This window comes from Sciurus vulgaris, assembly GCF_902686455.1.
Source record: "Sciurus vulgaris genome assembly, chromosome: 6".
Classification (NCBI taxonomy): domain Eukaryota; kingdom Metazoa; phylum Chordata; class Mammalia; order Rodentia; family Sciuridae; genus Sciurus; species Sciurus vulgaris.
The window spans coordinates 96,307,123-96,379,211 of NC_136466.1; the positions used below are offsets into that span (position 1 = coordinate 96,307,123).

General features: G+C 35.7%; 1 pseudogene across 1 annotated transcript; it reads right to left on the reverse strand.

The window, feature by feature from the left end:
* Positions 1 to 43,083: 43,083 nt before the first annotated feature.
* On the reverse strand, positions 43,084 to 52,700 carry LOC306663453 (pyruvate kinase PKM-like; annotated as a pseudogene). Its single transcript has 2 exons — positions 52,600 to 52,700; positions 43,084 to 44,694 (listed from the first exon to the last, which is right to left on the reverse strand). The product of its transcript is annotated as a pyruvate kinase PKM-like (transcript).
* Positions 52,701 to 72,089: the final 19,389 nt, after the last annotated feature.

Here is a 72,089-nt window from a genome sequence, read left to right on the forward strand (position 1 = left end):
ATTTTTTCCCATAATTTGAAACTTGAAAAGGAATGTAGATCCAAGAGATAACACTAACTTAAAATTTAAGCTACTCACTCAACAAGACCTATACGCTTTGACTTTGTGTACACGATTCCTTAGTTGGACTGAATATACTTTTTAAAAAAGATGTCACATAACAGTATCTTTTGATATCTTTTGTGATATCAAAATTTACTTTTCCTAATTTTTTTGGTGTGTAAAATGTATATGTTATCTAAAGAATAATTTAGTAGGAAAACCTGAAGAAACAGATAAACTTGTGCATGCAATATTCATAAAGAGTTTTAATGTGAGCTTCAGAATGAAGCTGTACTTTTTTGTAGCACTTTAAATAGTACTAAGAATAATTTTAATAGTTTGTCAAATAGTAAGAATTCTTAGCTAAATATAAAAAATATTTGCCTATACTGCCTAGTTTGGTATACAAAATATTTAGTTGTACATCCAGAGTTTTGTCAACTTAAGTTGGTAATTGTGATTTGCTATTAGTTATTATTGACTAAAATTCAGTTGCACATATTATTGAAATGCTTAACAAAAGTGAGATGATTCCATAAACATGGTATGTTACAGAAAGATAGCATTGATACGGTCAGTTTTACTCAGATACCAAACATCTTTCCAAAATGTCTTTCTAGTGGACAGATATCTTGTTAGGTATTCAGAGATCTAAGTAGGACAATTAGAATGAAATGTTAAATATAGATTCATACTTGATTTATATTTATTTAAAATAAAAAATATATAAACAACAAGAAAGCATGAGGAGGACAAGGGGATTCTATTTAATTCCCTGGACCCCCAGGAGCAGAATGTGTGTGACTGTATTCAGTTATGGATTAACTGCGTTACCTGTAGTTGTAGTGATTTTTTTTTCTTGTTGTTGGAAGTTGTTCATGTAACATGATGCTTTATATTGTATTTCAAGTGTAAAAGAAGACAAACTAACCATTAAGAATGTATCCTCTTTCAAATTTGGAGAGATCCAAAATAGAATACACCTGCAGGGGAATGTAACTAATCCATTAAGCAGTCACCTGCCAATATTTGAATTTTGAGATGATGATATTAAATGTCTGGTTAATTTAACTATGCTTAGAATGCCAAGTTTTGAAATTCTATCAAAATAATATTAAAATAAATATTAAATAAACTAGCATCAGAGACACATTGCAACTTAAATGAAAAACAGCACATGAATCTATGTAGCCTGTTTATATCACCCCAGAGATTTAGATAAAGAAAAACAAACATAACCTTTTCAGCTGTTTCTCATAAGGGAAAAATAAATGAAACATTTGATTATAATTGTTCTAATGAGCTGTAATTCAAAATGAAGTTGTAATGGTTTGGGAAAAAAAATTCTGTTAATGAGCTTTTATTTCTATCAAAACTTACAAGATATAAAATTCTCCAAGGATAAAGTTTAGTGGCAAAGCAGTGTTTACCTTCTGAAAATTAAAATCCCTAATATTTATCTGCTTTATTTTCAACAAACATACTTATTAATTTTTGGTATTACCAGAGAAAAAAGATGTGATAAAAGAAAAACAAAATATTCAACAGACAGAACATGTTATGTTATTGATTTTCATATCGAATTTTGGCTGCAAAGTAAACTTCTTTGCCTCATTTATTGGGAGTCTTAGACATTTTTGTAATTTATATCACATTTTGTACCTTAGGTACCAACAGAGTAGTCAGAAAAATTGTTCCCTGAAATGGTAAAACCACAATATGCATTTAAATAGGACACTGTGAACTGATACTAGTTTTGGATATTAACTATTATTTTCTCACAAATGCTTGTTTTCTCAATAAATGCTCTGTTGAAAGGAAAGCTAACTTATGTGGTAAGTAGATATCTATCATTGATTGCCTTGGCTTATAGGCAAAGCAATGTAGGAATTCACATTCAATCTAATAAATTACAAAAGATTAAATCTAGTCAATTTAATTTGTCTGCAAATGAGAATTTTGAAAGAAAAAATTGAGAAGGGTTAATTAGAGGAATTCTATTTAGATGACATACCAGGGCTCTCTGGGAAGTTTGGAAAGGACTGCCACTGAGGGCTATATTATTATTTTTGTTGAACCAGTGGCTGAACCAGTGAGCCACAACCGCAGCCCTTTCCATTTTTCATTTTGAGGCAGGGTCTCAGGGCCTGGCTAAGTTGCTGAGGCTGGCTTTGAACTTGAGATCCTTCTGCCTCAGCCACCTGAGCTGCTGGGATTATAAGCATGTGCCACCATGCTCATTTTCTTTTCTTTCCCTCCCCTCCCCTCCGCTCCTCTCTCCTCCCCTCCCCTCCCCTCCCCTCCCCTCCCCTCCCCTCCCCTCCCCTCCCCTCCCCTCCCCTCTCCTCTCCTCTCCTCTCCTCTCCTCTCCTCTCCTCTCCTCTCCTCTCCTCTCCTCTCCTCTCCTCTCCTCTCCTCTCCTCTCCTCTCCTCTCCTCTCCTCTCCTTTCTTTTTCTGATACTGAGGATTTAATCTAGGGGTGCTTTACTGCTGAGCCATATTCCAGGACTTTTTAATTTTTTTATCGTGACAGGTTCTCACGAAGTTGCTAGGGGTCTTGCTGAGTTGCTGAGGCTAGGCTCAAACTTGTGATCCTCCTGTCTCAGCCTCCAAAGTTGCTGGCAGAGCGTTATTGATTTTTTTAAGGTGACTAATGGTGCAACTTTAAATTAAGTTCGTTTTCACCAGTGGAGAAAATGGCTTTGAATTTTGAACTTCTACATAGTTGATTCAATTTAACCTCTAAGTTTAAGATGTCTAAAGACAGTATCTATTTACTATAAGATACACACACACACACACACACACACACACACACATACACACTCAATCATTTTTAAAATCTAGCTCTATCGTATGAAATATAATGGAGAGACTGAAAGAATAAAAAGAAGACAATGTCCCAAAACTCTCCTTAATCTCTCTCTTTTCCCTTTCCTATTCCAGTTTCATAGATTTAGGAATAACCATTTAATAAAAAGTGTTTAGATAGTGAGTTTACTTAAAAACTATATATTGACAAGAAACTGGCAAATATAAAAGGGCACTTGATTTGTTAATTCTTCTAGGTATATGTGTGATGATTCACACACTGCAAAAATTAGAAAATTGATCTATTTTTCAAGTTCAGATAAAGAAAAATGCTAGTGATAACAATTATATACTCTGTTCTGAGCACTGCATATATATTATTTAATTTTATTCTTACAAGAATAATACAAAGTAGGTACTGTTTTTATTCTCATGTTATATTTGAAGACACAGTGGCATTGAAGAGTGAAGTGGCATGCCTCATGTCAACAGTAAATGTCTAATTGGAATATCCTAATACAGGGAAAGATTAATTTGGGATGGATAAAATAGAATTAATTTTATAATTATTTATTGAGGTGAGAGTGAGTTAACAAAATGATGTTCTAGTACATGCTGCTTAACCATTTACTATATATATGAATTTGTAGATATCATATAATATGTATTATAGTTTTTACCTTTACAAAATAAAAATTTATTTAGCAAATATTTATTGAGTCATTACTATTATCTGTCAGCAACTGTTCTTAGCACTGGGAATATGTTAGCTAATAAAATAATTTTCTGTCCTAACTGAATTTATATTCTAATATTACCATATTATACGTATCATATGGTAACTTGTATTTTGGATTAATTTATAGATATAAACTAAAACTTTTTTATGATTTAATGTTGAAAACATAAAAATATACCACAATCTCACTATTCATAAATACTGAGTCATTTTTAAATTTTCTCTCACAAGGGATGTCTCTGTGAAGATATCCTTGTATATGCATGTGTAAGAATATCTGTTTGGTGTACATACTTATGTATTAGGACAAACTAGTTTTTCTGGCATATAAAACAACCTCCAAATCTCAATGGTTAACACAAAAGAAGTTTGTCTTTTGCTCACTTTACTCTGTTAACAGACATATGGCTCACCAGGGACCCCGTCCTCTATATGTTTGGTTCAACATCCCAAGGCTGCTTTGGTTTTATGGTTCCTTCACTTTTAGTATATGCTTCCAGAATGATCTCAGCAAGGTAAGAAGGAGTTTGAGGGTTTATACTGGCAATTATATATCCAGAGACATGTGAGAGCTACCATGCAACTCTAAACTATTGTACTGAACTAGCTAGCTCCACCCAAGGACATGTCGGAGGTGGTGTCTGGGGAGTATAATCCTTGATAGGAAAGAGTAGTTTATTTTCTCAGTCCAGCTGTAGAATTTCCCTACCACGGGGTAAACACATTCTACATTTACAAATTATTGGCAAATCCCTCCTGGAGTGATAGTTTCAAGTTTATATTGCCATTATATGAATAAGAGAAAGCTGTTAAGAAACTCACTAGAGCTTACCATTGCCAGACTTTTTATGTACAACCTGGTATGTGTAAGATGGTATCTTAAGATTTTAATTTGTACTTCCCTGGTTACTGGTGGAGTTGAGTATTTACTTAAGGTTTCTGAAGTAGAAAATTCATCTACTGAGTTTGCCTTTAGGGAGGGAAGGAGTAAAATGGAAATGGAGGGAGATATAAGAACTTTATTTATATTGCTTTATTTCTTAAAATATCATTTGAAAAATCATAGAAAAATGTGGGCACTCATATTCAAGAAAAAGTAGCTATTTTTCATTCACTTATGTTAACACAAATTTAAACTTTGAATTGATTTTAGTTTCATTGTTTCTTGCCTCTATGAATGGTGTTGTGTTTTACCATCACCCTGGTGATGTGGCACACCCATGTGTCCCCGAGAAGAACCCTTGAGACTTGGTACCTCTGTCTGGCTTCAGTTTAACTAAGCTCTTGAGAACTGGTCATCAGGAGAAAGAACATACTTGCTTTAATCTGAGTGAAAGCAAAATTGTTCTGGAAAGGTCATAGATGTAGATTCTATGAAAAAGAGTTTAGTGGATCTTTTTGAAATCACAGATAGAGAAGGAGCATTTATCCAGAAAACAGATCACTGTACTTACTATCTGAAAAATATTAAAAGGACTTAAAATTTGGAAAGTTTCTTATTTTTTAATGTTCTTTTGATTTACATGCGTGTTTTTAGAAGGAATATGTAACTGCTTCAATTCAATTACAGATTAATTTAGCTAAATGGGCTGCTTCCCAGGTAGATGCATTTGTTAGTCTTAATATCTTTGTAATTGAGCTGAAAACTGAAGTGTATCTGCTTCTTTTTTTTCCCTAGAGGATTTTTGTTTTACTAACAATTTTTTTTTCCTGTGACATGGACAGGCTAGTTCATTTAGATAGTGTTCTTATTTTTCAGTAAGCACTATGTCCTCTGACTTCTGATTTGAAAGATCTGCTTTTGTTTTCCTCTGACGCTTCATTTCTAGGGTTTCAGCATGGGATGTCCATAGCTGAGCTGAAGAATAGATTTGGCCTCATGTATCAGAATTTTGAATAAACCATGGAATTGTGGAATTAAATTCTTCCTTCTATTCTTTCTTGTCTGTGAACATTCCCAGAGTTTAATTCTTGGCCATTTCTTTCCTTTCTCTTTGCTTTTCCTGGATCAACTATGACTCATGGTTTTGACTTTCACTTCCATGCCGATGGGCCTCCTCTTTGTGAAACTTCTATTTATACTTTGGTTAGGTTCCAAAAGGTTGGTTTAAGTCTGTTTGCAAAGTGACACTTAAAATGAATAACCGCTAAGGACCTCTGATGGTACCAGGCAAACTTGATTGCTTTCTTCTTTGGCTCAGAGCTTTGTTTGAATCATAAGGGAAACATTTCTTTCATTTACCCCAGCTTTAGAGTTCTATATCTCAACTTCTTTTGGGACTTACTCCCTTGATGGACTATCTCCTCAAACTAAACATACTAAAATGTGAGATCATTTTCTTTCTAAATAAGCTGTGGCTTTTTCCTGTTTTTAAAAAAAAATGATACCATGGAAGTCAGTTGAACTTAGAGTCTCCAAAATGTCTACACTTTTCCCATTATTTTCATATCATACACTCATTTTAATCAAATCCTGCTGATCCTTCCTTTAAACTTTCTCTTGGATCTGTATATTCCTTGCCATCATCACTATAAATAGTTTCAAAACAAATCCTCGCCTGCTTTGAGCACTGTAACAGAGTGATCCTTTATTTCAGCCTTCCATGGCTGCTGTCTTCAACTACATTCTGCCTCTCTATTCATCTTCCTATGGGATTAGTTCAACATGTTAGATTTTGCCTCAAAAATCTATATTATTATTATTATTATTAACCTGTAATTATTACAGAAAAAACTTAGATTCTGAAATGGCATCTGATTGCTACAGTTACATGGTTTTATATAAGCAGCTAATATTTGTTTTCTAACTTTCTGAAGGGAATCCTGAATTCCACCAAATTAGGACATTGACTCCACATGCTACCTATACATTCCCTACTCCAAGTGTCTACTCATTCTGCTCCTGACTTTGTTTGTTTGTTTTTTTTTTGTTTTGTTTTGTTTTTTGTGGTGCTGGGGATTTGACCCCAGGGCCTTGTGCTTATAAGGCAAGCACTCTACCAACTGAGCTATATCCCCAGCCCTCTGCTGCTGACTTTGAATTGTTCCCTCCTCTTTCCTCATACGACTCTTATCAATATTACAAAATCTAAGTAATCCTGTCTCTTGGAACTTTTCCTCAACATTTTCACTTTTTAATGAACCCTCATTTTAAAATCTTTTCAGTATAAATGTAATATAAACTTAAAAATTTTTGAGAGTCCAGAGAAGCTACAAAATACTGGAAGAAAAAAAAAAAAAAAAAAAAAAAAGCATGCCAGAAAGTTATATAACGCTATCTGGTTTACTTTGACTTTCATTCTCATTTAATGATTTCATCTTTATCTTCAGTTTCTTATCACCCAGTTTCATTTTCATACCTTCAACTGCAGACAGAAATGTTCCACCTCTATGGCCATATCAAATAACTCATTTTGGCATATTTTCATCCAGGGATTTTTTTAAAAAATACATTTTTATGTGTTAAATGTTTTAAAGTCATAATTTCAAATTGAAGCAAAACTTTTAGTAGTTGTATATTTTCTAACAAATTTCCCTCACCAGTCAATATAATTATATATCTTTAATTTTAAATATTTGTTATTTCTTACCATACATGATACTGAAGAGAGCATTTTTGATATGTGTCTAATTTCGGATTATTTTTTGTTAATCCTACAAATGAAATTGTTAGGTTAAAAATGTGAAACATTTTGTTAAAAAATTAATATTGCCAAGTTTCTTTCATGGGAGGTCTTATGAATTTATAATCTCCAATGAAGAGCCTATTAAAGTTCTTGTCATTATTATAACTTAAAGAGTCTTTTTAGTTCTCATGAGATTTTTAAATGGTTACAAGTGATAAAACTTTTGAAAAGTTATTTAATCTCTCAAATCCTCAGATTCCTCGCTACACTGAAATAATCATGGTACTTACCTCAAAGGTTTGTTATAAGGATTTAATGTTCATAAAATGTCAACACACTGTTCAACACAAAATATATTAGTCAACAAATAGAAGTCATTAGGATTATATTTACTGATATGTTATACAAATTTTGTATTATTTTACTTTAGACTTCATATATTTGCTAACAAAAAGAGTTTCCAAGTGGTTTCTTTAAATTAATGCTAAGAACTTTCACATTAAAGACATATTAAAGCAATTTTAATTATAAATGCCCAGTGTAATAAGACAGAGACCCCATTAAATCAAGACAGGTGTCATAGCTATCGCTACACCACTGGCCATTCACGTATTTTTTTCTCTTTTAAGCCTCCAAACTACTGTCAGTCAGTTCTTCACTGCTCCTCTTTAAAGAGTTCCATGTGGAAAAATGCACCAAGCCATAAGAAATTTTCACGAAGCTATAGTGGGAGATGATAGGGAAGTCTATTAAAGAAGCGTAAAGTACATATAATTTTAGATAACTTTTAAGGAAAAATAATAACAACTATGAATTAGCAGTTCCTAGTTTCCTTACCAGACTCTTGCAAGGGGATCCTTCATGGTAAATCAACCCCAGCCTCTTGGCATACCCACCACTCTGCAGAGTACCTTTCACACAGTAGTGCTCCATACACGTTGCGTAGCTTGAACAGAAGTTACAGAATTATCACAGAGATTTCGATATTAGATGAAAGTATTAGGCACAGTTCATAGTAGCAATGTAGAAATATAAATCCGTTGGCATGTTAAATATCAAGGACAACTCACCTTTGATTTTTCTTCAGACATCCTTTATAGCCCTTGATGTAGAGACTACAAAGAGAATATCCCTGGCTCTAACAAAACTTCCTTCATTCCTGCTAGCCTCAAGACTTGGGATATTCACTTACTCAGTTCTCTTTTTGTGTTCTTATTCTATAAATTATTCTAGTGGAAATGGAGAAGTTGACTGCCACTTTTGTTGCTAGAATTAAAACTGATCACATGCTTAAATCATAACTACCAGTATTTTAATGGTTAAAGAAATGAGACTTTGTTCTCTTTGATAAGGGCTTACTTTTCAAACTCTTTCACCAGTTTGGAAAAACTAAAGATTAAGAATCCATGAGATCATTACCTGTCAGTTTAAGCTTGGTCACACATACAAAATTGTTCCTGTGTATTATGAAATCTAGAGAGGTGAAGTACTATCAAAAGTTTTGATCGCCAAAGAACGACAGCTAGCATTCAAGATGCATAGTACTTTCTGATACATGTTCAAATGACTGGGAAAATTAAACATTTAAAATTAAGGAGGGTCTAGATCAAGAAGCTACTGTTTTTTCACTGTAAAAGATTCATACTTTGGAAACAGATATTAGTAAAGTTCACTGTTACAGTCACTGTAGATTTAATGAATGCCCTTTCTTAAAGTCCATTCTTATCCATTTCTTAGGAGAAAGAACTCTGAATAAATGTATGTATCTGCATCTTTCATGGTGTCTATGCCTATTTTTCTCCAAGCCACCTTGCTGAGGACTATTTAAGAACCTGGCTTCTTACTTCCAGTAAAGAACAAAATGTTCCCAGCGCGATAGTTCTACTTAGGAATGGATAGATTCTCACATACTTAAGTTCTGAAAGGTACATGAGGTGGCCTGCTTTGAACGACAGGTTGCCATGGCTACATTCTTCTGTGGTTCAGATGGGGATAGGGGCCAATTATCAAGTTTTGTTTGGTTGATTTTAAGTAGTTTGTTACCTGGATACTCAGCAAATAAGAAAACTGGGGGAAAAGACTTGTTTTCTTCTTCCCTAGAAAAGAAACAGTCATTGTGGAGAAAAACAAAATAGAAAAACACCCCTTAAATTCCAAACGACATAGGAAATTATTGAGTTTAGATAAGGAGTTTCTCAACTGCTGACTTAATTTAGAGACTAGCACAAGGCTTGAGAACTAAGATAGCGTTAATGCTACAAATTGGATTTTTTGTTAACTCTGTTGATCCTGTAGTAACTGCTTTAAATAATTCTTTCCCTTTCCAAATTTGTCTGGTGCTTTTCAAATGCATACGTGTGTGTGTTTTAATAGTTATTCCTTTTGTCAGTTTTGCTCGACCTTCCCCCTCCCTCCTGTGATGGAGGCGGGATTGTTAATTAATGATATTCCAGAGGCAATTTCTGGAGTGACTATTGGAAAACCCTTCTTAATTAACAAAATGATAAATTCCCTACTGCAGCAGTGCAGCAGTGAAGTTCATCTGTGTCATTCAAAATCCATGATCTTAAAACATTCTCCAACATTTTTGTGAGGATGTCGGCACTTAAAGTTTGGATCTTTTATCAAAGATTCCACAGCAAGCTGGAGAAGGAGAAATGAAGAGTAAAGAGGGGAAGGAAGAACTGGACAAAATTAAAATGCTCTTCTGTCATTGTAATAGTTCACATGGGCACTGACAGGAGAGCATTTTAATTTTGTCAAGTGTGTCTGCTACTCATTTATTCCATCTCCTGCTTGTTATCGAAGCTTCAGATTAAATGTAAAGATATGAATGTATTGCCATAAGAAATTTATAAGTGGATATTTAAAGAGCAAAGATTTGAATGACACAAATGAACCTCGGTGTAGCAGTAAAGTGGATAGGATTTGCAGAAAGATGCCACGGAAGTCAGAAATGACTGCTGGAATCGCCTTAATTAAAAAAAAAAAAAGAAAAAAAAAAAAAAAAAACGCTTGGGTTTCATGAGCCACCACAGAAGGTATCTAATATGAAATTAGGCTTGCTTTACATTATTTATGCCACTTTAAAATAATGTAATAAAAGCTTTAGAAAATCTGATTAAACCATATTATTCAAATGAAAGGCAAATACTTAAGCACTGGAAGCTAAGCTGCTAAATTTGGGGACAGGAGGTAATATTCTGAAGTTAAGCAGAGTATTATAAAAAATGTATGATTTTCTTTATAAAATATAGTTCATTTTCTAAAAATCAAATTTTTTAAGTGACTAGTAATCCCAATGTAATAAACTGGAGAGAACACTCTATAAGAATGCTTTATTTTTCTCCACACAGGAGGATCAGTGTTTGTTTAGATGCCACAGGAAATCCACATAACTGGAGACACTCCTGTGGGGTCTGCATAACATAAGTACTTATAATTAGAATGAAAGTGATGCAGGAGGTACCTGCTCCTGCCACATGCTGTGTGCTGAGGACCCAGAGTGCAGACTGAGAAGAAGCAGTGGGAGTTAAAATGAGGACACACGATAAATTATTTGACAGGATCCTGAACAGACCTGACTTTTGTAATGACACTCAAACAGTAGATAACCCTGAAGGCAATCTGGGAAAGAAGAATAAGGTGGTCATACCAGCAGATATAAGAGGAGATGAGCAAGCTTTTCTGAAATGTCTGAACACTTTTGAAAAGCATGTCCTGCGACTGTGACCACCTTTTCTTTTTTCTTCTCATGCCTGCTGCCTTGCGGCTAATATAAGAATTCACTTTTGCTTATCTGCTTTAACACTGAAGAACCCCAGTGAGGATATAGTTATAAAGATTGTAAGGAAGAGGCAAAGAAAAACTCATACAAAAATAGCAATGGAAGTTTCAGAATAATAGCATGAGAAGCACCTTGTTTAGTTGGTTTTCTGATTTTATCCAAATAAATATTCATTTCAAAATAGTTATATCTGCTTTAATCTTTAATGGAGATGGAGGAAATTAAAAAGTTCCTCATTGAATCTGAGACCCAGTGTTTTGTTGTCAGCTATGTAAACTTAGGAGTGGTTCAGTGTGACACTTGAAAACTACCTGTAGGGCTAATACCAATTATGCTGTTGGGGGACCCATTCAGGAAGATGGGGTAAAAAGGGAACACAGGGCACTTTACTAAATTACAACATCAAAGATCTTTCCCAGTAAGTAGTTTGTATGTTAATTCTTAAACTATCCCTTATTGGTTATATAACAACTCAATCAAAGTGGGAAAACACATTTTAAAGGATATCTCAGTTCTTAAGTAAATGACATATGAGATTGGATTTCCAAATCATGGGTGTGTGAGAGGCTCACAGTTTATTAACTACACCCCAAGTGAGCAGTCTCTACATCTATAATTTGGTCTTTCTCTTGACCTCTCACATCAATGAGAAGTGCAGAAGAAGGGGTAGGAGGATGAAAACTTTACATTTAGTGGTCTCCTATCCTCTTTATTTTTAAAACAATCTCTTTTGAAAAAAAGTTAGTCCTTTGATTTCCCCTTCTATCTCAGATAGCATCTGGATGGATTGGTGGCAATGAAGACAGTATGATCTATCACATCTGGCCTCCATGGTCCTCATGAAAGAAACCCCTGTTGATGCCCATTGTCCTGGCTATTGCTTGCAAGTGCAATAAAACTCACTAAAATCTCTCTTCCTAGACCCCAGGTTTCTGCTGTTTCACTGATGTCCTTAGTACCTCCAGAATCTCTTGCTGAGGCATGCAGAAACTTCTCAGCCACAGGTAAGCAGGTAACTAAGAGCATTGATTCAGGCCCTTGTAGCTGGACATCTCCCTATAACAATGCTCCTTTTCTTCCATCCCTCTCCTCTCTTTCGGTGGGGTAATTCCTAGATAGTTACTCAGATTTTGGAGGACAACAGCCCTATTATGCTACCAAATTTCCTCAGAGATATTTAGAATGTGTTTTTTGGGCCCAACATTTGGCCCTTGTGGGCTCCACCCCTGACTCTCATCTTGCTTCTTTTTCCAGTAGGGCCACAAGGAGAGGCCTTTTAACTTCCTATGTGGAAAGAACTTACCCTAGACCCATATGCCCTTTTGGTGTCAAAACATCCTTTCTATTTTTTAATTAATTGTTTTTTTTTGGGTGCATTATAATTATACATACTAGTGGGATTAATTGAGACATATTTGTACATGCACATAACATATTTTGGTTAATTCCCATTTCTTCTAATTCAAATTTAACCTCCAAATCCTTGCAACTCCATCAAGTCCCATTGAACTCATCCCTCACTACCTCTCTGACTTATCTTCTCTTAATTTTCCTCCTTGCCTTTTTGCTTCAAATTCATGCATTTCCTCGCTGTTCCTTGAAAAGGCCAAGAAAAGTTCAACTTTAGGAGTTTTTGCTTATTTTTCTCTGTCTGGAATTCATATATATTGGGAGTCAACATTGCTTGCTCCCCCATTTTTATTAGATCTCTGTTCAAGTAGCATCTTTTTGAGGGCCACTTTCCTGTCTGCCTTATTAAAATTGGCCATCTCTCTGTTTCCTCAATCCTCATTATTTTTTTATAGTATTACCCACCTGAATATTATGTACTTATATACATATTTTAATAAAAATATATACAAGTATACATGTATGGTGTAACCTCTATAAGAGGAGATTTTTGTTTCATTGAATACTATATAGTATTAGAATACTATGCAGCACATACTAAGGAACACACAAAAATTTCACGTTAAGCATATGTGTATTTGTTGGTTGGATAGATCAATAATGTATGATATGCAGGAAGATAAAATGGCATGCTAAAAGGAAACATGCATAAGAAAGGGAAATATTTCCAATAATAGAAATGGAATTTTCCGTACTTCCTATGCTAAACAGTTTTAGTTTTCTATGCTATGTTAAAATTCTGGAATTTTTTAAAAAATGTTTTTTTAATTGTAGATGGAAATGATATCTTTATTTTATTTATTTATTTTTATGTGGCACTGAGGATTGAACCCAGTGCTTCACACATGCTAGGCAGGCACTCTACCACTGAGCTACAACCCCAGCCGGCATTCTAAAATTTTTTTCAAAAGATATATCTTAAAATTATTTACAAGTTTAGTTAATGTACTAATACCAGAAGACTCTATTGTGTGTATAAATATAACTCCTAGTTCATTCTTTTTTTTCTTTTCAATAAGTTATTTGAGAAAGTAAGTTCTTAAATAAAATGTAGATGAAAATATTAAGCCCATGTCAAAATACTTTATATTCTAAATAGTAGTTCAATTCAATTTACCCTAATTAGTAAATGACAGTTATAGCTTAGGCAATGTCTTAGTTGGCAATATAAGATGACTGTCATATATACTATGAAGCATGATTTATAAAAATAGTTGTTTGAGTTTATTGTCTTATATTTTATAAGATCCTTTTGTATATATATCTTCCTGATTCTCATAGCTATTTCATGTTACCCCATTTTCCCCCAGATATTTTAGAGATTTAGAGACTTGTCCAAATACTTGCAGCTAGTAAATAATGAAAGCAGAGTATAAATTTAGTTTTTTATGTCAAAAGTAGGATAGATTTTTTTCTTCTTCTTGTGACTTGTATTTTTAGGTAAGTCTGTTACTTAAAATATGATTTTATACACATTACCTAACACAACACTAAAAACATCCCGGTGGGCACATTTTGCAGACAAAGAAAGTAAGCTTTATAGAAAAAACATTCACACTGAGTTAGCCAATGTTATGAAACTAACTCCTTTGTGGTGGAATCAGTTCCTAGATTCATGATTTGGTACTCAAAAATTACTTTTTTCATTGTCCATTTACCAAAGAGAAATGTTACCAAAAAATTAAACACAAGATTAAATTATGGAATGAAACATTTAATTTTAGAATAAAAATTGAGAAATTTACTTGATTAAAAGCCCCAAATAGTTAATTGAAGAGTAGATATATACCTACAGTCATTAAACCTTAAAGTGTACTTTTATACCCTTTAGGCTATCATTTATCTATTTACTATTATTTACTTAAGATCTAAGGCAGTTAATAAAGTTACACACAATTAAACAAAATTGCAAAATTTAACAGTGGGCATGAAGGAGGAAAAGTAAACAAAAGTGGGAACATAAAGCTAAACTATAAATTATCTTGGAAAAGAGCAAGAGGTAGTTCTGCCTGCACTGAGTGAGCCATGCTACATTCTAACTCTGAAGTGTTGTAGGGGTGTTCCCTGCAGTCCAAGTGGCGGGAGAGGCTGAGGCAGAAGGATAGCAAATTCAAGGCCATCCCCATAAATAAATAAAAAGGGTTAGCAAAATGTAGCTCAGGAGTAAAGAGCCCCTATATTCAATCCCTCCCAAGACACACACACACACACACACACACACACACACACACACACACACACACACACAGACACACACAAGAGAAAAAGAAAAAGAAAATTTCTTCTGAAGATCTTCATAGAATGGTACTGTGAATGTTCATAATTTTGTCCATTTTTTTTTGGGTAATTGCTACTCTTTTATTATTGCATTTTATTTATTCTGGATACTTTCACCTTTCAAAAGTTTTTTTTCCCAAGGATAAGATTAAAGGAGCATGCTTTTCAGCTATGTTTATGGAACATGTTGTAATATCCCAGTTTTAAACTTTAATATAATCAATTTCATTTACCTCCTTTGTGTTTGTAGGACACAGTATTTACTAAGGCCATGTAATGGCCTCCAAAATTTTCTCCTGAAAGTTTTAGTTTTATATTTTATAGAACATATTTTATTCTTATTTGGAATTGATTTTACGGGCTGTGAAGTAAATCGATTTTATTACTATTATTTTTATTATTATTATTATTTTTCTCTATGGACAGCAAAGCGACCCAGCACTTTTGTTAAATAATCTGTTCTTTTCTCAAAAAGTGAAAATGCTTATTTATATGGGAGTTGCCATTTAATGTGCAGGGACATTTCTGTGTTCTCAGTTATGTGCCATTGTCCAGTGTATGCCTTTCCTGACTCTCCTTACTTTCTTTTATCTTCAAAATTGTCATTAATAGTCTTGGCTCTTTACTCTTACATACACATTTTAGAACCTGATTTCTTTGAGTTTCATGAATAGTCTTGTCTAGTTTTGAAATCACACTAGCTTCGTGAGATGAGTTAGGTTGCTTTCCCTCTTTTCAAGCCTCTTGAACAGATTTTATAAGATAGGGATTATCTGTTTATTGAAGGGTTTGTAAAATCGTTTCTAAAATTGTCTCAGTTTATATCATTTCTGTAGGAACTGATTTTGGATTAATTATTTACAAAATATTCATAATCCTTTAATTTCCTACCCAACTATAGTAAATTTTGATAATATATATATTCCTAGAAAACTATTTTTTTGGAAATTTGAAAATATTACCATATGTTTGTTTATAGTATTTTGATTTTAAAAATTTATACTATTTCAGTGCTTCTCTTTTTAAACATGTAATGCTTTTGCTTTATTCTATCTTATGTTCAGTCTTCTAAGAATTTTTAAGTTTTCTAATGTATGAACTTTTGTTGATGATTTCTATAATTATTTTGTCTTTCATTTACTTTTATTATCTTAATTATTTCTTGCCTGCTTCTTTCTCTAATTATTCTCTGTACTTTTGCTAGCTTTCTGAGTTCTGTGCTTAATTGCTTTGAAATATTCCTATTTTTTAATAAATCTATTTCACATTATAAGCTTAACTGTTGATTTTGTATTAGATTCATTCCACAAGTTTTTAAATGCAATTCTTTCATTGCTATTCAATTCTAAATGTTTTATAATTTTATATTTACTCCTTATCCAATGTTATTTAATTATTCTTTATTTTAGGAATAGAGATTTATTCTTTGCCTTATGAACTATTTAGAAGTTCATAAGACATTAATGAAAAGTTGCATTCTCAGTTTCCAAACATACACATTACAATATTTTTACTATTCTTTTCTTATTTAGCGGTGGTGAGAGAACATGGTCTGTGTGCTGGTGATTTTTTAAATGTTTGTTAAGATTTCTTTATTCCTAAAACTAATACAATGTATGCTGAAGTTTCTATCAGTACTTAAATATGACATATGTTTTATATCTTAGAGGCTGTATTATTCTAATATATCTAATAAATAGTCATCTAAACATGTTGTTCAGGCTTTATATATCCATTTTACATTTTTGTCTGTCAGTTTCTAAAAGAAATGCTAAAATATCCCATTTTGATTGAGGTTTTGGTGAGTATTTTTATAGTAATTCTATAAGGTTTTTTAGGTATGCATAAGTTCAATTATAATATACTTTGATGTGCTGTTTTAATATTATATAGGTTCTCTCCTTTTATCTGTTGATACTATTTGTCCTTAATTTTAATTTTTTTGGTATTGATTTTGCTACACCAGCCAGCTTTGTTTTGTTTACTATCTACTATGAATTGGTTAACTGTATATTTACTCTCTGAGAAACTGGTACATTTTCACATTAACAGAGCTACTGACTAGGGTTCTAATGCAAACTGAGAGTGCCGCTTCATACCACTTCATTGCCAATTGCATGATCCATATACCTCTTCCTGATGTCATGACCCTACTCAGGATGTGAACTGTGGATTATCTTATTTATAGTCACCTTCTGTGTTTGAATTTGTTCCTAGGTTGGTCCTGATTCCTCTTTTTCTCACTGTGAAGGTTGTTGGGTTGCCTGTAGTTGAATCAGTTGAAGTTGACCCAAAACTGTTAAACACCCTGTACCAGATCCCATTTTCTCTTGCTTGGAAAGGTTCCCCCTCTTATGGTTTAGATGTGGTGTCCCCCAAAAGATCATGTGTAAGACAATGCAAGAAGGTTTGGAGGAGAAATGATTGGGTTATAACCTCATCCTAATCAGTGAATTAATTCCTGCTGGGATTAACTGAATGGTAACTGGAGGCAGGTGGGGTAAGGCTGGAGGAAGTGGTTAATTGGGGGCGGGGCTATGGGGTATATATTTGTATCTGGTGAGTGCAGTCTTTCTCTGCTGTCTGATCATCATGTATGCAGCTTTCCTTTGCCACACTCTTCTGCCATGATGTCCTGCCTCACCTTGAACCCTGAAAAATGGAGTCTGTCTTCTATGGGCTAAGACCTCTGAAACTGTGAGCCCTCAAATAAACTTCTCTAAAATTGTTCTGGTCAGCTCTTTTAGTCACAGCAGCAAAAAAACTGATTAAAATACCTCCCAAATTTAAGAATAATGTCTAAGAATCTTCAAACTGATTAGGTGGGGTTTAAGGTGAATTTTCCCTGATGATTTTGGAAATTAGGAAAATAAAATTGTTCATAGAAAATCCAAAATTGTTACATGGCTGTATCAAAATTGGAAATATTAAGTTGCTGCAAAGATACCAAACTTGGTTTCTATCTTTAGTAAAGGTATTAAAGAAAGCATTTTTTTTTTTTTTTTATATAAGACGAGTAATCAGCTATGAAGTATAAAGAAAGGAAAATCATAGAGATAGACTTTGGATGGGCCCAACCATTTAACTTGCCCAAGGCAAGGAACCTTATTCAGGCAAAAGGAGTTTTGAACTGTATGCTCTGTTTGTTAAACTATGTTTTCTGAGGAAAAGGCTACAGAGGACTATAGCCAGTAACCTTCAACTATTCTAGTTCTTATAGAAATACCCTCAGCATTTCCTACAAATGGATATGTAAGAATCTCTTATCCTTATGATCCTCATGCAATTATGCATTGATTTAACTAAGTCCTCTTATTTTCAGTCCATGTTCTTTGAGCATGCTTTTGATTATAATTTGGTTTCCTGTATATATCTTTCTTTAGGGAGAAAAGTGGTCGGTCATTTGGACATGAGGATTCTGATGGAAAATTTAAATTAAATAAGTATAAATTAATAACTTGAAATTAATAATTAACCTCACTGCAAATATAACTTGATATTCTGGTGATGATTTTTCTTCCCATGTGTCCATTTTTTAAAACAATACTTCATATAATTAAAAAATGAAGAGGCTTTTTATTTGGAACATAAGTCATTTCTTAAATAGTAGTATAGTTTTCCATTTTACTGTAGTTTAATGAGCATGTCATTGATCTTGGTTTTTGCAATTTTTCTATACCAACCATTCTATAAGCATCTCTTTTAAATATCTCATGAACCCTTGCAATGATATAAGATAAATTAGAGGAAGTTATTATCATTTTTCTTAATTTTAGGGAAAGTGGAACCTATTTTGTTCACATGAGTTTTTTTTTTTTTGTCACATAAAATGTTGTATTGGAATTTATATTACGCTGTGTGTGTGTGTGTGTGTGTGTGTGTGTGTGTGTGTGTGTTTGTGTGGTGTGTTTGTGATGTTTTATTTCTTTGTAGTCTATATAACAACCTCATGATTGATTCCGTGGAGGAGTGGGGTAATTAACCTGAGTCTGCCTTAGAGAAAAGGATTTACTTTCAGGTCCTGAAAAAGATCAAGCATTTGAGCTTGCAAGTTCTTGAGCAAGGCCTTGATTAAGGACAGTTCTCAAAAACAATGTATGAGAACTTCAGGCTTCCTGTGAGAACTTTCCCCGGTTCATACATGACCATACACTTTCAAGTGTGTACTATTCCTTCCATTATTTACTTAAGTAGCTGACAGAGAAATTCATAAAACTGCCTAATTTCCCCCACTCTAATTTTATTCTCAATATCCTGCTTTCAGTTCAATTTCCTGACTCTGCTTAATTCACAGGTAATGAATTGGTCACAAAATTCCCTCACAACCAATTGTGAATTCTCCTTGGTGGTACTTCTAATTCACATAGTTTTACAAACTGGCCTGGTACGCAAGAACTGTGGGTGAACCTACCGCCTGGCCCCTTTCTGGGTACTGCTATCTCTCTTCAATCCACCCAGCAACAAGGCATCATTTTAATGTAATATGACTCTGTTCACTTTGCTGTTGTTGAATGGTTCAAAGTTAGATGTGTTACCCAAGCTAGGGAATCAGATTGTTTACCTGAGAATGTGGATTTAAAACTGTACATTTGAACTGAACCATGAATATTCTTTTATAAAATCAAGAACCTGGAGGAGCTTTTATTTCAAGTAACTAAAGAAGCAGAATTGAAACAGACTGAGTTATCATCAGAGATACACATGTGGGTAATGAGAGATTAGGAAAGAAGTCTTCCCAAGTTACACAAGACCCTGGTCCTTGGTTTCAGCATGTCTTTTTCCTGAAGCTCAGCTTAACCCCTTGTTCTTGAGTTCCTTTATTTTTATATTAAATTTTACTTTTTGTTAAGCTAGCTCGTAAGGTTTTCTAACATAACTATACCAAGAATCAACTCTTTCTTTCTATTCTCTTCCTATTGGTTTTGAATGCAAAGCAGTGACTCTAATTCAAAATGTTCCTCCAAGTTTTACAACTCATGTACCCAAAGAAGCAAATTCAAGATGGTTTATCACATGTGAAATTCCTGGTTTCATTTGCAAGACACATTCTTTGTATATTTATTTCATGAAAGTAAAGTGCAATCATCTTCACTGAAAATTAATCTCCATGTAAAATACTTGTGTTTTATGCTTGTGAATTTTTAAAAGTAAAAGCAAGACCTTTGTTAATTTACCTGCATCTCTCTTTCACATATTTTCTACCCGTAGGATAGACTTTTAACCAATTTTGTGTGAATTTTAATGTTCATAGCAAAAACTAAGACTTTTTTCCACTTAAGGAGTTACATTCTTACCTTTTAAATTTTCCCAATAGAATTTCACAGAATTAAAATGATTCTTTTATAGAAGAAAAAAAGTCTCTCCCTTTCATTTTTATCTGTACTGTACTATAAATGTCTGTATAGTTCCCATGGAAATGCAAACTCAAGTTTAGAATATCTGTGTGCATGTGTTTGTATATGTGTGTGAGAAAAGGCATGGCATAATAAAACTCAGTCACTTGGGCTAATATTCTACTTCTGGTGATTGGATCAAATGATTTTGGCAAGAAGATCCTTTTGTACACCATGGATCAAGCTCAAATAGCCAGGGATAGTGGCATTGAAGTGGGTTAAGAGAAGGCATTCTAGAAAATGTGATGTTTGAATTATTTGAAGGCATTTTATGAAAATTTTTTTGAAAAATTCTATTTATATCACTGGAAACACCAGAAAACAAAACCATAAAGTAGAACAAAGGCAGAGGCAACCTGATAACAGGCTTCAGTATAAAAATATTCTTAAGCTAAGCCATGAACTGTGCTCTGATACCAGACCTCTGGTGTGAGGATCATGTCCCAGTTCTAGGGGACTCATTGACTATTCTGCCAACTTTGAAAATCCAAAGGTTCTCAGACAAGTTTGTTTCCTGACCAGAACTTAAGAGTCTCCCCAGATAAAGCTCTCTCTGCCATTTTTTCATTGTCTTTCAGAGGTAGGTAGCATAGTTAAATGCAGACATTGAGCTCTAGCCAGGGTCAAAAAGCAATTCATGTTATCAAACACTCTGCACATATTGGCAAGAATGTGATTGATGCAGACTAATATGCCCCCTAGTATTTATTTTTTAGTCCCTCAGTATGTTTATTTATTAAAATTTTGAGTATTAAATTGATAAAATGCTTTAAGCATGAAAATATGCCAAGACCAATGTAATCATTCTTGATGTTTTTATTTTATTTTGGGGAAAATAAACAGTATTGCTGTCCTGAAAATTTAAAAAGTTTTATATACTTTACATTTATTTATTAAACTGCTTTGAAATACTTAAAGGTCAAAAAAGATTATCTTGATAGAAGCCAAAAAGATGTATTATAGTTTTCTATAAAACCATAATATTTTATAGAATCACAAAATTCTTAGAGATGACAGGTCATGTAATCCAAACAATCTTCTAGAATAGGGATATCGCTCTACTTTCCTAATTAATGTTACTGAGCTGTGACTTCACTACCTCTAGTTATCAGGGAATTCAGCAAGTTGGAAAGCAGTCCATTCCATGGATGGCTAACTTTAACAGAGACTTTGCCTGAGCGAGCTATCCTTATTTTCTGCATAATCAGGTATGTATTATTTTCAATTGACTATTATCACAATACCATCAATGAACTTAATTGTCCCAGTGTTCAAAATCATGTACTCTATTTTCAGGCTGAGAAGTGAAGAAAATCCAGTTGCTTTATGTTAATATCCTTGTAAGTTTCTGCTTTGAAAAGCACTACCCTCCAACAGAGAGCAATGATAGACCAAAATTGATTAGACCAAGATTCAAAGACATTCCTTTTCCCAAAGGTAAGCATCTCAAGAAACAATGTGGGAAATGATGCTGAAACCATGAGCCTATGGGTTCCAGTGCCTCTCCAGAGAGATCAAAACGAACAAGAAAACTGCTGCTGTGCAACAGAGGAAGGAGCAGGAGTCAGTCTCACTGGACATAACTCCAGGCTGGGACAGACTCTCCCTTCACCCATACTACCCCACTGCATGAAAGACAAGGAAGACAAATGGCCTGAACCCTATTTATCCTTTGAGACCTGTTACAGCTTGGCTCTTCTATGCTTTTTTTTTTTTTTTTTTTTTTTTTTAATATACCTTTACTGCCTCTGCAGAACTTCCTTTTAGTGTCCTGCTCTATCCTGCACAAATGATGAGTACTGTACCTACAACAGGATTGGGTCTCCTTGTCTGCAGGTTTAGCAGCCTCCATTGGGTTGTAATAACTGCTCTGTGGCAGGTACTGTGTTGTCTTCAACTCTGGATAAACCATAGCTTAGTTTCTGACACTGAGGATGTAACCAATTTACATTTATTGAAGGAAGGAAGGAAAGAAAGGAGAAAGAACCTACTCTTATAGAAGAATAGTTAATTCCTCTTTATGAGCAGCAACTCTTTCCTATATAGGACTTTACCTTGGTTGGTGTAAGCTCTGCAGTTCTTTCTGCCCCTCTGTTGTTGAAATGTTGACTCAGAGCTTAACCCATGAGAGTATAAAACATGAATCAGATTCAGTAAGTAGATGTATCCTAGAACTGAGAAATATTTCATTTTAGCTTGCTTTATGACCCTGCTTTATTGAATGATACAATACAAAGTATATAACCACTGCCACTGAAGCAATTTGAATCGCTTTCTTTGAGTACACTGTCACTGATCTAATTCTTACTAAATGTTAAGCAAGTTTCTGTGCTAAAAATATATTGAGCTGAAACAGTGGATTAAGAAAGATGTTGATCTAAATCCCATCCTGTAATTTTCATTTAATGGGTCTAAATTCCTTGAAGTCTCAGACTTTAAAATTGACTTACAGAGATCTTAAGTTATGGCTCCGAATCCCTTTGGAGGAGGTGCTTATGAATATTAACTGTACCTTAGGATGCACTGTGTTGGTACAAGACTCATTTGAGCACAGAATTAGTGAGAGGTGAGTGATGAATAATGGGCTCAGTGTGTGGAGTTTAAATATTCCAAAGAACAGACTCTGTATGGTATTGTAAAATGTCTTGTAGCTTCATTTCTGATTTTGAAATGTTACAGTGCTTGCTTATTGTCACAGCATGATCTTCAGCACAGTTGGGTAGTGCTTTTTTAAAGTAATGCAAATGCATGAATGTCAGAAATACCTTCAAATATCGGGGACTGCATCTTTAAGGAGTGCATTTGGCATTAAACAGCCTTTTCCAGCTAATGAATTTCTCAAGTTACAAGAATAATGGCCTTTTTAATCTTAGCAAGAGTAATTAAACAGACATTTGTTATTAATGATGTTGTTAATGGCAGAAGATATTGAATTCTCACTTTAGATATTATATTGCTCAAGAGTGATTATTTCAAATATCAGACATATGAATGTATGATGGTTTTAAGAGTACAATATCTCCTTAAGAGCATTGTAAAGTGTTAGTTATTTAAAATAGAGAAAAAGTCTTAACTTTTATTAATGCCAACAAAGCTAATTTTTTTTCCAAACTGAGGCAGAAATAACTTACATGGACAAAGGATATTTGTTTGATTAATTTTACTCATCAATTGAAATGGTGTTTGTTCTATTGAGATAGATAAGTGATATGTATGTATTAGGCTTCTCCAAAGAAAAAGAACCAATAGAAAAATGTCAATATGTAAAAAGAGATTTATTATGGAGATTGGTATATATGATGATGAGGCTATGTAAGGCTGTCTGCAAGCTAGAGAACCAGAAAAGTCTTTGGTGTAGTTCAGCCTGACTTGAGGCCTGAGAATCAGGAAAGTAAATCCTGGGTTATGATCCAGGAGGTTCATTGTGTTACAGCAGAAGATGTGTGACCCAGCTCAGGAAGAGACAGCAGATTCAACCTTTATCTGCCTTTTTGTTCAATTTGGCCCCCACCAGATTGGATGTTACCATTCACTTGGGTGGGAGTATTCTTCTTTGTGTCTGATAATCCAAGTGAAAATTTCTTTTGTTAATACTTTCATAGATGCACCCAGAAATGATGCGTTACAAACTGTAAAACAGCACATGATGATGGGCATCTATTATGGTTGCATGTGAGGCGTCCTCCAAAAGCTCACATGTGAGACGTGCAAGAAGGTTCAGAGAAAAAATGATTGGGTTACAAGAGCCTTAACCCAATCAGTAAATTAATTACCTGATGGGATTAATTGAGTGGTAATCGAAGGCAGGTGGGGTGTGGCTGAAGGAAGCGGTGGGGCATTGGGTACATGGTTTGGGGTACATATTTGTATCTGGCAAGTCGAGATTTCTCTCTGCTTCCTGATATTCATGTGGCTGATTCTCTCCACCAAAGCCTTCTGCCATGATGTTCTTCTTCACCTTGAGTCCCCCCAAAATGGAGCCAGCTGTGTATAGACCAAGACCTCTGAAACTGTGAGCCTCCAAATAAACTTTTCCTCCTCTACAATTGTGCTAGTTGGGTCTTTTAGTCATAGCAGCAAAAAAGCTGACTAAGACATCATTCCTTCATCCAGTCAAGTTGACACATAAAACTATCACAATGAAGCAGTCCATGGCCTGAGAGAAGTACTTAATCAATGTCTGCTTCAAAATGGAAGGGCAGATGATACTTCCTCAATTCATTTTACCCTTTAACAGTCTCCTCAGTTCTGTTCAGAAATCCACTCTAGCTCAACTTCAAAAGGCTTACCCTAATTAATCCATTCATTCAAATATTGATTGCATATTAATTATGGTCAGGCATTGTTCTATACACTGAGGCTAGTGTTATGAAAATAGAATGAAACAAATAAAAACATTGCAAACAAAAGAAATGATTTTTAAAAGATAAAAATTCCTATCTAATATGTATGAATGTAATAAATGAATCAAAGTAGAACTAATCAGGCTGCAGCATCCCCCAGTGATCCTCATGGTCCAGTGCCATTGGACCATAGTGCCTCAATCCCTCAGAAGGAAGAAATTTACCCTCTTTCCCCTAACAGACAAAAACATAGCAGTAGACAGGCCAGTTGCCACTGGCAGCCATTTCGTAACTATGAGGGAAGCTAGGTTTAGGATGAATCATATCCCAAGGACAACTATGGGGGTGTTTACTGTCTGCTCTAAACTATCTCAATACACATAAGTTATTTTATTAAAATTAACTTTTGTAGAATAAATGAATGTTGATGGTCTTTTTGTTACCATATGAGTGGTGGCATGATCTTAATCAAATTGAATGCAAATAAAAGATGCTTTGGGAATTTGAGAATCAGAGTAAAGGGCACATTTACAGCAGTAATTGAGGAAGTTGCAAGAGTTAGCTAGCATGTCTGACAGGAGCCATGGGATTGAACTTTAAGGACTTGACCAAGGGGGCTAGACGTAAAACTGGATAAACAAGAGTTCATTCACTTATAGGCATTGTATATGCACATGGGATTTAACATTCTGCAAAAGTCCCCAGAGGAAGAGGAAAACCCATTGGCGGAATGACTCTTTGAAGCCTGGGGATGGTGAAGACCCATAATGAGTGCAATGAAATGCTTGAATTGCAGTAGCAGATGGTGGAGGAGGGGATTAAAAGACACAGAAAACAAGACATACTTAAATGCATATATAATATGAAGTTGAAGGACACCAGAGGATTATGTTGCAGCAAGGGCCCAGGGGATACACCCTACCCCAAGGCCATCAGGAATTCACTGGTGATAGGAGTCAGAACCACTGAGAAATTGAGTGGTGGCTCTTCTTTGCTGGTCATGGAGAACTGATGGCAGGAGTGGCAGACACAGAGCTGAGATCTTCAGAAACTCATGGGAATGATGAAGTGCTGAATTAATGGAGCTGATGTGGCAATGTTTATCCACTAAAATACAAGGGGTTACAATTATGTTAAAAATTGGCAAGGTCAGAGGGACATCCAAAAAGTAGTATGGTGGTTAATACAACATGGCATTCCTAGACAGATACCACAAAATAGACACCCTGCATTATTACTTAATATGTACAATAAAAAGAAGACGAGGACAGATAAGCAGGTGCCTGTGTGTAGCCATCCCTAAAAGAAGTGCCAATATGCCCAATTTCAAGACTTGAGTCAATTTTTAGTTATAAAAATGAATGACTCATGAGGTGGTTTGATACCCCAGATAACTCTCAACAATTCAATTTCAGGCACATACTGTAATGATTCTCCTCTGGTTTTCCCAGAAGGATTATGTATATTTACTTGGGTGTTCATGGGCTAAGTAAAGTAGCTTGCCAGACATTTCCAGAACTATTGAACAGAGTCTAAAATGGCATTAACACCTGGGAATCTGAAGCATGATAATGTCCCTGTTAGAGTTGGGGGGATACCCAGGACAAATATTCAGTAGAGTCCTGTCTAAGTTCAGCTTAGAGTAGGTCCACTAGGTTTTGGAACCAAACAGTTGTCATTTTGATTTACATGACCCTCAAATGTAAAATTTAGAATTGAATACTGAGTAGTTAAAATAGCTCTGACTGAATTCTTAGCCTATGGAATAAGAGCTTTTAGAGTGAAGAATGTGAATTAGGAGCTTTGAGGGTTACCCCCTCCCCCAATCAAGATAGGGAATTAAAATACCACTGTTTCTGAGAGTGATGGCATTGATTAAATCACCCTCAAGAACCTTGAGCCTGCAGGAGAAGTGGTTTCTATATTGTAATTCACAAGTCTGGTCCCAAGGTTCTAGAACAAGACTTTGCCATCCGCAGTGGGGAATCAAGCCTGTTGAGAAACAGCTCCTGACATGTTGCTAAACTGTGGTAGAGATGCATATGAGCCAGGATCTGTTGACTCCTTGAAGGCATTAAGTTTACTGGAACCAGCAGCAGTTCCTCACAAGAAATGATAAATTTTCAATCTGCTTTGGAAAACAAGAGAGCATGAGGAAATTGCATGAGCAGGTGGCTCAGACCTTCCCTGTTTCCCTGTCAACCATGTTTGCACCAGAACCCTTCCTTAGCTCATGTGTATGTTCAGAGAGAAGATGGGGGTGTCCTTTGTGACCTCTGAAGAGAAAATTCAACACTTGGTTTATAGTTGGGTTGGTTCAGTATGTGGGTCAGCCCAAAAGTGAATGTAGTTGGGTTGTAAGTTATGCTCAGCAACAAGAGAAAACCTTTCCAATATTACAGTTTCAAGTGTACACCTGGTTATCTACTTTGTGTGGAAGAAGTACTTTGAAGTGAGAATATATGCAGAGTTATGAGCAATTAAAATGGCCTGGCTGGCTTCTCATGGGTCTGGAAGATTGGAAATAGTAATGCTTGAGGTAGAAGCATGTGGATGAACACATGGGAGTGGGCACAAAGTGTGAAGATCTTTGTATGACTTGTGAATACCCACCAGGAAGCATCGCTGTGGAAAATCATGGAACTACAAAGTTGATGAGAATGACTTGGTTGGTAGATGTTAGTCTGCCTTTGTCATCAGCCACTGCAGGACTTGTATAATGGACACACTACTAGAAAGAACTCAGCTGCAGAGATGGAACCTTCACGTGAACAATCACCATGAGTCTCACTTGCCGAGGCTAATCTAGCTACCACTAGTGCTGAATCTCTGATATGTCACCATACCTTAAATAGATCAACCAGTCACTGATAGATAAAAAATTGACTACATTGGGCTCCAACTATCCTGGAAGACACAGTGGTTTGTTTTCACAGAAACAGTTGCTTGTTTTGCATAAGAGTTTTTCTTGCTTTGCTCTAAGGACTTTCAGAGTGCCTTATCCACATGGATAGAATCCTCTGGCATGTAGAATTCCACCAGTAAATCCAGTTTGCTTTTAAAAAAGTGCAGGAGCAGAGTCATGACTGCGGGATCCCTGAATTGCTTCAAATACCACAATATTCAGAAGCTACCAGATTGATAGAATAACCTGACAAATGCATAGCTGAATCTCCTGCTCAGAATCAATACTCTGGAAGTATGTGATGCTGTGCTCCAAGGTATCGTAAACTCTGTGGACCAGACACCTCCGTATGGCATTGCATCTAGTAGGGAAATTTAGGAGTCTGAGAACCCAAGTTTGGAAAGAGGAGTCTTTCCACTTACCCTAATTTTCATTGCCTAAGTGGAGCACTCTTCCTAGTCACACAGGCTCTTATTGAGATCCAATATCTGGCTGCTGCCTCAGCACTTTGGATGTCCTGTGTCCAGGAATCAGAAAGTGAAAAGAGGAATTACTCCCTTGCACGAGTGATTGACCCCAGTAGCAAGTACAGGGAGGGCCACTGTCACTCAATGGGGAGCAGGCAGGAGTAGACATAATCCATTAATTTGGGTAACTACTGGCATACTTCCTCTCCTAATTGTAGTTGTGAATCCCCATGTGTAGCAACCTTAGCCTGAGAAGGGCATGGTCATTAGAAATGAGAATCTGGGTCACAACAACAGTTATCAAGACCTAACGAAAGTATAGATGGGGGCAAGGGAAATTTAGAATGGATAATGAAGGAGGGAAACAGTGAGTACCACTTGTGGTCCTGAGGCAACCTCAGTGATGATGAACACAGTTCTTTCCATGAATCCTCTTTCAGTTTCTCCTAAGGAAGAGAAGCCCACTAAGATCCTGGAATAAGAGAATTGGAATAAACAAGAAATTAGATCTATGTGCCACAAGGATGGGCATTTGCAACAATTGATGCATGTTACTGAGATTTCCCTTCAAAAGGGAATGACTAATCAGATGCATGCAGCACAGGTATAGCTCCTCTGTGATCGGCCTTAGCATTTGGGTCCCTGTTAACCTACTTAGGCAACCCCAGCCGATTATCAGGCACAACCATGACACTATGGTCTGAATGAATTCTGCCTAAAGCAGGCATTTTCTGTAGATAATCATGGTGGCCAAGGCTTTCACAGGACTAGGATGCATTTGAAGCTTTTTGTGGAGAATCCACCTTCTTCTCAATCCCCTTCCAGGGCTGTTAGAGCTGTATTATAGTATGAGAATTCAAAGCCTTTCCCTTCTTTTGCTCCTTCTCTTCTTAATCTTTCACAGGCCTTCCTCCCAGAGTCTCCCTCATTTCAATTCTATGTTGACACCTCTTTCCTGGAGGATAACTACTACAAGAAGGAGGTAATGAGCAGTAACCCCTTTCACAAGCATGGGAAGAGGAAACACACTCAGATTCCCATTTGCTTAGTTGGTCATTCAGTTATAGAAGCAGCTGTGCCTTTTAACACCCCAAAAGTCTCTTCCATGCACTAATCTTCTGCATTAGGGATTATGAGGACCAAGTTAACTCTAAGGAATAGGGGCAAGATTTGGGACTTCATCTTCCTTCTCTGTTTTATGTCCCTGGATTATCTCTCTGGTCCCAAAAGGTGACAGTCAGGATCCCAAGGGTCCAAAATCTCTGTGTGTGGAAGTAACCAAGTCCTTGAGCAGAAGTTTGTGCCTTATGCCTTAACAATTGAAAGAAGAGTGCTGGCCACAGAGAAGGTACTAAGTGTAAACATACTGCACTTATGAAACTAAACTATGGACAATGGTGTCACATAGAAGAGGAAATTGCCTTTAACATTTTGATAAATGACTCTGAGCTGTTTAGTCATTCTTGTTACAAAAGTGAATTAAGTCATGGGGTGATTTGGCATTCTCAATGAGTGGATTTCTTTCAAACCAGAAAGTCAGTGGGAAATTATTTTTCAGCGGAAAGGAGGCACTTTCTTGGTCATGCTTGGGGGCAGTTCCCATAGAGACATGTGATAGTGTGTGCTTCCTTTGGCTTTTACATCTTTATATCTCCTGAGAAAAAAATATTTGAACAAATCTTTTTTTTTTTTTTTTAAATCCACCAAGTTCCAGGGAACCCAGTGTGCAGGCAGTTGAATTATGTACCCCTTAAATACTGGGGTTCAAGCTGCCCTGAATTTGTGGCTTCCAGTTGACACCTTCCAAGCATCATAGATGTGTGCTGAACTTTTTCATTAGAAAAAACAGCCATCTTGGTTTCAGGGTCATTTGAATCACATGGTTAACCTGATTCTTCTCTTGTTTTCCAAAATATCATAAACAAGGGTGGGATTTTTTTTTTTTTTTCATCTTTTTTGAAGGGGGAAAAAAAACTGGCTTCAGTTGTTAATTTCCTCTGTTCTGTCAAGATTAGGCTAGTAGTTCTGAGTAATTCTGGCTCATTTTCTCAAGGGACGAGGACTGAAATAATCCAGTGTTTATTTTTATACAAATTCTCACAGTACTACAACATTTTAGCGACTTCCTGGGATGTTTCTAGTTTTTCACAGGCCAAGAGGCCGTTCTCAGAGGTAGCTCCTTCATGTAAACCTAAAAATGGCAGTTTCCCACATTATAGTTTATCAGGAAGTTTAAAGTTCAATAGTCCTCCTCTCTTTCCTTTCTTGTCACAGGGAAAGGAAAAAATAAGGGGCAGTTCCAGCTCTGAGCCCGTCATTCCATTGCAGGACTTGGAACCTGGGAAAGAGGAGGGAGGCTGTAGTGTATCTTGGCTAAGAGATGCCTGGACTGGGAAACAGGACTCTCTGTCATTCCCTGTGTCACTCTCTGAGTGACCCTGACCTCTTCCCAGCATTCTTGACCCCACCTCTAAGTTGGGGGAAATGATGTTCCTCATGTAACCCTGACAGCATTCTCCCAAAGTCATGAGATTCTGTACTGAAGAAAATGGTAATTGCGTCTGGTCCTCTCTCCACTACTGGTTCTAAAGCTGACTTTCTGGATTTGTTCAGCCCTATCATTCTCAGGAACCCCTGTTTTCAGTCCAGGTGGTGGACTCATGGTCTCTTCCACATGGCATGCAATTCTCTACCTCTACAGCCTTCCTCAATGTCTGGGCTGCTTCTCTGCCTATGAAGCTCAGTGCAGACCCATTTCCGTTCAGCCTCACTTTTCCTCCTTGGTGGCTCTTTTCATTTGATATTTTACTTGTATGTACTTCTTGCTCTTGTTCATAGACTGTATTATAACAGTTTTTTAAAATCCTTTATCTCTTCTAGCACAAATGGAGTGCATGGAAGCTTTCGAATATGTGTTTGACCCAACAATCTTTTTATATCATCTGCTCAGCATTTTATTTTGAGTTTTAATGACATCATGACCCTTCATGGATACACACACATTGTTGAGGTTATATACCAAAATGGGATTACGGTGTGTACACTCAGGTGTACTAAGTAGATGGCAAAAATCTGTTTGAAATATTTAGCCTAGAGTGTTAAATGTAATCCTAGAAGGTAAAAATTACTTAGCTGTGTCAGGCAGAGCTATATTTAAGTTTATTGTTTCATAACAAGTCTGGTCTATTTCAGTGTATTGTTCTCTGTACAAGGTCTCCCTGTAACCATGCATTATAATAGACTGTTGCCAGCATTCTTAAAGTTTCAGAGATGGATTCTTGATTACTTGCTTCCTGCCTAAGGGATTCTTGCTGTTAGGATTGTCATTAAACAAAGCAGTCTCCCTTGCATTGTATTCTGACAAACAATTTGCACCTTAGTAAACTGATTAATGGAATAAGTTTATTTTGATAATTGATCCTTGACTTGTGTTTTAAAGGACAGCAAAACTTTAAAGGTTTCTATATTTGTTACACTTGTTTTTCCTGGAATTTTAAAAATAATTTAGGAACTCCATCAAAAATAACATCAAATGTTATAAATTTTCAATTATAAGACAAATAAGTTCTAGACCTCTAACAATATAGCATGGTGATTATAGGTAATGCCAGTTTATTGAAACTTGAAATTTGCTAGAATAGATCTTAAGTATTCTCACCATATACACACAAAACTGGTTAACTATGTGAGGTGATGGGTAAGTTAATTTGGGTTTATTTGTAGGAATCACTTTATAATGTATAGGTGTATCAAAATACTATATTATACAACTCAAATATATACAACTATTGTTTGGCTCTTATAATGCAATAGAGCTGCAGGAGAAAAAGTGTATCAAGAAAGGAATTAAGGCTGGAAAACATTTTTTCAATTATTATGTATGTGAATTAATATGTAGATTGATCAGAGTTAGATACTACCAGAACATGCAGTGACTAGCCTAGTTTCAGACTTCACTTTCTCAAGGTCATTCCTTCCCCCAACTCAAGGGGAATGATGGAGTCCTGGGCACAGAAGCAATGACCCATCTGTACAATAATGCACAGAACAAATTTTACAGTCTGAAGTACTAACAGTGAGTCACTCTGTTTGAACACCAACAAATAAATCTTTGTTGATTAACTGGGTTAAAAAAAATGCTCCGTATTGACAACTGTTCTTCATTTGATACTCCAAGCCAATTATTCTATCAGTCATGCCGCCTTTGGCAAGTAGAAGGAAGAGTTTTTACCAATAAATCTATTGTAATCATGGGATAATTTGACAGCCATTCCCTTGTTTTCTGGTGTTTAATTACATTTCCTTAGGTTTCTCTAAGGGCTGAGGGGAATTTCATACAAATATCAACAGATGTCAGAGTGTTCCAAATAAAAAGAGTAGGCTTTAAGCAAGAGGGAGGATTAAGGACAGCGGCTGACACACCTAGCCTAGGTAGATATTTGGGTGACTGTCTGTTTTGGTGGTCTAATGAATTCTTGTGCATAATTATTATGGTAAATAATATTAAAATATATTCATCCAGCACATTTCTAAAAAGGAAATAAGAATTTTAAAGTCACTGAAAGGGAAAAATGTAACACTAAATTTCAGGTTAAAAAAGACTGTTCTTTCCATTCAAAAATGTCTTTAGATTAGAATCCGATTCAGTAGTCAGGGAAAATATGGCCAGATGCCACAAATTTAAAATGACAAACACCGTACCAACAAAAAAATTATTTTCAGAATTTCTTGAGGTAATAAAATAGGAAAAGAGTAGATTTTCATTCTGTACAGTAGAACATTGTTTATAAGGGCTTGAAAATATACAGTTCTGACATCTTGCACTCTTAAAATCCCCCCAGGAAATGGACAGAGATGGATTTGATAGAAACAAATTTCCTTTTTAAAATCTATAAGGATTTGTCTTATTATTTAGATAGTGGCCCTTTGGGCATTCCTAGAGAAAGTTGAGTGAAAGAGTATATGTTCTTAACTAGTTAATGAAAAATTGAGATAAACAAAAGAGTTGCTTAAATATAGATTTTTCCCCTCACATAATTTGTCTCATTAAAATGCTTTTAATATTCTGCATTCTGATTTTCCTTGAAGGAAATATTGTTCTACAAAATTCCAATGAGACATGCTAAAAATAATGTCTGTGACAGAAATGTTAATTTCCTATCTAAATAATTAAATTTAAAACTATTGCATTTTATATTTCAAAAAAAAGATCATTAGATCTTTTCCCTTAAGGGAAAACTGAGACCCAGAGAGTATAAAACACTTGTCCAAAGTAACAAAGATGACGATTATGCAGGTTGCGTTGAACCCACATGGACTTACCTCTATTCTAGTTCTCTTTCCACTGTACTCATCCATCACTGCTTATTTGAAAACCTCACTTCCTTCTTTCCATTGCAGGAGGAATGTCACATTGAAGGTCCACACATGCAGAGTTGTAACCTTGTGGAATGTTAGTTGCTGTGTAGGGGTATAGTGGGCCAATGTCTAGGTTTTCTTTGTGGGTCGATTATGATTTTTCTTTAGTATGTTTTTATTCTGTGTATATACAATATTGTGCATGGTCTAGAAAATACATGTATTTGTTGTATTTGTTTTTTGTATTTGTTGTAGAGGAATCCCAAAACATGATTGGCTTTATATAAAATTATGAAGTAAAATTTGTCTTTCAAACCTCCAATTTTTCCACTTAGTGTCTTTCCTCTCACCATCTACTATGTGTCTTTCAGCTGAGATCTACTACCCTATTATTTCCATTTGATTATGTCACTTCAAAACCTAGATAATATCAATCATTTCTAATGTATTGTGAATTTGGATGAATATGTTACTTCTTTTTGAATATTTGTATTTTGACATTTTCATAGTAGAATAAAAGGCCACATATCCAATTATAAAAATGACTTTAGATACTAACTATGAAGTTCAGAAAAGTTTCATTTATGGAAAGAAATTTATTCTGCTCACTCAAAATCATACAAACTATGTAATTGTCTGTTTTCTCCTTACCTTAAGACTGCTTATTTGCCATTTGCTTCCTACAATAATAACACTAGCCCTCTGCCTTGTGTTAGAATATGTGAAAAGAGTATTCACATGATTTTAAAAATTAGGTTCAGTCAAATTCATGAACATTTCTTTTTTTTTTTTATTGTAAACAAATGGGATACATGTTGTTTCTCTGTACATGGCGTAAAGGCATACCATTTGTGTAATCATAAATTTACTTAGAACAATGTTGTTTGATTCATGAACATTTCTTAATTTACCATTTAAATACTGTGTTTGGCACTATGAAGAAAAGAAAGATGAGTAAGATATTGAACTATTCTGAAAGAGCTGTAATGTTCTATAGTTATGTTCTTGGGTAAAATATGGATTGCATACCTAATTTTCTCATTTTCTATTTTTGTAGCTCAAAACAAAACTTCCAGGTTCTTCTCTATCAATTCCAGGCAGTCACTACCAATAGATTTAAGATCATATCCTCTTTGAAATACATTCGTCATCTCTATTTGAGTATATAATACCATGGTTCTCAAACTTAAAGTTATTTAGGACAAAAAAAGAACCTTTTGATTTTGTGAATAATATGTATTGATACATACTGTTTTAGAAATTATAATTAAGAAAGATTTAGATTAAAATGACATTAAAGTCATTACTTTATATGAAGTAGCATATTTTATGAAATATTTCTATATTTTTCAATACACATATATTTGATGAAAATACAGCCTTGTTTAGCATAGTTGTGAATAACTTTAATGTCTGATTTAATATAAAGTGAATGGATCATCATACCTGGTTCTGCATTCAATCTGTTGTTATATGTTTTTTTTTTTTTGGTTAAAGAATTTGAGAACAAGCTACTCTCATACACATACATCATTAGAAAAAGGGGAAATATTTATAAGCATTTTTAGGTCGTTATAGGTAGACTTGGACACCCAAACTCAACAATTGGTAATGTTTTTTTAAAGGTTATTTGCAATGTACAATTTGAAAACATGCCAAGGATTGTTCAGACTTTGCTACATTGACATCCATTGATGTATCTTACATCAATTTTAAACTTATACATGATTTTGGAACATCATGCATTGATGATTAGAAATACTGGTTTACTAAGTTTTTCATGTCTACCAAAAGTTGACACATTTTATTGTACAAAACCATATATCACACTCATTAATGTCACCAACAAATTTTAAGAAATATGGGAAGATGTCATGATGACAGATATAAATTTTCCAAATTCTAATTTCTGCTCAAAACATTAAATTTACCACAGGTGGGGAGAAAACTGCCCAGGTATTTTTCCCTATAGTGATGGTGTCAGATCTTTCATTTAAAAAAATCTGCCAAATAAGCAAATCTGAATAACCAATCTGTTTCTTTCTAATAAATACTACATTCCATGAAGAAAGGTTGCTAGTTCAATGGACCCTTGAACAAACACATAGGCTTTTCCTCAAGAAACCATTGTTCTTGATTTACAGAAGAGCTTTAGGTGTACTTCCCATTTGGTCATACAGAATATTTTTAAAGTTCTTTGTATTTGTTCTAATTTGTTGTACATGACAGTAGAATGCATTTATATGTTTTGAAATGAAGTGTAACACAGGATATTGAAAAGATGAATACTCAAGGGTTGAAATGTAATAAAATTGGCTTTTTAATTCATTGATCTCTTATCCTGGCAGTGATGAATATAATGACTACTTGTACAGTTTGGTACCACTGCTTTCTTCCAAAGTTGACAAAAGTTTTATTCACTATGGTTTTTGAATCACTGTGTGAATGTCGATAATAGTGATAAAAATTTCTTAAGATGATTAGAACTGGTTTTGACTTTGCAAATCTCTGAAATGGTCTTAGGCATCCCGGGGTTGTATGGGATATTTTGACAACTGTTGCTATTGCCAAAGCAGATAGATAGCTCACTGTGTAAGAACAAATATAGTTGTATACTTATTATACTTTTTGGTTATTATAGTTATGCAAAAAGAGATTGCTTTTCTGGACCTCAGTTATTTATAAAATGAGGGGAAGTGGAAATATCCAGCTTTTAAATTATATTCTTTTCTGATTCTCTTTTGTGCCTGTGTATTGTCAGCACGTGGCTAGGAAGAGCAATTCTAAATCCTAAAAATTGTCATTTGCCCACTAATAAAATCATAACTTGGGTCAAATATAAACCTAAGATTGGTAAATCTACATATTCTTACTGGTGTACTGTTTGGGGACAGTGAAGTTAGTTCTTTACTATATTTTAAAAATTTGAGATAAATCTCAGAACCTTTTATTTATGGTGTTATTTTTGTACTTCTGTATTATTTTAATTTCTGTACAAGAACTTGAGGTCTGCTAAAATAATCATAGCTAACATTTTCCGAGTAAGGTGCTAGGCTCTGTGCGAATCCTTCTATGGTCATCTTATTTAACTTTCTGAAGCAATAAAAATAATTCCACAAAGGTCTCCCTGAAGCTATTGGAAGTAAATTATTAAGAATGGGCAGAAATAATAACTTAATTTAAAACTGTCAAATATAAAACCTTTGTATAATTCTAACATGCATTAAATGACATTATGTTGTAAGATGATTTTTCTTATCTATCTTCTATGATTGGAATGTCTAGAAATATTTGTGATACATATGCATATTACACATATCACACATAAACACATGAATATGCTTCATCTAAGCAAAGTATCATCAAGATCATTTCCCTGTATGAGCAGGAGTGCAGTTGAGGTAGATAGAACTCAAGATAATGGTTCATAAAAAAATCATTATGAACAAATTTGGAAGTAATTTAAACAACAGAACTATGCTTCACTCCAATGTATGCAGCCGTGTTTACTGTAGGGCATGATCCTTTTCTTGGTCCCTGAGGAAACTGACATCTGCATTTAATTTAATGAACTTCTGTTTGTTCATAACCCATGAAAAGAAAAAACCCTAATGTTTCTGTGAGCATATTCAGATTTCAGCTTCAGATCTCAGAACTCAGAGCAAGCACTCTGAGAAAGGACTCATAAGTTGCACAAGTTTTTACAGACAGAGTCACTTAAAGCTTGTTCCTCTTTGAATCCACACTTTTCTTTAGATTGATGAAAATAAACTCTTTGTTATATTTTATTATAATTATTTTAAGCAAAGATTAGAGTCTTAGCATGATCTTGCATTAAATTATGTCATTCAAACCTAAGTCCTGCTCCCCTATTTTTGAACTACACTCTGAAATAAAGACATAGAAAGAATATAATAACTACAGTAGTGTGTCTGGGAATTAAGTAAGGTGTGATCATGTAAAAATTAATCTCATGCAAATACCTGCTATTGAATTTCACCCTTCTATCTGTAAGGGATAGCTAATGCACTGTTAAAAACCTCTTTAGTAGGAACATTTCAAAATGTAGTTTTGTGCTGATGCTAAACTTTAATAACTAAGTCTTCTTTCCATGTTTTTAAAAAGCCTGACAATAATGGCTCAGTAATTACTGAACTAATGTTATCAATTCCAACAGATATCACATTTATTAAACAGAAAATGCTATGTTGCTGTTCATCAGTTAGAAATGTGTGTAATTGAAATATGAAAATGAAGTCTGTTGGAGTATGTGATTCATCATGAATTCTGCAAGCCCTACACTAACTCTCCTTTTCCTAATTAAACTGTCAAATTGAAATCTTATAATTAATGCAACCACATCCCTTACATTAGGTTTTCTACCCGCATGTAAAGCTCAATTCAGCAGAAACTTTGTAAGAGTCTCCTCTAGGAAGAATGCAATTCTTTGCTCTCCTGATCTCTTGAGCGGAAATCCTGCCCTCTCCTCAGAATACTATGTTGCACGTGATTTCTGTTCCCTGCAAGATTAGGAGTGGAGTGGGCTGACAGGTTTGTCTAGGGAGCTGGTAATCCCTGCTTTGAGTTTTTCTGGAAGAAGCAATAAAGAGGAAGCTGAAGCTGAGAGCTGGAATAAAGCTTTCTGTATTCCTGCCAGTATTGTATATTTCCACATTATTATGAGGTTTCTTTTTTTGTGCTAAAATTTGAAGACCCAGGTAGATTCTTTCCCAGTTAAGGCTTTGAGGACATAGATTTTTTTTCATCTTTGTTCTGTAACACTTGATGGTAGAAAGTGACTGACAGGAATTTATTTTATTTTAAGGTAACAATCTATGCACATGTAACTCGCACCTTGGTCAGAGTGTAGAAATTGAATTCAGATTTGGTGAGGAGAAAACTTAGGCAGATCTTGTTTCTGCATTTTTTAGGTCCAATCACTTTAATGGTAAGAATATTTTATCTCCTGTGTTAATTCTGATCCATTTTTAGTGACTGCCTGGACTTTTGCCTTAAGAAGGATGGTGAGTATATCTCTAATTCAACTGAGCAGAACAGAGCTGGCATCAATTATTAATGTCTCATGTGGTGAGGCAGTGAGTAGTGTCAACAAGTGCCTCCTCATTCCATCCTTGGATTTACCTGGTCTTTATTCCTGCCTTTGGCAGATTTCTTCATCTTCAATGATGTCTGTTCTGTGGTCTCTTGAGTTTCTATCATATTCCATCTCTGATCAAATTTGAGCTTGTCCCAAGTTTTCACAAGAAAAAAGGGAACAGTTTCTCCATGTAGTTTTGGAATTTAATACTTCATGTGCTTTGGGACATTTGGATTTCTTTCTCTCAGTTTCTACAAAACAACATGTTACTCATGGAGCTCAACTTCCACATAGATGCGGTTCCCCCATTCTGTGATTCAGTTGAACACATAAGTCTCATTTCATTAAAATTTTTAATTCTTAATTGTGGTCAACTAATATGCACAATTTTATAAATTTAACCTATGTGACTAGAGATAATTAATATCTCCATAACAAATGATATATCCATGTCATCTAGGCAGAGTGGGCCTGTTTCTGGAGAGCCACAAAGCATCCACAGTTCTAAAAACAGTTTAGTTCAGCCTCTCTGTATATCAGTGACCACAGAGTCTCTAGACCTCTGCACTGTGCATAGACCCATGAAAAAAGACTTTCTGTCTCTTTGCATTCTATAAATTTTTTAACACTAGCATATGTTCCTTTCTCAATTTTTAATATTAAATGCCATAAACATTATATTATTTTATTTATAAACATATGTAAACTGCAAGTCAACTGGGACATCTCTGCTCTTTATGATCTAAAAAGATACTGAAAGATCAGTGGAGTAGATGCAGAGGAATGAAGGGGAGGGAGGAGGCCTGGGATGAGGAAAGGCAGCGGAATGAATCCGATCTAACTTTCTTATGCACATGTATCCGGACATGAATATATCACAGTGATTCTCACCATCGTGTACATCCATAAGTACTCATTTAAAAAAAGAGAACTCTATTAAAAAATACAGAAAGATCAGTAGAAAGAAGGGAAGGTGGGAGAGGAAGAGAGGGAAAGGGGAAGTACTGGAGACTAAATTAGAGCAAATTATATTCCATGCTTTTATAATTATGTCAACATGAATCCTAATGTTATGTTTAACTAAAAAGAACCAGTAAAAAAAGTAAAAGACAAAACAAACAAACAAACAAAAAACAGTATTGAACTTGTCATTTGGCCTGTGGGAAGCATGTCACCTCCCAAATTTATGCTAAGTAGTGATAGGTTTATATTTTTATGGTTTTGGCTTCCTTGATTTTGATTTTTCCTGTTTCTCTGTCTTCTAATTGTTTCTTTATCTCTGCCCTGGCTCCAACAGTCAGCTTTCCTTAGCTTTTCCTTAGTTCTCAATTTCTCTCTGTCTCTCTCTCTCTCAATCTCTCTCTCACACACACAGGTTTTAAATGTAGAACAGATAATTTTGAAAGATTGAGAAGACGGAGGTATTTGACACCACAACAGCACAAGCAATTTAAGATGAGATTACTCATTATGGTTTCCAGCTAGGAGTTCTTTAGCCATTTCAGAATGTTTCTCTGCCAGTTTTTTTTGTTTTTTGTTTTTTTTTTCTTTCTCCCAAGAATAAAAATGTTACAATCAGGAGGAAAAGAAAATCACCAGATTTTATTATATAGCACAATTTACTTTTCTCTAATTTCTCTAAAATGGACTATTGAGATTTCTTTGCAGATGGAAGATGCAGTAGTGGTATTTGCTGTGCAGCCTTCTGCTGAACAACGTCTTTATCACCTGTTCACCCGTCTTCTTTCCTCAGTGCAGACATGTACTTACCTAGGCTTACCCTTTGGTTTGGAGTGCTATGATTGTGTTTATCAATGTGTATCTAAAACATATATGAATGTATGTAGGGTTGGCTTTGTGTGCGTGTGGTAGGGTTGTATTTTCTTCAGAGTCCCCGTGTTGATGAGTAGGTAGTAGTTCTACTAATAGCAATAATGCTATATATGCCTGAGGTTTGGGTTTGTATTTGTTTTCTTTTTTAATATTGTTTATTTTTCTCTCTCTTCTTATATGTGTCTATGTGTTCTGAGGCTGTTCTTGAACTTCTGGACTGAAGTGATTCTCTAGCCTCAGCCTCCCAAGTAACTGGGACTATAGGTGCTTGTCGCCATAGCGGTTGTATAAATCTTTATTAACATTGAGATTTCCTTAGACATCTATTCTTAGAAATGCATTTAAATTTTTGATAAATAATATTCTAATCTTCAAAATAGATATTTCAAATTATATAATAACCCAGATTATGAAAATCTCCTATTCACCTCATCATTGCTAACCCTGAGTATTTTCAAATAAAAACAAGTTTTATTCAGTCATTATGGAAGAAATAATGTCTTCTTCTTATTTATTTTTTACTCGATTACTAGTGAAGTTGAGCATCTTTATCATTAATTTATTAATTATTTGAATTACTTCTTAAATGGCCTGTTCATATTCTTCACTCATCTTTTGTGGGTCCTTTCTAATTTTCTTACTGACTTGTGAGAACTTAGTCATGTGCTAAGAATGTCAATTGATTTTTCTTATGGGACATGGGAAATACTTTCTCCCAAAATGTCACTTTGCTTTTATATTTGTTTAAAGTGTGGGTTGCATCCCAGAATTTTAGATATTTTATTTTTCAGTTTATCACCAACTTTCTTGAAGGTTTCATATATGGCTTCAAAAGCCCTGTTCGCTGCACTGCAAATCAATAAGAAAAAAATGAATACACATCATTCTAATTTTTTTAGAGTTTGGTTTCACATATGTGGATTTTAGTGCAGATCAAATTTACTTTTTTTTTTTTGCTTCAGCTCTTGTTTATTGACATACAGTTAGGCTGTACAGTAACAGGCCTGGAGATGGCTGTGGTGTGGGGAAAATGGAAGGTGGAGGGTGGAGTGTTTTCTGCAGTGACAGCTGAGTAGAGTGCAAGAGAAGAGCACAGTGCACAAGGTGGAGTGGGGAGGCTGAGGCAGTCGGGGAAGCAAATAAGGATCAGGGCCACTTTGCCTAAATTGGAACCACTGACCCACACCCTATATCCCTATTCCTGCTGGCTGTCTCCAGACCCCAGACCAAGACTTGGAGTTCTCTGGGCATCTACTTTATTTATTTATTTATTTTGCTAGACACGGTAGACCCTCATAACATTATTTGGAAGGAAAGAAGAATGAAAGAATGATGTTCTCAAGTTATAGAAAATCCGTTATATATATATATATTTTTAAATTTATTTTTATTGTAAACAAATGGGATACATGTTGTTTCTGTCTGTACATGGAGTAACAGCATACCATTTGCATATTCATACATTTACATAGGGTAATGATGTTTGATTCATTCCATTATTTCCCCCCCCCCACCCCTCCCACCTCTCTTTTCCCTCTATACAGTCCCTCCTTCCTCCAGTCTTGCCCCCCTCCCACCCCCCATTACGTGTCATCATCCACTTATCAGTGAGATCATTCGTCTTTTGGATTTTTGAGATTGGCTTATCTCACTTAACATGATATTCTCCAATTTCATCCATTTGCCTGCAAATGCCATAATTTTATTATTCTTCATAGCTGAGTAATATTCCATTGTGTGTGTGTGTGTGTGTGTATGTATATATATATCACAGTTTCTTTATCCATTCATCAATTGACGGGCATCTAGCTTGGTTCCATAGTTTGGCTATTGTGAATTGAGCAGCTATGAACATTGATTTAGCTGTATCTCTGTAGCATGCTGATTTTAAGTCCTTTGGGTATAGGCCAAGGAGTGGGATAGCTGGGTCAAATGGTAGGTCCATTCCAAGTTTTCTAAGGAATCTCCACATTGCTTTCCTGAGTGGCTGCACTAATTTGCAGTCCCACCAGCAATGTATGAGTGTACCTTTTTCCCCACATCCTCTCCAACACCTATTGTTGCTTGTATTCTTGATAATCACCATTCTAATTGGGGTGAGATGGAATCTTAGTGTAGTTTTGATTTGCATTTCTCTTATTACTAAAGATGGTGAACATTTTTTCATATGTTTGTTGATTGCTTGTACTTCTTCTTCTGTGAAGTGTCTGTTCATTTCCTTAGCCCATTTGTTGACTGGGTTATTTGTATTCTTGGTGTAGAGCTTTTTGAGTTCTTTATATATTCTGGAAATTAGTGCTTTATCTGAAGTATGAGTGGCAAAGATATTCTCCCACTCTGTAGGCTCTCTCTTCGCATTGCTGATAGTTTCCTTTGCTGAGAGAAAGCTATGTAGTTTGAATCTATCCCAGTTGTTGATTCTTGCTTTTATTTCTTGTGCTATGGGAGTCCTGTTAAGGAAGTCTGATCCTAAGCCAACAAGGTGAAGATTTGGACCTACTTTTTCTTCTATAAGATGCAGGGTCTCTGGTCTGATTTCAAGGTCCTTGATCCATTGTGAGTTGATTTTTGCGCAGGATGAGAGATAGGGGTTTAGTTTCATTCTGTTGCATATGGATTTCCAGTTTTCCCAGCACCATTTGTTGAAGAGGCTATCTTTTCTCCATTGCATATTTTTGGCACCTGGGCATCTACTTTTTATAGGAACTAAACAAAGTAAACAAAGGAGGAGTTGTTACCTTCTTTCAATAGCTCTGGGGGCCCCCATTCTTACATTCCTCTTTTGCACCTTCTTGGGTGGGGTCACATTATGCAGCCAGGCTCTGGACTATCCCACCCCAGCAGGATTTAAAACTAGCCTTTTCACAGAGGTATTAATCTTCCCTGGTGCCCCAGCCACTATTGCCACACTACAGCCCACTACAAGCATTGCTGGCCTAATGGATGGGGTGAGGAAGGGGATAGGACAGGGGAAGAAGGGGATCCAGGGATCATCATGGCACAGGCACCCATGTGTGGTATTGGTGAAGCCAGAGCCAGGGTGCCATCTAGTCGGGACAATGACCACATCTCCCTTCTTGATTTAACCTCAAACCTTGCATACATTCATGGCCAAGTTCTCTCAGAGATCCTCATCCTCAGTCCAGGCATCCTGGATGGGTCATTACATACCACAGAGAAGATGCCAGGGTACAGGTTGGCCTGGCAGGTTGTCTGGTGATTGGGTGTCACAGTAATGATGGGAGTACATGGTGGTATCTGGCCACCTGGTGAGCAGACCCGCCAGAGTTGGTGAGGATGATAATGGCCCCACTGCAGCACTTGAAGGAGGCCTCCAAAGCACCCACAGCAGTAGCTTATGTGGGGTTTCTGGTAATGAGCACCAAGAGGTGGAGCTCCTCAAATAATTGAAAGTGGTGAATGGCAGCCTCTGCCTCATGGGCAATCAGGTGCTGCAAGCAAACAGCCTCTAGAGGGTAGTCGCCTTTGGCTGTTTCTCCAGACAGCATGATGCAGTCAACTCTATCTAGGACTGTATTGGCCATATCACTGCCCTTAGCCCGGGTGGGATAGAGCTTCTTGATCATGCTCTCCAGCATCTGTGTAGCACAGATGACAGGCTTCCCAGCTCAGTTGCACCACCCAATCATCATCTTCTGAGCAAGAACTTTTCTGCAGGAATCTCAAAGCCTAGATGACCACAAACCACCATGATCCCATTGCTGGCTTCCAGGATGTCATCAAACCTCTGAACTCCTTTGTGATTCTCAATTTTGCTGATAATCTTGATGTTCTTTCCTTTCTCTTCCGAGACCTTCCTAAATTCATGGACATCAGATGCCTTGCAAATGAAAGACACAAACATCATGTCAACATCCTGCTCAACCCCAAACTTCAGATGCTGAATGTCTTTTTCTGACATAGCAGGCAGATCCACAGCCACCCAGGGAAGGTTCACACCCTTCTTGCTGCTCAAGGAGCCACCATTTTCCACCTCTGTCACCAGGAAGTCAGCTCCTTTCTCTTTCACCTGCAGAGAAATAAGCCCATCATCCACCTAGATCTTGCTACCCTCTTCCACCATTTTGCAAATGTTCTTGTAGTCCAATCATAGAATGTTCTCCTCACACTTCTCCATGTCGGCATTATCCAGGGTGATCTTAAGAGTAGATCCCTTCTTCAGCTCCACTTCTGCGGTGTTGCTGCCCTTGATGAGTCTAGTTTGGATCTCAGATCTTTTAGTGTCCAGAGCCACAGAAATGGGATGATAGAGAATGGGGTCAGAAGCAAAACTTTCCATGACTGTGGGCACGTTCTTGATTGTCTCTAGGTGGTACTCTTGATTTTGGGGAGAGAAGTTCAGATGAGCCACATTCATTCCAGATGCAATCATCTCCTGAGTCTCCACTGATGGGGAAGCTGGGTCAATAGTACAAATAATGCCGGTGTTCTGGGCTGTGATGGGAGGAGAGTCAATGTCCAGGCAGCACAGGTGTTCCACAGGTGTCAGCCATGGCTGGGTCTGAATGAAGGCAACCCCAGTTGCACTATGGGACTTCTGCATGGCTTCTGAGGTCCTCTGGTGTACTCCTGCTCTGGCTGTGCTGCAAAAGCAGAGAGGTCAGAAGACTATTCAAATTTACTTTTCGAAATGGTGTGAGATAGGAATTTGTTTTTACTCTTTTTATTTCCAATGAGTGATTAGTTATCAGAACATCATTTATTAAAGAGCTCAAAATCTACAGCTGATTTGAAACACTATTTCCCCATATACTAAATAATCATTAATCGGAGGGTTTATTTCTCTAGCTTTAAAAATATTTTGATATTCTGCATGGTTGGTCCCTCCCAATATATTTAATTTCTGGTTAATTTCAATTAATTTCTGGTTCTTTTCCAAATCACTAACACGTATTCAATATTTTCTTCCAGGGCATGTCAGCTATCTTCCTCTGCCCCGCTGGGGTTGCTTGGCCACTTACTATGTCTGTAAATACTGAAAGTCACACTGAAATTTTCTTACCAAATTCCATGAAAAGATGAAAATAGGAAATTGCTGTATTTTGAAACTTGTGATAAATCTTTCTACTTCTGAACAAATGGGAGATGTTTTAGCATATGCTTTATTAAATTCATGTGAATCAAATATTAATTTGTTATAAACAGAAGTGTATACTCTTTATGTGGGACTCTTTGGTAGCCTGATTGTTTTTTTTTTTTCAGTTTAATTATAATGAAAGTAATGCATTCTGATCTTCAGGAAACACAGGCAAGAGAAATAAAATTAATATGCAATTCTAATATGTGTTGATAACTATATTAATTTTTCATGCATCATTTTTTGTTCTATTCATGGTTGTATACATTTTAAAAGTGTTTTCCAAAATCAAATCCATAGTGTATATGGTTTGTTTACTGATTTAAAAATAATTTTTTTTGGTAGATGAACACAGCACATTTCTTTTATTTATTTATTTTATATGTGGTGCTGAGGATTGAATCCAATGCCTCATATGTGCCAGTCAAGTGCTGTACCACTGAACCACAACCCCAGCCTTATTTACTGATTTTTCACTTAATGTATTGTGAAAACTTTTAAAATGATACTATCCGTACTTTTCTTATATCATGTTGTATTGATGTACCACAATTAACTTAGCTAATCTGTCTGGATATTTGTAGCTTTCTTTCATTTATTATTAATGCTTCAAACAAAACTGCAATGAATAATCTTTGCACTAAACTTTGTGCACATTTATAATTCTATGTTTTGTGAAATCCATAGGAGAAATATTAGGATGATCCTAATATACACTTAAAAATTATTATGTCCTGCTGTATTATATCCAAGAAACCCTAAATGGGGTGGAACCTAATGCTTTTTGCACGATAATAATAATATTATTTAATTTCTGTGTATTCATGGGAATATCTTCATTTGACTCTAATTCCATTGGGCATCTCCAAAAGAGCACAGTACCGGGATGCTGAAAACAGAGCTGGCCACTGGGCCTTTCCCCAATTCACACTCTTAGAACTGTTCTGAATCCCAACATGGTAATGGATCTAATATTTAAATGAAGTGACTTAACATTTGATGGCTGGGGTCCAGTGCTGAATAATGTTGGATGGGAGGTGATTCTCAAGGGAGACACTTTGGGGAGAAGGAAGAAATCATTGTTTACTTGTGGGACCCAGGAAGACAATAATGCTCCCTTATAAATTCAAATGCTATCTGTGTGTAATGGATTATTTTCTGTTTGTAGTGTATTCCAGTTTATTCCAGGACCATGGTTCAGAACATAGCCAACATAGTCTGAGAGGGTGCATTCTGGGCTTGGAACTACCATTTACTCTCTGTATTAACTTAAGCAAATAAATTTCACCTTTCTGAGGCTCAATTTCCTCAAGTAGTTGTGAGATTTAAGTGAAGTAATTCATGTAAGCTCTTCAAAAAGTACCTGGCAAATAATAAATGTTCAGTAACGTGAAATTAATGAAAGTGGCTAATAATAGAGTAGAAGACAGTATTTCTGGTTTCATAGAGTAGCTGGAAGAAATATTTCTTGTACCAGTGTTAGTTTTGACTGGACATTTATCTTCTGTTCTTCCTTTGAGATATCCCATGTAAAGAAAGTGAGAGGAGAGAAGGGGAAGGGGGATTAGCCATGACAAATCACAACCCTTTCTGCTTCTGTGTGAGCACTGCTTGTTAAACTCAGCTGCTTATGAGACAGTGAAGTAAAGAATGGTAGGTGGGTAGAGCCTAGAAAAGAATAAAGCATGTATTTATATACATTTATATTTTTTGTACATGTATGCCAATTTCTGTTAACCTTATATTGCTAAACACATCCTTTAGACAAATAAGGCCATCCAGGCATTCCTACACATTCACAAGTTATCTTCTACATATTCAGAATAGATGTTTTCAACTCTGTCCTGTCAGAATTTTGGCCACATATATCCCCAAAGCATTTTTAGGAACCCTTTCTCTTGTGGCCAAGAAAGTCTTTGGTTCGCTCTAATTATCTCCAACTTGAATTTAGGTCTGTTTCCTTTTCTTTCCCCTTCATGGATGGATAAAAGCTTGACATTTTCATGATGTCTTCAAAATGTGAAGACAATAATTAACTAATCTCCTAGGTCTCTATTTGGTAGGCTAAAAATCCCCAATGCCTTTAACCTTTCCTTTCAGTTCATTTTTGAAAGGATTGGCTTAAAGTGCTTTCAGACTTTGTGACTTCCTTTTAGCTTGAACTTTCACTTCTTGAACTTGGCATTTCTTTTGAAAAGGGTGAATTTTCTTCCTGTAGGCCACAGAATGATTTAATTATAACAATGTTTAATAGTAGCATAATGATCATATACATCGGTATGAATTTAAGAATGTCTCTTTGACATCATTAGCTGTTCATTCATTTAATGTACATTTATTGTTTGCTGTTTTCCAGGCACTGGGCTAGGCCATGCACAAGCAGTGATCACTAAGGTGTAAGTGGTCCCTACCCTCATGGAGCTTCCGTCACTCTGGTCAGGAGTTAGGACCATCGGCAGGGACATGGAAGACAAATAATCTGATTTTAGACAAGTGATTCTGAAAGTATAGATTATGATGATAGAAAACAGAGGGAAGAAAGTCAGGGGCACTTTGTAGAGAGCAGAAAAATGTAAGGAACTAGCTAAAATACTATAGACAAAGTACTTTAGGCAGAATAAAGGAGTAAATGGTACTCAGATGTGGAAGAGCTTGGCATGGTCAGTCAGTACCACCCAAGGAAAGGGAAACAGATGGGGAGTGGAGCCAGAATATTTGGAGAAGTGACAGGAGTCATATATAACATGTACTAGGATGAACTGAGTTTAGATTTTACTCTATGTATGATTTGAAGCCATGATAGGGTTGTGATCTGGTGTTTACAAAATCCCTGCAGCTTCTGTGGAAATGGACGACTGGAGGAAGTACAGAAGCTCTCGACAAAGTAGTTTCTCTCATGCTCCATGAAATATCTTTCAAACCCAGTATGTGTGTTTTTTTCCTCTACTGCCAAACTTCAAAGGTCAAAATAGGATATCTCTAGAGTGCTTGTTGTAGGTCCTGACAAAGAGAGATATAGTGTCCCCAGGTAGAACATTCTCATTGGCCAGCTGTACAAGTCAGTGCAGGATCCAAGAAAGACTAACTTCAGGGATATGCTTCAAAGTGGTCACAAAACTCAGTTATTGTGTCTGAGAGATCATTTTATTTACCTTGTGTCAAATAAAGGTGGAAAACTCTAATTGGTGTACAGAGTGCAATGAAATTATGGGAAAATTTGGTCAAATCTCTTGATGAAGCAAGAAGATACAGACAAAATAAATACGTGTGCTGATGATGTCATTAGTAATTTTTCAAAATATGATTGGTTTGAGACTGATACTTTTGTTTTTTCTAGTATCAAAATCTAAAGCTGAAGTTTTGGATTATTCTTACCTCTACAGGCAATACATCTTTACCGTGTGCTCAAATTTAATATTGTTAAGTCATTTTATTTTCAGCTGTGCACTTCGACAAACGGGAGCAACAGTTTAAATGTTTTTCTCTCAGTGTAATTATTAGTATTTTAAGAATATTGAGTTCTACAATTTTCATTGCAAACATAAATACCTATTATTGTATGTACATTAAAATGAAATTGCCCTTAGCCTAAAAATCTAAATTCCACATGTAGTATTTTCCCACTATGTTAAAACACATTCTGAATTCAAACACTGGTTTACAAATGTAGTTCTGGATTTAGAGCTGTTTGCAAAGGTGGAAACTTACTGTAGTTTGAGCACTGCATAGAAATACATTGAAGTAAAGACAAAGAACCCAGTGGGGTAGATTAGGTGCAGTGAAATAAATAATGTGTTTCTAGTAAGAAATGGTTAATGTTTCCTCTGCTTTCACTTAAACCTGACTCATCTTCTGCTTGATATTTACTGGGACTTGAGAAGGGTTTTTTTTTCCTTTTCTTTTTCTTCTTTTTCTTTCTTTCTTTCTTTTTTTTTTTTTTTTTAACCTTTTTAACAAGTTGCCTCTGTGTGCAATTATGGCCTAAAATTGAGCCCTTAAGCTGTGTTTTGAGGGGTAAAAATAATCACAGCAGAACAAAAGTGATTCACCTCTCACTTTGGCAGAGGAAAGCAGGCAAAGAGAGCAGGAGAGTGAAAACATATTTTGATGACTGAAAGACAGGCAATGTGATTCCCAAGATTCCTTTTGCCCCTTTGCTTCTTCACTAAAACATCAATCTATGAGCATGCATCAAGGAACTGCCTTGGTTTTTTCCCATGATGTTTTACTTAATGTGTCATTCTTAAGGAAACAGTTTCTTCTGTCCCTGTCATTGGTGATCAATGGGACCTTATTCTCCCCTGGTGATGTATTGCCTGGATTCCACAAGGCTTTTGCCTCCTAGGACAGAGGGGCTTTTCTGATGACTAGGTCCTACTGTAAATACTATTATAATTATGCTGGATTAAATGGCATTATAATCACGTGATACATTTACTTGGCTGAGAAGGGAATACAACATAGAAATGAGTTTTCCCAAAAGGTCAACATTACAAAGGACATATTTGATGGAAGCAGAGGGAAGGATTGTTTTATTCCACAATTTTTCTGACCATTATAACTCCCGGATAAGTAAGGGTATTTGGATTTCTATTCTTCCCTCAGATTTTGAAGTTTGATTTTGTTTATTCATTCCCTTTTCAGCAAATGCTAGCTGACCAACTTCCTATTCATGTAGCTGTAAAAATTAAACAGCCTCTTCCAGCTGTCACAGTGTTCTTTTTTTTCTTCCTTTGTGCAAAGGTCGAAAAGAAGGTATACATTTCCATAAAATGATGTTATGGACTCCTCAGAGATGTCAATTATGCCAATACTCCATTTGGGCTTATTATTTCTGAAGTCAACTGAGCAACACATTCTTCCCTCAGCCAAGTGAAGTGGACAAGTCCTGCTGTTTATAGGGAGCAAACATCTCCAATGTCAGGTGCCCACCTGAAGTGGGCACCGAAGCATAGAGTGGTTTGGTGTGTAATAATGCAGATGCTGGATCTCTATTCAATACATGCTTTGTCTAAAAATTCTTGCCCCCCCAAAAAGAATTCCGGGGAATAATATTTGGAAGTAGGAGCCTTCCTTTTTCATGATCAGGTTGCTAGAGTCAAGAGGTTAGGAAGCTCCGGGAAAAGCCACAGGCAAATTTTAAATGTTAATTTTTGGAACAATTAATTCTGTGTACATTTCCAATCATGTGGTTTTATAATTCTTTTTATCTTTTCTTTGGACTAGAAGAAATGCATATCTTATTTATTTAATATTAATACCAAAGTACAAATAATATTAACTGCATTAATCAGGTTATGATGATTTGAAATCAATATCTAACAAAAATCAGAATACACTGTTTCATATAAACATGTTTCTACTTTAGAAATTACACTAACTTTAATTATGACACTATAGAAACTTGAAAAGTCAACTTGATATGGCAATTTTTTTTGACAGATATATTTTGATGAATCTTGTACAAATATCTGTTTTATTAGGATGAAGGATTCTAAGGAAAATGGTTGATGCTTCTCTTCAAAAGTTTTCCCATGCTAATAAAAGAACTTTTGCTTTCTTTGAAAATGCTTTTACACAATTAACAGTTTCAGAATAAATCTTTGTTTTTCATTTTCTGCAAGTCAAAACACCATACGAGTTGTGCTTTTGCTAGAGAAGAAAATGAAAAGAAGAAAATAAAAAGACAATAATTTCCCCCTTCAGTACATTCTCTTTTTGCTTAAACATTTGTGGAAGAGATAATGTGTCTGTGTTTGGAGCATCAGGCTTCAGTCATGATGGCTTTGTGCTATAAGAACCTGCTCCAAAACCTGCTCTCTGTGTAACAGCTCAGATGGAAAGAGCAAGTGTGCAACTCTGCTGGCTAGGCAGGACAGCAGGACAGCTGCACTGAGCCAACCCGCTCTGTGGAAGCCTTCAAACTCAAAGTTATGATGCCAGCTTCAGGATCCCCAGTTCCAAAGATCAATTGCCATGATTCCTCTGCCTCTTTCTCTCTCTTACACACACACACACACACACACACACACACACATGCCCATACGCATTTCACCTTTCTTGGGAAGTATTATCTTCTGAAAAGAGAAGAAGGAACTGTTAAGACATATTTTAATGTTCTGTGCACAATGACTCCGATTTATCTTAAAGGACCTGCAAAAGCAATCATAGGTGGGTTTTAAAAATACACCCATCCAAGTCTGAATATTTGCAAAGCCTTGTTTATCTAAAAACACAAAATACATCGACTTCACTGTCATGCTGTGTTTTTTCCTTCTTGGCCCCATTTCTTTCTTTTTTATCATTTCACATTTTATTAGCATATTTATTTGAGGACAAAAGCAAAAGGAACAATTTTAAAAACCTCAAGATGTCATTTGAAGTTAACCATTGGTTGTTTTGTAAGTGGAAGGTGGAGGAGAGGAAAACTTATGTCCAGCATAAGTGTTTGGAGACACTAGATTTCAAGATCCCCTAATGGACATGTCTTCCCACTTTGAAGAAAATCACTGGAAAAGTTTCTCTTTTACATCTTTTCCAACTGTTCAGTCATTCTTGGTGCCATCTCCAGAACTGTTTTCCATGTAAACACCAAATACTTCCCACTGGATCCTCATTCATCTGTTCTCTGCTCAAATCTCCCATGTCCCACAACCTACCAGACCTAGCCCTGTGGCAACGGCATCTCTGGCTTTGTGCTTATAAGAAACCTGTGTCAGCCAGAGTTTTCTTTATTTGACACATAACGAACAAACTCATTTCCCACGATAGCCTTCTGAAAAAGGTCTATCATCTAACAAATTTGATACTGTAATTTAGGAGAGTCCAGGAATGAAGGATTTTTTACCACTAGGTCAGGTCAATGCAGGGCATTTTTGCCTAAATTAACACTAACTCTTCAGATGTCAGTATGATGACAGCCTTAAGGTCTATGTGAGTTCAACTCTGACTACACCCTCATTTATGTCTGAGGTCCCCATAAACATAGCATGCCCTAAAATAACTCCCGAGTCCCCTCACCCACACTTCACTTAAACAATTTTCTTTTTTTCCTGATCTCAGAAAATGGCACCATCCCTTCTCACCTTTGATTCTTGCCTTTTCCTCAACACTGCTATAACAGGTCCTTTTTGTTCTTCATGCAAAGTGTATTTAAACATGACCACCTTTCTTCATCTTCATTACCACTTTTCTCATTTCTCTCCTGGACCAGAAAGAGCTTACCAAGGATTCCTGATTTTCTCCTGCTTAGAAGAGAAGATTTTCTCTTCTATTTACACTTCTTCCAAAATAACAGCATTTCTCATCCAATGATCTACCATTATTTCTAAGATGAAATTAACTTTCCCTCTTGCCTTCCACGTCCTGCACTATCTAGCGCTTTCCTATGTTTTCTATTCACGCTACTCACACCATAGTCATTGCAGTTTTTGACATCATTGCCTTGTCTTGCTGGAGAGCTCTTTCCCAGCTCTTCATATGGCTGACAACTTTTAGAGAATCATTCTTCATCCACCTATCCAAAGTTCCAACAGCTCTGCCTGAATCCCTTCTCCAGTGGTTTCTCAATCAACATAGGGTTGTATTGTCTTCTCTATCAACCTCATACAGTTGATATATGTGTGTGTGTTTGTATATGTGATCTGTCTTGTCCCAGAATAGGAATAGGGACTTCTCTGCCTTTTCATAATTAAATACACAGTGTCAAGAAAAGTGTTCAGCACAAGACAAGTAGGTAATTAACATTTCTTAAGTTAATTATATTATCATGAATAATGTTTCATATTTCAGAATATAGCAATGGAACTTGTGAAAACATTTATTTTCTTATGGTTTTTTAAAAAAGCACTTTATAAAACTGATAATAAAAATAATCCTTAATAAAAAACATATCATAATTCCTCTTTGTTAAATAAAGTGATACTTCTAAGTAAAGTAAAATAAAAAAATCAGCATACTTAATCACTCATTTAATAATGTAATTTAAGAATGAATAAAGTAGTTCATTTTCTAGTTTTGAAGGGCTTAATTAGTATACAAGCTAATTAAACTTCAAATATTCAAAAGGTAAGCCAATAATTAAAAACTCCAACAAAGACCAAACTGAGTACATGTGACTCCAAAATCCATTAGTCACATTAATAAGAACTAATGCTCATTTACTTTTTTCTGTATCAAATGTTTAACATACATCACTTGAATTTTACAACAATGGTATGAGTTGAATTATTTCCATTTTGAAGATGAGAAAAACTGAGGGTCAATGAGGTTAAGCAATTTACCCAAGGCTTCACTGCTCATGAATAGTAGAAGTTTGAAAAGGTTGAAACTCATCTTTCTTTACAAAATTTGAATTCTTTATCTGTCCCTTTGATGTCTTTTGTTCCTTGGCCAATTGTTTTCATTGAGAAACTTTCTGGTTAAAGGAAGCCTCAATGTGGCTTTTTGAAAACAATATTAAAGTGTGCTTGAGTTTGGAATAAACTGTGGCCACATGTCAGAAACACACTCCTACCACATCCTCCACTGTGATTTGTTCCTTCTAGCTTAGAGAATTTTGATCAAATGGGATGATAGGAAAAACATATATCCTTCAATAATTGGTCGGAAGAATAAATATCCAGAGCTGGCCTGGGACACTGTAGAGGGAGCACCATAAATTTCATGCAGAATCAGCTTAAGGCAGGCTGAGGCCAAAGCATCACAGCTGTCATTTGGCTGTGGGAAAAAGTTCAGAGGTCCCTTCTACTGTTCATTCCCATGAACTCGAGGTTCTCAGAGGGGCACTCCGGAAGGTGACGCTCCACTTTCTGTAGTAATGTGACCCAGAACATGACAGATTGCTAGTAGTTAATCAACAGGTTATGATAAAAGTCCAAATCTGATTTATTCCTTTTGCCTGAGATGGACTGTATTTTCACATATGCACAAACACACACACACACACACACACACACACACACATACACACACACACATACACACAGTGAAAAGATTTCACACAGTCCAGTCAAAACTATCAAACTGGTATTTCCAAATAATATTTCACAGTCTAGAAAATTCATAGAAATTATAAAATGCATCTGTTTAGTATCTAAATAGAACAAATCTCTATTCAAAAATGTACTATTTACACAATATAAAATTTATGTAAAGATAGGAAAAATTCAGGAGAATGTCTCTTGTCAAGAAAGGATGTGGCTTACTCCAAATGTAGATTGTCAAAGATGATCATGAGAGTGGAATTTAGCAATGTGAAGAATCTTGTATTACTTTAAAGATGCTTTTGGACTCATGTTTCTTAAGTATTTGAATATTTCAGGAACTGTCATGATTGGCAATTTGCAATAAAACCTTTGTAATGTGAAATTTAATGATGAAAGTAATGATAGTGATAAAAATAAAACAATTCTTGACTCTAGTGCAAGTCAAGTATTTTGTTTGTTAACTTTCTAAAAATTCCTTATGATAAACCTATGACATAGGAAATTTTTTTGTGTAAATCTTATAGGTGGGCAAATTAAAGCACAAGTACGTTAAGTAATGAATAAACAAACCCCCTTGCAAAAAATATAAGCTAGCAGTACTCCTATGACTAATTCAAATATGATCATCAAGAATTAGTATTGAAGTGAAGTTTCCAGAAATGAAGACAGCACTTTTTTGATTCTAGAAGTGAATTGGTGATAGTTGTGATACAGGAAACAGGTCTTGTGATTTTACCATGAAGAATAGAACTTAAGAGAGGGCAACATTATTAACGTAGAAGGAAAGTTAAGAATGTTAGCTTTGCCTCTAGATTCACAAATAGCTGCTATCTTTTAAACCAGAGAACACAAGTTGCCAGAAAATAAAGAAAAATGTAGGATTTCTTCATATTTTGATTACATTTTTGTTTAGACCTTTAGATCTTGATATAACACATCAAATATACACTTACACCTCTTACTTACATTCTGTTTTATGGCACACTTTGGTGTTTGATTCAACATTTTAATACAGTCAGTCAATCTGGTAGGACCAAGAAGAGAAACAAGAAAGGCACCAAGTCCTCGAAGATAATAGTTGAATTATTTTGCCTTCCTATGGTCAAACTTTCTCAGATGGTTTCCAATTGGGACAGCAGAAAAGGTTGAATTTTTTTAAATCCATTTTTTTATAACTAGAGTGCAGTTTCTAGCAAATCATTTGAAAAATCTAGTACAGTGTCAATTGAAAACAAACTTCTGTCTTTAGTAAGAGGGTCAGCAACAGAAATGATGGCACTTATGGATAAAGAAAAACTCATCTGTAGTGTGGAGGGCTGATCCTGAAGGACAAAATACTGTCACGGTTCTATTATATACTAGATATTTAATGATGATGAATCTTATTTTTTTCTTTGTGCATTTTGAACACATTTAGAAGACCATACAGGACTCCTGGTAGTGGGGGCATTGTAGCTGTAGACAAGTCAAGGTGAAGTTCTACAACTAAAACCAGCTACAAAGACAAGATGAGCAGGCACACTACTTGATATTTGTATCTGTGCTAACCTTGGCATGTAAAATCGTTCCTCCTTTATCCCATAAAACCCAAGAGTGGAGTGACACTCTTCTCTTTAAGCCAAATAACTGAGTTGATTCACAGGCCTGCTCTTATCATTATTATTTAATTCCTCCATTACATAAAACTTTTCATTTTTCCTCATGATCATCAATAATGCCTGCATTAACTCTCAGGTTCACAGGACCAAAAAAATTGAAGTGAAGAAGTTCCTGTACTTTGAGAATGTCTAGAAAACTTTTTTCAAGTTAAATGTTGACTATATTTATTCCAATCACACAGAGTAAAAATGATTTCTCTCCCTCTTTCCCAAAGCTAAGAAGCTGCTTTCTGTGTTTTATTTGTATGTTTATTTGTATTTTTATATTTATCTCTCTCACTCACTCACTGGCTTGCTAAACAAGTCTTAGTACAGCAAATAGTCAATTGGTATTTTGGGAAAGTATTTATTGCAAATGTCATGGGACTGTTTTCGCTGTATTTCTGTGCACATATTGTATATGAGGTTGGGAATATATGTGGCTTTCCAATTTCTAAAACCACTCTAGGGGGCGTGGTTACTGTGGTCAGAGTTTTGGGGTCTAGGTGAGTATATAGACATTCAATAGTCATTAATTCTGTAGTTTTTCTCTGGTGGCAGAGCTGTACACATGTTTATGGTAGAGATGACATGGCTACATTTATTAAGTTACAGAAAGCTTTTGTTTTCTTGGACTGCTACAGCAAAACCACAATGATACCTTAGACAGAGACAGGCCCTTGCCCTCACCTTAGCTGCTCTTTGATTCACCACAGCCTCAGGGACACCCTTGATTGCTTCTACTCATTAAGAAAAAGGTATAATTGTTTTTGTTTACTTATGTCTTGAAAAACATTAAAGGTTAGTTGACAAAAAGCCTCAAAAACATTATGGAACCTTTTGGTAAAATGGGTTAAACCAGAACTATATTTAGTCCTTAGACTGGTACCTTGACATAGAAAAAGTAACGTTTCAGTATTTTGAGGTTGGTGCATAAGTGTGAGTTAAAGGGAGAAAAAAGGAAAGAGTTGCCAAATTTAGGCAGAAGTCAGAGAAAAATGGTTCAGACAGTAATTGTCAAGAGGTTCTTTTTTCCTTTCAACTTGCAGGGACTTTAAAACTTCAAAAGGGCCAAAAGACTTTAATATTCCTTTCTCCTTTAGTTTCTGAGGTTGAACACTTCTAAATCTTTTTAAAACTCAGACTGCATTCAACTCTGTCATGTGTCTCTGAAATGGATTTACATGCATGTACGAAGTATATATATGCATGTATTTTTGCCAATTCTGCAGCCATAAAGATAGAACTCCATCAACCTCATAATTGGTAAAGGTTACAGAACAGACAAAAGCCAAGATCAATCATTTGTGAATGTGGCAAATGAAAAGGAATAACATATGTATGTAGGTTGGAGACGATTTCTACAACATTATTAAAGTCAACAGAATAAAATTTGCAAGTTCAGCTTATTGTGAAAAATAATAATAATAAATCTAGCAGTAGGGTAAATGTGATGTATTAGCAGGGTTGGGTAAGAATTAAAACACCCTGACCAGGCCCTGCAAGAACTTATCAGCTACTGTCAGGATTAGACAATGTTGACCTTTGCTAAGCAAGAGGTTGTCTGAGCTAATAGTATTTAAAAAGTTTAAAGGTGGATATAGTAACAGATAGACTAGAAATAAAGTATTTCAGGTTCTCTTAAGCATTCAGTAGTTATCTATTTACATAAACAGTATTTGATGATGTTAATTATAGTTTGATCCTATCCATTTGTTTAACAATAAAATTCGTCAAGGAATCTGAGTAGATATTTATTAAAATGAGAACTGTGTATTCAGACCTACATTTTATTGCAGCATCATTTATTTGTGAGGGAAATATTAGATGCTCATTTAAAAATACTCCTGATAATTCTGTAGAAAAGATGCTTATTAATTATTCTAGAGCCATGAATATTAGATGGAAAGCCATCTGAAAATGGAAGTCTTACACTTACAATATTATTGTCATCTTTAACAGTGCTTATTTCATTGTTCATATTTAATCAATTTATTTTTGGTTATATTACAAAAATGTTTCCTGATTAAAAGAATACATCTTCATTTTAGAAAAATAAGAAAAACAGAGGACAATGAAAAATTCTTATTATTTACTCAGTGTGAAGGTTTTAGTGTTCTTACTCTTTTCTGTGTTTATGTACACATGCAGATATATGTTTTTGTACATAAGTCTACCTTATACTGTATATGACGCAAGCTGTTTTTTCTTATTCTTTTTGAGATAAGGTTTTGCTATGTGGTCTAGGTACTCTGTGAAATCCACAGAGAAAGTCACCATGAAGTGGAGGTTACAAGCAGGATGAAACTGAGCAGCAGGCCCAAAGCTGCTGTCCACAGACTTGCTTTTCTCTCTCAGGTAAGCTTTGGCTGTGCTGTTAAGGTCTTTCAACTGGTTCAAAATTATCCAGGATGATTTCTCTTACTTAAAGTGGTTATGGACCTTTTATTACATCGCAAATTCCCTTCATGTGACACCTAGAAGTTAGTATTTGACTGAATGCTAACCTAAATTGCTAAGTTAACACATGAAAAACCATTACAAGGGAGCATGTGGAATAACAGGTAAGCTTTAATGGTCCTTACCAGAATATAAGATGCTTATATTAAGTCCCATGAGGCATTAGTTGTTAATGACTAAAACAACAACAAAAAAGAGATATGAAAGAAATGATCAGATCAATGACCCTGTGAGTGATGTGTGAGACGGAAGAGGACAATCTCCTAATTACACAATATGTGCATTTCATCTAGCCTGAATTAAGAGATAATTAAGGACATTTAATCTAGAAAAATCTCATCTGATTCTTAGAAACTTGCCAAGAACTCACAAACACCTTCTCATACCAACTTATTTTAGCAGAAGTTGTTTTGATATTTTGTTTAATTGTAATTAAATTTCTGTGTATATTTTTCTTGTTTTTCTATTCTACCTATTCCACTATGGGTAGTTATTCATAAACATCTCATGCATATTTGTTAAACTCATATTATTAGCCTGAATTGGCCTATTTGCTTATTCTTAATACTCAACATTTAGGATTTTAGTTGAAGTTAAATTTGCCTCTTAGTTATCGTCCTTCCTTTTCTTATACCTTTTGGCATCACCTTATATTCCTCTTTTCCTTCTCATTAGCAACCCACTAAGCTGGGCCTCTTTGCCTTGGTCACAAGCAAGATGACTTTAGTTTAGTTACTCCATTTTACTACAAGACAGTTGGTCCTCCCCATTGTCCAAGTCACAGCTGCCATCACTGTCGTCAGAGTCACCTGTGATGACTGATCTGCTTCACATGCCTGCTGTGATTAAAATAATATTTACCAGGATTTGATCAGACACTAACATGGATGGGAACATGTAGTCTTCTGTCTGTATTTACTTTCTGTATATACCCTGCATATTACCTAAGCAGGGGAGAAGAAAAAAAATGATTTTCCCAGCAGACATCAGTTCTACCAGGTGAGGAGACAAAAGTCAGCCCTTTTTGTCCAAGTTGTACTAAGCCTTTCTCTCTTGGAAGTTGCTCTTTGCCAATCAGGCAATAAGTCAGAACTAAAAGCTGCAGGAGACAGACAAAGCGATGCACAATTAATGAACTTCTTTGTGCCAAGGTACAAAAATAATATTTGGACAGTAAACATTTTAGCTTTAAGGTCAAAGTTATTCCACCTTGGAACCACTATTAGATTAGCAAGTGATTTATCAGTCACAGAAAGAGCTGTTTTAGGTGATCTTTAAGTGATTATGCTCACTAAGTCAAATTATATACTTTTCCTTTATTATCTACTGGGTCAAGATCTCACCTTATTATAACATACCTGAATATAGATTTTCATTGCAGATTATAATTAGCACATGGTCTATTGAGTAAGCAATATGCATTTTTAAAATTGTCTAAACACTTCTTTACATGCCAACACTGGTGATAATTACCAAATGTCTATATCTAGAAAAACAGGCAATTCAGAAATATCAATTTGTGCTATTATTTATGATACACATGTGCTAGTTTTCCCTAAATATAGACATTTGGTAATTATCATTGGGGCTATTTGTTACAATTCCAAAGTAGATACCAATGAAATAGAAATACAATTTATTTGGTAAAAATGTAAATGCTGAAAAATTCTCATTATCTTTTTGTAGAGTACAGTTCTTAGTTTCCTATTCATATTTCATGTAATAATTTTGGATTAGCCATCTGGTTTGTTGAGGGTTGAAAATCTGTTTAACACCAACGCAGAATTTTTGTTAAAAAATAAAACAAGTTACACAGAAATCACAAATGTTTTTCAGGTATTTCACAATGCTAATAATGAATAACTTTTAGGAGATGGCATACAATTCACACTTTTATCTTTAACACCCCATCCCCCATTAGTGTAATATAGATTCACCTGCAGCATTGTTTTGAAACCTATTTTTCAGGGATATGTCAATCTAAATGGTTCATATATAACAAGTCTTACCAAAAATCTGTGTTGGTCCACCCACATCTTTTTTCAGTACCTCTATTTCTCTTGTCCAAATGTTTAGCTGGGTGGATTGGATTGAGCATTTTCTCAATGATGCCAAATCTATATCCCTGAGATTGCATTACCTCCTCTGTACCCCATGTCTACAAATAGACTGCAATCTTCTGTTACTCATCCTGGATGGGTAGTTGGCCCACACTGGGAGAGCAGAAAGCAGAGAGTAGATTTCTTGGTTCAAATTCATCACTTTATCCATATAGAAACCTTGAAATGTGTGTCTAATAAAAAGTCAGAGGATTGATACCACTTAACTTTGAGAATTATAAAATGATAATAATCAAAACAATGTGGTGTTAGTAAAAAAAAAAATAGACAAAAAGATAAGTGGAAAAGAACAGAGAGCCTAATATAATCAGCTGATGTTTGATAAAAGAGAAGAGACAATAGCATAGAATAAAGATAATCTCTTCAATAAATAGTGCTGAGACAACTGATCATCCACATGCAAAAAATTAATCCAGACACAAGCCTTACATTCTTCACAAAAATTAACTCCAAATGTATCACAGAGATAAAACCCCTAGAGGATGATGTAGGAGGAAATAAAGATGATCTTGGGTTTGACAGTGGCTTTTTAGATTCAATGCCAAAGGAATGAAACATGAAGTAAAGGATTGGTACATTAAAGTTCATGAATCATTTCTGCTCTGAATAGACACTGTCAAGAAAATATAAAGGTAAGTGACAAACTAGGCAAAAATATTTGCAAAAGATATATCTGATGAAAAACTATTATCTAACATATACAGAGAACGCTTTAAAATTCAGTGATTAAAAAAAAAAAAAACTTGATTAGAAAATGGGCTGAAGACCTTCACAGACTCCTTACCAAAGAAGATACGTGGATGGTAAATAAGCATATGAGTGGCATTGTAGGCCATTACAGAAATGCAAATTAAAGTGAGATAACACTATATGCCTATCAGAATGAGTGAAAATCTAGAACAGCACACCACCATACACTGGTGCAGATGTGGAGCATTAGGAGTGCTCATGCATTGCAGAAATGTAGAACAATATAGCCACTTTGGAAGACAGGCAGTTTCTTAAAAATTAAACATATCCTTATTATATGATCTAGCAGTTATACTCCTTGGTTTTTTTACTCAGAGTTGAAAACTTATATCCACACAAAAACCTGTACTATAGTACCTATTCATAATTGCCCAAACTTGGAAGCAATCAAATATCATCCTGTAGATAAATAGATAAATGAGCTGTGGTCTATTCAGACAATGGAATATTATTCAGTTCTTGAGAAACAAGCATTTAATCCATGAAAAGACATGGAAAAAAGTTAAATGTGTGCTACTAAATGAAAGAAACCGATCTGAGAGGGCTATACATGGTATGATTTCAAATATATGACATTCTGGAAAAGGTAAAACTATAGAGATAGTGTAAAGATTCCTGTTTTCCAGGAGTAAGAGAGGGAGAGGGATAAATAGATGGAGCACAGAGGAGTTCTATGACTGGAAATACTCTGTGTGATACCCTAAAGGTGGATACATGTTATTATACCTATTAAATGTGCAACACCAAGAGGGAAGTCTTAGTACAAATTATGGACTTTGGATGGTAATGATGTGCAGGACAGGTTGATCACGTGTAACAAAGTACCACTCTGCTGGAGGATATGAATAATTATGGAAATTTTACATGTATGGGGGCAGAAGGTATTTGGGATATCTCTGTCCTCTCTTCTCAATTTTGCTATAAACTTAAAATTGCTCTATAAAATAACATCTTAATAAGTGGGTCTGCAGTGTTATTTTTATGTTTAGTAGGCAATGTTCTTACTAGGAATTTTCTTTCCATCTATGGCAGGAGACAGGCTGCTACCTATGGATACTTCTCCATCTCAAACTATTCACCCACAGCAAAACTGTGTTCTGTTGTATTTTGCTGAATTATTTTTGAAATCATACACTGCAACTGAAGTGTTAGAACATCTGGACAAAGTATTTTATCCATCCAAGCATCAGGGAGGGAGCATATGGGTATTAGACTCTGAAGGTCAAAGTTTGGCTTACCCAAATATGTTTTTAAAAATACTCTATGGAAGGAAAGTTTAGACCTATTTAAGAGAGGTGTGGAATTCTGTGAAGGACTTTGAGCAAGTCCTGTAAGAAAGGCACACTCAGTGGACTTGGAGGAGGATTGTGTGTTGGTCCAAAGCTGAGTACAACACCCATAATAAGCTTCTTTCAGATGTCCATGGAAGCTCTGTGGGGGGTGGTAGGTTGACTTGTCAGAAGAGTTTGGAATAATGACTGATTTCACTTTGAATGTTCAGGTTTAACTCATGATCTCTCATTTAATCCTCTAATCTCTGAGAATAATAAGGCCAGGGAGCCCCTTATTCCCTTCTAAGACTATAATTTTTGAGGAAATGTATATATAGATACATTCAAAATGAGATTTAGAATACAGTCTTATATACCTTCAATGTTCCTGAATTTCGTTTCCTTATCTCCTTCTTAAGCTTTTCAATCTGGAAAGAAATGAAGATTTATCCATATATTACTTACAGGACAGCAGTTATAGAGCTCTTAGTAATGGTTTATTTTTGCTGTTGATGTTAATTTGACTTCTGTAGAAAATAAGAAAGAATCCAAATGAGTTAAAAAGCTAATGAGTGGATATGTGTGCAGACTGTGTTCCTACTCAAGTTTCAGGCAGGTAGTGAGGTGTTGCAGACAACACCTACTGCCTGATGAAAACACTGAGCATTTAGCACTGTATTAGCTTATCTCTGCAGGAAAAGACACCTTGGGCCCTACAGGCTCATCAGAATGCCCACAACCCAATGTGTAAAATGTGGTGCCAAAGACACGGGCCATTCAGAGAGGAATGTTCTCATCAGAGTCATGTAGGATGTTCATATTCTAATCCCTTTCACAAGAAAAGTGATTCTTATCTCACTGTTTTATTGGGGTTAATTCCTGTCACTAATTGATTAGAGATATGAAAATAAAAATATCTCTGAATAAAATGATCAGAACTTATGAGATGTCAGGTGGTGTTTAAATGCATTTGGCAATAGACCCTGTCCTTCATTCTTGTCTATTTTCCAAGGGTGGCGTAGTTAACATAAGTTTCTGCATTTCCTTCTGGAAGAGGAAGGAATTCTCCTACATGAATGATGGAGGGACTTCAATAGAAGAGCCTGGAACTGGCTGGGAGGGAAGCAGACACCACCCGCACTATCAGACAGAGCAACTGTGGTTTGACCAGTGAAGATAATCTTCATGAGTCTTATATTGTTTGAATATTAATTTCAACAATGGGGAGAAGAATCTGAATTTAAAGAAAGTAAATCAGTATTTCTGTTATCTGGAAGTTCTCTGGCTTCAGTCCTGTACTTCTTTTTTGTTAATCCTAAAATAAAAGTGCAAAGTTTTGTACACAGTCTAAAATCTGTACCTACTGGTCCATATTGATGCAAAAGGCAGTTAAAGGCACTACCTTCAGAACTTAAGTCTGAGTCACTCTGTTGCCAAATATAAGGAACTTAATTTTATGCTGCTCTTCTATTCTGACTCCAGGTTGTGTCATTTTATTTTGGTTTATAATGTCCAAGTTTTAGTCAGTTTTTACACTACTGTGACCAAAAGACCTGAGAAGAACAATTGTAGAGGAGGAAAAGTTTATTTGGGGGCTTGCAGTTTCAGAGATTTCAGTCCACTGAAGAAGGCTTACTCCATTCCTTGGGGCTTGAGGTGAGGTAGAACAACATGGTGGAAGAGTGTGGTGGAGGGAAGCAACTCAAATGATGATCAGTAGCAGATTCACTTGCCAGATACAAAATACATACCCCAAAGGCATGCCCCCAGGGATCCACGTCCTCTAGCCATGCCCTACCCCTCAGTTATGCAGTTAATCCCATCCGATGATTAATCCACTGATTGGGTTAAGGCTTCATAATCCAATTATTTTTCCTCTAAACCCTCTTTCATGGTCTCACACATGAGCTTTTGGGGGGATACCTAATATCTAAACCATAACATTTTTTTCTCCAGGGGCAGAAGTCTCGAGTCCCAGACCTTAGGCGGGGTAGCCTTCCCTATGTGTTCTGTCAGGTTAAGTACAGGCAGTCAGCTTTTGAGAGTCCAGCAGGATAAAATACTTAGAAGTTTCTGTATGCCAAAATGTATTTTTAAAGCTTTCTCTATTTATAATCTCTAATCCTTCATCTCAAGGCTCTTAGACACTGCCCTTTGTTGAAAGCTGTCCTTTTGAGGGCTGATGTTAGAACCAAAGGCTCCAAGCATCATAGAAGCCACTTTTCTTTCTTAGCTCTAAGCTTTAGGGTTAGTTTTAATAGCATGTCAATAAAAAGTGTTGCACTAGCTACTACAGGCTAAGACTAATTCAAAACTAAATAGGATTGGGAATGCCAATTGGTGTGATTATATCATTAAACCACAATTGCCTGCCTTCACGCACTCCTGTGCTTAATATTGGTGCAGACAATAATAAAAATCATAATTCCCTTTCACAGGAAATGCAGAGCTCTTCAAAATGATCTCATTACAGAATCCCTGCGAAGCATCCTCAGAAAATACCTCAATCTGTGTTTCCCTAATCGAAACACTGATCTTCATTGAATGAAAACATGAAACAAGTTTTCAGAAGTCAGAGTGTTTTAACTCTGGGGATAAGCGTTCACTCCAGTTAGAGCAATTCAAAAGAAACTACACAAAAAAACCCCACAATGTTATCACCTTATTCTAATATTGTAACTTTTATATTAATGACATGTTCCTTTTCTAAAAAGAAATACTATCTTTTTTTCCTAAATCTATTTCAATGTTAAAGCTAGAAAATAAACAATATACTTGAAGCAATAGCAGAAGCTAACTTAGCCTTGAATAATACTAGTATATTGTTTCAATCAGATAAGAAGCTTTTGAACTTTATCCCACTTGTCTCCATTTTAGAGATAAAGTCCTAAATACTTAGGATTGATATCTTCGATTATTAGAGTTGCTCTGTCCAAGTTAAATGTAACAAAGGGGAGACTCTAAGGAGTGGCCATATTCAAATCACATTATCAGAGTGTTCTTTATCCTCTATTACATCTTCAAATTGAATGCCATTAATGCCTAGATTTAGTAACCTCGAGAGACAGCCTGCACTAGATAGGGATTTTGCTCCCAAGGTACTGCATGATTATGTTGTGAGATATTTGCAGAGAGGTTTATTTTGGGCTGGGTGAAATTAGCATCTTTGTTTACAAGAATACCAGCTCACTGATCAAGTTAAAGTACATGCCTAATAACCAGCATTTCTTAGGCTTTTATGTTGCCCTTAATTAGACTCTTCAAAGTTAATTAGGGGAACAAATGGTACTTTTTGTTCTTTTAAGTCCCCTTTAATAGCTTCTCACACATAAAATGTTCCCACATTTATAGGTAGTTTGGCTTCTGCTTTAAAACTACTGGTTAACTGCTCATTGGTTAACTCTTCCTTCATTCACAGAACGAAATCCACTCTTTTTCTTGAGTGCCTTTGATACCCCCTTTTTTCCTTCCAATTTTCAGTCATAATATGGTTTATTTTTAGATATAAAATTATTCATTAATTTTTTTGTGATTGTTTGGGAACAGCGTTTTGCTCAAGGCTTAGAAACTGGCAAAGCTAAATTTGTGGAAGAAGTGGGGAGACCAGGATAGCATTCGTCTTAGAAATTGCCCAGAAAGATTGAGTTTCCACCCCCCTCCATTCCTAAGCACTGTGTGATGGTGTGGGATATGATACTGTTTTCATTTGAATTAATACAGAAATGATTGGCCTCATTTTGATACCTATTATATTTTTGAATATTTTTCTTTATTTTTGTTTAATAAAGAGCTTATTACATACAGAAAACTGGCATTCAAGATAATAATCCTAAGGATGTGAGGTTTTTTCAGCCATGATGTCTGTCTCCTTTGTGCCACTAATGGTAATATGAGACTATTAGAAGTGAACCGAGTAAATGAGAAATAGTCTTTGCTTTAGAGCAGGAGTCTGTCACTCTTCTGGCAACCCTGCCGAGAGCTACACATCAAAGCCACCACACTGTGCTAATAGTGTCACTTATCCCACAGCCTTTACACTGTCCCATATGCAGTTACTATGCAGGGGGTGTGCACATGAGGGTGAGAGGGGAGTTGACAATGTGCTAGAAGAAACCGTAGGAGATAAACTGAATGTGATTTATCACCTCTAATCCTTGCAATGGAAAACATTTAGGAATAGCAAATAATTGAGATCTCTGAGAAATATGTTTTTATTGAAAAAAAGTCTTTGATTTAATTAGAAACCTAAAAATGTAGGATTAAAATATTTTTTAAAAGTTGCAAGAAAATCCTTCATGTTTATATAATTGGGAGAAAGAAATTACACTTTAAAACAACCTCCTTAAAACTACTTAGTTTTGATTATATGTCTGGAAAATGTTAAAAAAATAAAAGCCTTCATTATTGTTTTTTTATATGGCAATCACAATCACAGATATCTACAAATTCAAGTTGCTGAAACAAAAATATTTCTGTTAAACTGAAGGCAATCAGCAATAATGTATCCATATTCCACTTATGCTATCTTCCTTTCCTGGTTAATGTTGTTTCTGTTGTATTTGAATTGTTTTGTCATTGTTGTTTTTATATTTAGTAACCACTGAATGGCAGCAGATTGACAGGTTGGGAGCGTGAGAACCACACAGGCAGTGGAATTTAATTGAGGCACAGCCCCTCCAGCCTAGGGAGGCAAAGACACCTCTCATGACTGTATGGCTGATACCTGCTCGAGGATCTCTCCAAGGCCTTAGCTAAATACAACAGCCTTATTTCTAGGTCAGTCTATTCAATTTTTATCTTAGAAACTGTGCTGGCTGTAAATACTTCTGGAGTCTTTAAAATTGTCCAAAGCATTTGGGAGAAATGGGAGGGAGAAATTTAAATGGCTAAGTTGAAGCTTGCCATTATGTTTCAGATGGACGGTTTGTGCAAAAAAATATTTATGAGACCTATGAAAATAAAATATAAGCATTTCAGAGAAAATATTTGCTAAAGGCGGATAAAACATTGAAAATGAACAAACCAATCCCCTTCAGTCCTTCAAATTACCTGAGGACCTCTTTTGCAGAGTTTTGACAGCTAGACTAGTTTCCCTCTTATTTGGAGGTCAGATCTCAGAATTTCAATTCATTGAGATAGAACATTTAAGCAATGAAGGAAGAAATCATAGCCGGGATGTGCGGAAGTTTCCACATTTTAAATCCAGAGGACTCTCTGCTTCCACACTTTGGTTGATTTTTAATCTTACAATTTTAATGTAGAGAATGATTTTATTTACAGACCATGATGGGCCTTTGATTATGAAGAGATCTGACAGGTGACACTCTCTTAACAAAGTTTGGGAAAGGGATGCTTTAAAGTTTAGAAAAAAAAGAAAAACTAAAAAAATTCAGAGCTTTTCAGTAGAGGCAGAGAACCCTGTGGTCTGATACTTTACTTCCATGTAGGAAAATACCATCTCCAAATGAGGTAAATTATGTCAAATCCAGAAACCTGTTTCTCTCAGGACTTATCTCAGTTGACAGCATCATAGCTTTTAAAGGCCACAGTCTTTCTCAGAATTCCTAACCCTTCCCTCCTTTTCTACCCAACCAGTCATCAAGTCTGATCGATTGTTCCTCTTAAGTGTCTTCTCATTTTGGGTCCTTGCCCTGGCTTCCACTGCTTTGTTTTATGAGTGACTACTAAGTTTAGGATTTATTCTTCCTCTTCATGTTCCTCCTTCAGTCCCATAAATTACAGAGTTTTTATATATAGGCTCAAAGTGCTTGATGGTAGGGGCCATATATTTAATTAAATTTTGGAGGCAACTGCCTCTCAATTGGTCTCTCCATTCTACTCTGTCTGCCCTGTCAGGGATTGTCTCTGAGGTCAAAGCTGGTGCTAGAGTGTGCCATTCCACTCATATCATCTCCAAAGCCTTCTGGGAAAGCAACATGCATCATGATCAAAGCCTGCCCAATCTTTTCCCCTGCAAACCTTGCCACCTTCATCTCTTCTCATCTCCCACATGCCCCCTACGCGTCAGCCACAAGAACGTCTCACTATTTTCTAAATATGTCACTCTTTCAAATTCTGTTTTATCCCAGATGCTGTTGCTTTTCCTGGGATGCCCTTCCTTCCTTTCTCCACACAGTGAACGCCAACTCATGCTACAAGACCCAGCTCAAATGCCATCTCTTTTCTGAAAACTTCCTTACTCCTGTGCTGAGCTGCATGCTCCCTTTCAAGGTTCTACTGGCCTTTTGTGGAAATCTTTGTTGGGATAGAGCAACAGACCTCAGCAGAAAGGGCCCTGACTTACATGTCTCTGGCCATCCTCTTGCTGGGGAGAGACCCATAGGGTCAAATGCATAGGCCACATAGAATCTTAGCTTCTTCTTTCATAAACCACATCTAGATACCTGAAACCATAGAATTCTCTAATGAAACAGTCCTTTTCCAGTACCTGCCTTAGGTCCTCTTCTTGGGTCTTTATATCTAGGAGTTAGTTGTCCTTGCAGTTGGTATGAGCACCACCAAGTCTGAGCAATGGAAGGAATGTAGATGAAGTTTGGACTTGTTGTCTAGAATGTCCACACACATGTGACCATGATAAAACACAGTTGGGTAAGATGGCAGCAGGCCTGGAGCTGGAGAGCAGTTTTTTGGCTGAAATTATTTTCCATCCTAGAACTCTGAGGAATCCAGGAATTCTAAACTTGAACCTGATAGTTCATGTTGTTAAGAAGGTATATTTGTCAATGTAGAAAAATAAAATGCATTTTACTCAACTGTTTGTTAGCTTTTATAACTTTTAAATATTTAGACATCTGGTATGTGGGACTTCATTTGTCTTCTTGGGTTGCTTGGGTCTAGCAAGTGCTAGGGATAGGTCTGCTTTTAGCATAATTATTTCTTCACATCCTTATCTCTTTATCTGAGTTGAGTTCTGGAAGGGTTGGGACTCTTTATTTCTCTTTTAAATCAACAGTAAACATCTTGCATAGCATAGAATAATTTCTAAAGTACATTTGTTGATATAATAAATTATATTCATAATACCTGGTTATAAAAGCAGGAATGTGCATAACACATTTCAAAGAATGGTTTCTAAATTGGTTAAATTAGAAAAACAAATCAACTCTATGGTAACTTCAGAAAACAACTAGTGGTACAGTTGTTCTCAGACAACAAAGGATCAATACATGATTTTAGGAGTGAGAATATAAAAGATGGAGTTTATTAGCACCAAAACGAATCCTATGTCCCCAAGCGCTAGAATGCATTGAATTCACAATAGTGTATTGTAAATAAAAGCCATGGTGCCTCCAGATGTGTATTTAGCCAGGTATGTGACAGGAAAAAAGGATAAAAGGGTTAACAAGAATTAACTCTTCAAGATAAACACCCTTTCAGGGTTTTACTGTCATTGTCTTCCTGAATTCTCATGACAACATTATGAAGCATATATTATATTGTTAGACTTTTTTGATAGACAAGGAAATTAATAATTCAGCAAATTTCAGTAACTTTCTCTAGGTTATAAACTTCATAGTCAGAAGAGTTGAAATTAGATCCCAGGCCTAAAAGCCAAGGCTCTTTTGACCAGAGCTGGTAGCCATAAAAATTATGAGGGTGAATTTACTTTGGACATTGTCAGTTATGGAGACTTGATGTTTTTGGTGCCACCGGGACAAGTATGAGGCCCACACTGTGGAACAGCATCAGTCTTTCAGAAAATAACAAATTGGCATGCATACTAAATACAGAACATCAGAATAGGCACTGCGAATAACTGTAAAAGAAGTACAATCCTACACACATGGATATGTACCAATGAATGTATGTGTGTAGGGGTCCAACTTGATTTTACTTCAGCCATCCTGAGTCAGAAGTGCCATGGTAGCTCCCGAGTAACCCTGGTCTATTTTTACTGCACATTTCCAAGCATACTTAGCACAGACAACAACAGAAACATTACCATTAGGATAGTATATGGAGCTTTATGACCATCTCTTGCACCATCAGTGCCAGGAATGTGCTTGATGTCCTTAATGTTAGCTTGGGATAAACCAGATACATTCCAATGTGGATAAAAGTCACTTTTGTCCTGGTCACTATACAAGTCCCCTTTGCCCCAAGTTATAAAGATTGGTCTCACCGTTACTTGACCTGTTTCTGTCAGTGTATCTTCAGTAAATGGCATTCTGTGCAATTCTGGATCTATCTGCTACATCCTTTGGTCTCAAAGGTCAGTTCTATGCTGGGACAGGGTTTTTCTTGAACAACGGGTGTATGTGTATCTATTTCTCAATTTTTGACTACTACTTATCACACAAAATAAACTAAGAATTCTACTTTTATGAGAGACAATGAAAGAAAAAAACCCAACCAAATGACAGTGTATAACTCCCAGGCTATGATCTAGTATATGTAATCAATGAACTCAACCTTAGTCCTAATACATGGATTTCTTCACTACTGGATGAGGAAAACTTCATATACTCCATGAAAATCTTAGGCACCATAATATACTCAATAATCAATGTCTGAGTCATGTTGATCCTAAACCTCACAGAGGAAGGGAAATATATCCATAAAGATATTTGAGGAAAAGTATTAAGACAAATGAAAATTATTTTCTCCTTTGAATCTCACCCCACTATGATATGTTTTTAAAAATTTTTTTATTTGTTCAAATTAGTTATACATGACAGTAGAATGCATTTATACATTTTGATAGATTGTATGGGGCGTAATTTCTCATTTTTCTGATTGTGCATATTGTAGTATCACCATCGGTCATGTAGTCATATATGCACATGAGGTAATAATGACTGTTTTACTCTACTACTATCCTTCCTACCCCCTTATCTCTTCCCCTCCTTTCACGCATCTCTACCTAATATAATGTAACTGTATTCTTCCCTAGCCCACCCCACCCTTAAGGTAAATTAGCATCTGCATATCAGAAAAAACATTCGGCCTTTGTTTTTTTTGGTTTGGCTTATGTTGCTTAGCATGATATTCTCCAATTTCATCCATATACCAGTAAATGCCATAATTTTATTATTCTTTAAAGCTGAGTAGTATTCCATCATATACATATACCACATTTTTGTTAGCCATTCATCTGTTGAAGGGCACCTAGGTTGGTTCCATAGTTTAGCTACAGTGAGTTGAGTTGCTGTAAACATTGAGGTGGCAATGTTTTTAATTCTTTTCTACATTTGTCTAGTAAAATAGTTCTCTCAAAAATGCTAAAGAGCAAGGATTCACAGAAAAGGATTGTTTGAGGATTATTTAAGAAACATTTGACCAATTATTCAAATTTTCAAAAGCCTTGAAAACTTGGAATGGACCCACCATTTGACAAAGGTATTCCACTCCTAGGTCTATACAGAAAGGACTTAAAATCAGCATACTGGAGTGATGCAGTCACATCAATGTTCATAGCATCTCAATTCACAATAGCTAGATTGTGTAACCAATCTAGATGCCCTTCAGTTGACGAATGGATAAAGAAACTGTGGTATATATACACAATGGAATATTATTCAGCCATAAAGAAGAATAAACTTATGGAATTTGCTGGTAAATGGATGAAGTTGGAAAATATCATGCTAAGTGAAATAGGCCAAGCCCAAAAAACCAAAGACTTTCTCTGATAAGTGCATGACAATATATAATGAGG